Source organism: Juglans regia, chromosome 1 (genome assembly GCF_001411555.2).
Source record: "Juglans regia cultivar Chandler chromosome 1, Walnut 2.0, whole genome shotgun sequence".
Classification (NCBI taxonomy): Eukaryota; Viridiplantae; Streptophyta; class Magnoliopsida; order Fagales; family Juglandaceae; genus Juglans; species Juglans regia.
In genome coordinates this window covers 13,691,308-13,763,396 of record NC_049901.1, presented here as the reverse complement: position 1 = coordinate 13,763,396, position 72,089 = coordinate 13,691,308, and the positions used below count along the sequence as shown (strand labels likewise).

At 34.3% G+C, this 72,089-nt stretch overlaps 5 protein-coding genes, 1 long non-coding RNA gene, 1 other non-coding gene and 1 pseudogene across 9 annotated transcripts in view; 3 read left to right on the top strand and 5 right to left on the bottom strand.

The window, feature by feature from the left end:
* LOC108983547 (small GTPase LIP1-like) overlaps window positions 1–5,958 on the bottom strand; it is a 6,364-nt gene extending 406 nt beyond the window's left edge. The window contains exons 1-7 of the mRNA XM_018955216.2: window positions 4,743–5,958; window positions 3,382–3,473; window positions 3,154–3,295; window positions 2,106–2,410; window positions 705–758; window positions 466–596; window positions 1–164 (exon numbers count right to left, since the gene is read on the bottom strand). The exon at window positions 1–164 is cut by the window's left edge and continues 406 nt beyond it. Coding sequence (XP_018810761.1) covers window positions 1–164; window positions 466–596; window positions 705–758; window positions 2,106–2,410; window positions 3,154–3,295; window positions 3,382–3,473; window positions 4,743–4,833 — 979 coding nt within the window. The 5' untranslated portion in view covers window positions 4,834–5,958. The remainder of the gene's footprint in view (window positions 165–465; window positions 597–704; window positions 759–2,105; window positions 2,411–3,153; window positions 3,296–3,381; window positions 3,474–4,742) is intronic.
* A 9-nt stretch (window positions 5,959–5,967) lies between these two features.
* On the bottom strand, window positions 5,968–9,971 carry LOC108983548 (probable WRKY transcription factor 51). The gene is made up of 3 exons (XM_018955218.2): window positions 9,739–9,971; window positions 9,464–9,613; window positions 5,968–6,175 (listed from the first exon to the last, which is right to left on the bottom strand). The coding sequence occupies exons 1-3, from the start codon at window positions 9,969–9,971 to the stop codon at window positions 5,968–5,970; spliced, it is 591 nt and encodes a 196-aa protein (XP_018810763.1).
* A 16,859-nt stretch (window positions 9,972–26,830) lies between these two features.
* On the bottom strand, window positions 26,831–27,319 carry LOC118348335. Its single transcript, XM_035689891.1, has one exon. The coding sequence runs from the start codon at window positions 27,317–27,319 to the stop codon at window positions 26,831–26,833; it is 489 nt and encodes a 162-aa protein (XP_035545784.1).
* Window positions 27,320–28,313: 994 nt separating this feature from the next.
* On the top strand, window positions 28,314–31,566 carry LOC108983544 (ras-related protein Rab7-like). The gene is made up of 7 exons (XM_035695235.1): window positions 28,314–28,429; window positions 28,608–28,634; window positions 29,138–29,237; window positions 29,352–29,498; window positions 30,771–30,851; window positions 30,928–31,079; window positions 31,201–31,566. The coding sequence occupies exons 1-7, from the start codon at window positions 28,371–28,373 to the stop codon at window positions 31,262–31,264; spliced, it is 630 nt and encodes a 209-aa protein (XP_035551128.1). The 5' UTR covers window positions 28,314–28,370; the 3' UTR covers window positions 31,265–31,566.
* Window positions 31,567–31,861: 295 nt separating this feature from the next.
* Window positions 31,862–52,325, top strand: LOC108988760 (annotated as a pseudogene).
* On the top strand, window positions 50,389–50,483 carry LOC118344400. Its single transcript, XR_004798176.1, has one exon. It is a non-coding gene; the product is annotated as a small nucleolar RNA snoR2/U65 (small nucleolar RNA).
* A 707-nt stretch (window positions 52,326–53,032) lies between the features above and the next one.
* Window positions 53,033–57,348, bottom strand: LOC108988759. Of its 3 annotated transcripts, XM_035682616.1 has the most exons (6): window positions 56,898–57,344; window positions 55,601–55,855; window positions 55,002–55,184; window positions 54,210–54,362; window positions 53,995–54,060; window positions 53,033–53,340 (listed from the first exon to the last, which is right to left on the bottom strand). In XM_035682616.1, exons 1-6 carry the CDS (start codon window positions 57,214–57,216, stop codon window positions 53,285–53,287), a joined length of 1,032 nt encoding a protein of 343 aa, XP_035538509.1. In that variant the 5' UTR covers window positions 57,217–57,344; the 3' UTR covers window positions 53,033–53,284. The 3 variants fall into 3 exon arrangements, with proteins under 3 accessions (XP_035538509.1, XP_035538512.1, XP_035538510.1); XM_035682619.1 differs by lacking the exon at window positions 55,002–55,184 and having other exon boundaries at window positions 53,995–54,081; window positions 56,898–57,348; XM_035682617.1 differs by lacking the exon at window positions 53,995–54,060.
* Window positions 57,349–65,469: 8,121 nt separating this feature from the next.
* Window positions 65,470–67,894, bottom strand: LOC108988755. Its single transcript, XR_001995725.2, has 3 exons — window positions 67,758–67,894; window positions 66,474–66,509; window positions 65,470–65,616 (listed from the first exon to the last, which is right to left on the bottom strand). It is a non-coding gene; the product is annotated as an uncharacterized LOC108988755 (long non-coding RNA).
* Window positions 67,895–72,089: the final 4,195 nt, after the last annotated feature.

Below are 72,089 nucleotides of genomic sequence, written 5' to 3'. Positions count from 1 at the left end.
CATTACTGCTGATCTCTTGAGAGCCAGTCAGGGAGAATCTTGGGAGGCTGTAACCTTCAGAAACCAAAACTGGCTGCTGAGGATAAAGCGTGGGAGGTGGCGTCAGATTGCGTTGCGCTGGAAGGGGAGGGAGCACGTTGTATTTATAAGGATCTCCAATGGAACTGCAAATGATAAAGATATTGGTCAGTGTAGCTGCAAATGGGGTAACAGAAAACAAAATAAAAGTTGAAAGACCTCAAATTGTGCACCAAAAATAATATACCATTCAACACCACTCATATGAGTTAATTAAACAGATATGCAACCCAATAAGCTGTGAAACAAATAATATGTGGAACCAAAATAAGTATCTAATCTTGAATTTTTAAGCATATCTCACGACCAGACGATGATGATTGTTGTTGTTTAAAGAAATCTGGTCACAAGCAAAGCAGAAATTCTCGAGTGTTCAACAGAAATTACCTCTTGTTCTTATAAGACTGATCCCCATTACTTAAACCTTCATCTAAACGATGTGAGGCTCTCTGGACTGAAGATATAGACAACGGAGTTGGTGCAGGTAAGTCGTCTGAGAAGTATCTTCTTCTGATCAGCTGAAACAAGGGTTGCCAAAAGAGTTGGATGATGTCAGAAAGGGAAAGGAAAAAGGGAACTTGGGGGAAGGAGGAAAGGAAACCTACACAAAGAACAAGAATACAGACCATTCGAAAAAATTTCACCACAGCTTCCTTGTCATATCTTGCTTCTTTAGCAGCCTGCATATGCCCAACACATGCACCATGACATACAAATATTATTACGCAGATCTACTACCAATATCTACAATCATCACTGCATCAACTATTACTCTTTCAGTTTTACTATATCCCATGCCTGCCCTTGATGTAAAGGTTCTAGAATTTTCTATTAGATTTAACCGCTTCCAATCCTGCAAAGTTTGTTCACAGAATATAATCCAACAAGTGGTGGTTTACATATAAGTGAATTGGAGATGCAGAAATGGCCAGGTAGAAATGTAATCATCTTATTTTTCAACAATTTGATTCACAAATCTTCCTAACTCGTAAGATGGAAATAGCAATTGAGTCATAATGGAAGTAATATATTGCATGAAATCATCTAGTAAAATCCTCAAATCACATTATCTATCAAGCAAAAGAATTTTACGAAAAGCAACCCCTGCAAAAAGGAAAAACAAAGAAAAAAAACAAAAAAGACAAACAATGGGCACATAACATAAACGTAAAGTGAGCCCCGATATTTTTCATGGGTTGTAATAAAAAAGGTCTCTCCATCTTTCTAATAGATATATAGCTAGGTGTAAGAATCTCACGAAATTTTGCGGGAAATTATTTTGAAGAGAAAATCGTGAGGACATCATTGTCTTGAAGTGCAGAAACACATGAAAGATATGAACCATAAATGGAAGAAGAGCTGAAAGAGAGAATAATGCTTCATGACAGCTAAAAGAGATCTGCAGAGACAACTCACTTATGTGACCTATGTTGAAACCACTAATATGGAGTTAGCCAACAAGAAAAGTAAGAAGCCTCCCAAATTGATTATGAAAGACAGGATGCTCAAGTACTACTGCTGAAACCTCCCATTCCATTGTAAGTACAATTTCTACAACTGAGGCCCCGCACGATCAAGTTTCTGAAACCAAGAAAATATATATTTCTGCTTTTGTATTTAAGTAATTCAATTTCGCAATTGATTTCAATTGTATGATGTACTAGAATGCTATGCAAAAGAGGGACTTGGTTTCCAGTCCACTGAAGTAAGAGGCGTGTGGATCCTAAATATAAGGAGATTCAAGGTGTCAGACTCAGGAAACCAGGAATAGACAGGTGGACAAACAATGAAAACTCAGAACTTAATCGTCTTTTCATGGCAATTGAACACACGAGTTGATTGAGTAGCAAGAACACAACAGATTCATTATTATCTATATTACAACGCAGTAATTTGTTTTCCATGGGGCACTTCAGTAGTGACAGAAGAACAGGATTTTTTTTTCTTGGGAAAAGGGGGTAGGGGAGGGTGTATTTCCTATGCCAAATAACAATGATGCAATCAAAAGGTTAAGTCCAAATTCTTACGGCAAGAAGGCTTCCATTGTTGGGAAAACTCTCAATCAGGGGAAGTTCCTCACTGGATGGAAGTAGACCCTGCTTCTCAACCCAATGACGAGCTACATCAACAAGATTGCCACTGCTTCCTCTTGTACCCTCCTTCGCAGTGATATCAACTTTATTACCGATAACAATATATGGGACTGGAAGGCCAAAGGGGCCACCAGATCCTAGGGGAGCTGAAAATGTCCCATGTGCAGCAATTTCAGTGGCCCATTTCTGCAAGCTTGTTTTTGTCCTTCTCTGGGAGAGATCATGAACAAAAATAACACCTGCACTCAAATTTCAAGCCAGCTCATAAGTAGAATTCATAGAACAGCCCTGTGTGGAGTATGTATTGAGGCACCATTAGCTTTAGTGGGGAGTACAATTAGGAAACGGCTGTTCGATCGCTGTTGGATATGATTGTACCGCTACAATAGTAGATAACAAACAGTGATACTACTTAGGGGATGAGAAATGTGAAACAGTGAGAATTGGATGGATGGCCCCATAAAGTTTCATGTAAAAATACCAATTTTCCTTCATCTTTGAATTACACAGATTTACTTTCCCATACTAACCAATCTATGCAACTCATATTTAGTTTTACCCTAGATTCCCATACATTGGCATCTTATATGATGGTTCCAATTAACTCACCCGTGGTTCTCAAAGTAGTTCTCATAGTCTGGAGTCCAATGTGGGATAACTGTATGAGACCATCACTATATAGAACTTGCATTGATTAGGAGATGCAATAATGTTTGCTTATGCACTGACAAGCCTAAGAAAGGCTGCGCATTTCTTAGTTGAATATCTATATTGACACCACTTACAATTGGAAACCACTGTTCTTTTGGAGCCTTCTCTTCTACTTTAAATTCTACATGCACATGCTCTCTTGGAACTTTTTTTTTCCCCTTTAATTTCCAAGTCATTGACCTACACAATATTTTTGTACAAGTGATTTGACATACACAATTAGCTATCAGGAGAATAGAACATTTATGGAATGAAGAAAATCGGTACTCACCATTGACTTCGGAATAGAAAAGCGACCGGCAGTCTTTGTAACAGTCATGTCCTGACACATCCCAAAGTTCCACAAAGAAATCTCTCTCAGAATCACCTTTTATGCTACTTGAAGAGCTACCAGAATTTCCATATGTAGTGTGCTGGGTCAAAGGAGTGGCATGAATTTCCATAATGTCAGCACCATATTTGAATATCCTTGCAGAATCAAAGAAATTTTAAGTCTTACCTTCACACCAACTGCACACCCGATCGTTTGAGGAGGGCGAGCGACAGAACCACCTTTGACAATTAGATGAACAAGAGAAGTTTTCCCAACACCTACCATGAGATCACAAACTGAATATAGGTAAAGAAAGGACTAAAGACTTTTACAGAGTAATAAAGAAAGCAGACATTTTGTGAAAGCAAGTCATTTCGTGAAGGCAAATAATCAGTCTTCCTCAATCTCAATTCCTGTGTGACATGTTAACTTTACATCGAATGTCTCATTTTAGATGCAAAATAATGATTGGATAGACTGGCAGAATATCATAACTATATGATCCATTGTCCATCCTAGATATCTAAAAATTATGCTATTGTAGATCGTAATGTACTCTGTCTTGATGGACACAACACCTCTAGACTAGATACTGATAATGCACACACCTCATGCATTACTTATTATGGTTTGAATGTGTGTTGCACATAAAAAATGAAATAATAAGTATGACAGTGGAATTCAAGAATTGAAATTCTCACTTAGCTTTTTGGTTTAATTAGAATAATTTACCCGAGGTGCACTTGTAGGAAACTCCTTGCCGAGGGCTTGTGCACCCCCGAGATTAGTCAAGATGTTGTTCCCGGACATCCGGTGCCAATAAAAAAAATTAGAATAATATTGCATTATGTTCTCAATGCATTCAGATTTCAGAGATTAGAGCCCTTTCAAATTCTTCCAGTTAGGACTACGATAGATTTGATAGATTCAAAAGCACCAACCATGCTGTAATTATCCCCCTTAACGTAAGTATTGTTACCACACCAATCAGCAATCTGTTTCTTTAAGCACCTAGTTATTGTGGAAACATTTGCATCCACCAACTGCTCATTAATATAAGAATTATCTGAAAGAAGTGAAATGTCATAGTATTGTCACCAATTTCTTGTGGGTAAGCTATAAGTATGCATGAAAGTAAGTTATATTGAATTCTGTGTGATACCTTATACCATTCACAGCCAATTTCTTGCGTCATGTAGGTTTTTGTGTTCTTTTTATTTTTCTTTCTAGACCTATAAGTAACTTGTGAGAATAAAATATATTCTTATACTCAATAAGGTTCATGGAAGTAAGAAGTGAGAAAATTATTTTCTTCAGTCTAATCTAAACAGCCACACTCATAAAAAATTTACACACACTGCCTCCTGTTTATCCTACCAGTTTCGAGCAGAATTTAAGACTTTTACGCATACGGGTTTAACGCATATAGAGATCATTAAACATCCAACATGACGGCACATTACCAGAATCACAGAAGCATATAGAAAACAAATAAATACAGAACCAATAAAGAAGATAGCAGATGTAGAATGAATAATAACAAGTACCTGAGTCTCCAACAACAAGTACCCGAACCTGTCCACAAGGCGATCCACCGTTTTGTTCTTTGTTCTCTCTCTCACGGTTCCTCCAAAACATTATTTCCCCAGAACTTTAAACCAAAATCACATCCGAACGAAGCACCAACCAATTTACATCCTCACGCGTTTACCAATCCAAGCAACATGAAGCAAACTTAACTTCCACGAAGAGCAACGCTCTCTCGACATGAGTACCCCATATTTCAATCTCAAACCCATGATTAGATGAAAAATAGGCAAAGATCTAAAGCTGAAATTACATAAAATATTACAAAACACTTTGTGTTGTAAGGGAAACAAATGACAAAACAATTACTCCCGCTGCTCAAACAAAAAAACAAGAACCACCGGCGTCAACGGATCCGGCAAGAAATCTTGAAGTGGGTCTCGTTCGAAAAATTCTTAGGCTCCAAAAACGGCAAAAAAAAAAAAGAGGAAATAGGTTCTCTACCAGAACAAGATTGAACACAACAAACCGCAAAAATAAGAAGCGGGTCTTGCTCCAAACCGACGGTGGAGCTCAGTATTGAATACCATTAAAATTAAACATCTCGTAATAAAGATATGTTTTTTTTTTCTTTTCCCAGCTATTATGAACAAAAAATCAAACGGTACGCAAAATGGTTTGTGTCGGTGAGGTGTAGGTGCTCGGAATGGAATGTGGCTCGTGATGTAGAGAACGAACTTGATAGAGAATTGTTCTCGCCATTGGTGGGTGTTGTGTACGCTATAAAAAAATCGCGTGAATACAACAGTAGCTAGTTCGAAGGTCACCGCTTGGAAACATGCAGAAACATGGCACGATGTCGATAATATAATATGCTTTGTAGCATGTCGGGTAAAATAACAAACTTCAAAAGAAACCCAAGCCTTAATAAACCTGCTAAGAGTAGCATTAATACATATTTAGTTTGTGTACAACTGGGAAAGCATGAAACTGGGGCCCATTCATAAAAGATTGAGGCCCATATGTGGATAAGCGAATGCCGACAAAACCGCAGTTCCATTCCTAGCCACTTAATAATTGTTTGCCAGTTGCCACATGATGATCATCAGGTACACAGAAAAAAGTGTCATTGTTCTCGATCATTTTGGTTATCCCTATGGAACATATATTATTATTATTATTATTATTTTGACTATATATAACACTAATATAAATTTTAAGGCCAGGAAAGGAAGGTTGGGGGATTCAGGAAGAAGAAGAAGAGCGGGAGGAATTAGCTTGTAAAGTCCAACCAGTAGGAACCATAAGAGGTGTCTGGTTATAATAGACAACACAAGGGCTTTCATGGTTATGCACTCCCTCGTACGTTGTTATCACGTAGCTTGCGTCTTCTCTGTCCCTCTCCACCCTCTTCTTCACCTCGCATCCTCCGCTTGAACATTTGTAGTAGTTCCTGTTTTATAATCACAAAAATGAATCTCATGATCAGTTATAATTAGAATTTATGTTTCGGTCCCAGCCGGGCACCAACAAAAACATCATCATGAATCTCAACCAGATCATCAAGTAGTACAAAAGCTTATAAATAATATGGCATGAAGATCATTAATGTTTAATCAAAGCTGTTTAATTATCTGTGGTATATATACTCCTCAAGATCGAGTACTGATCATCATGGATCGATCGAGTTGATGATCTGTATGTGCAACTTGAAAAGAAGGATTATTAATTTCATGAGATCAGTCTTCTGCACGCACGTAAGTACGTACAGCAATCTTTTCGACAGTCCAGTATTTGTGCACCAAATTGCAGCCATATATTTAGATAGTAGACCCCATGATTGTCCACAAATTAAGATATTTCTTTTGAAATTACATTAACACTACTCCAATATCCAGCTTTCTCTCTGATCAGAACGTCACCTGATCTTCATGATCACCACATGATTCTTGCACAAAGTTTCGAATAAATTAAATGTGCTAGCCACATATATATATATGGTAATTTGTTAATCTAACTAGATTATATAGAGAATCAAGTGCCTAGCTAGACCTCATGAATATATGATAAATATATATGATATAATGTGCTTCTCATGAAGTCTCTACCCACCATAACTTGGAAGGCTTTAAAGCCACATATAGTGGAAATTAATCCATGCAGTAGTGCAAGAGGCGGCTAATAAAAACCCTTTGAGCTCGCAAGCAGTATCCCCAAACCTACTATATGTATGGTGATCATGAATGAAGTAATTAAAAGTACTGTAGTCATATGAGTCATGTCCTAGCTAGTACTGCGGGTTTCTGATCAAGACTACATATATATAGAAATTAACTTAATTGGCATGGGGAGAAGATCACTGAAAATAATCTTTCACTGTTTTCACGTATGTGTGGTACTTTCCATACATCAAATAGTCAAATCAAAGCTATAAATAGGCATGAAAGACACTCGATCCTATCTTTGCTAAAAAGCAAGTTTATCTGAAGATGATGTATAAATAGTATAGATGATATGATATTATAACTTGATGTCGATCAATTATGGCCTTGGATTAATTGACTGGTCTCTGATCAGGGTTACGGTTCCTAATTGTAGAATTAGAAATGATTGCTATAGTATTGTCTTTTCCTCTCATTAATATCTCTCTCTCTCTCTCTCTCTCTCTCTCTCGCTCGCTTTAATTAGTGTAAAGATTTCCTATATGTACAAGTTCTTCTGGTATTCATGATGTAGTTTTCTTTTCCTTTTAATTAATACCCATCACTAGTTTCAAATTAAATTGTTGAGAATGATCTTGGCATGAATATTTGTTATTTTATCATATTTAATATTTTTTAAAATGGTAAATACTTATGTAATGAAATATCAATCATTTAGGAAATTAAGAAGAATGTTAGAGATTTAGAAAATTTCATGGAGTAAAATATCCTAAGAATTATGGAAATTAATCCTAATTAATTAATTATATATCCTAGCCTTTGAATTAATTATAATAGGATGATTATGTAGAGTAGTAAACCCATACGTACGCATGGAGATCAGCCCAATATTAGAATAATTTAGTGATTCTAAGCTGCTCGGTATATCAAAGCTCCATGCATCCATGAGAGACGTTAATTGCGCGTTTCTGCATAGGGTGTCTCAACAAATTAAACTAAAAGAGACCAATTAGTTAATTATTGCCGCTCGCTTTGAGTTGATGATCAAGTAGTGATATCAATACATATATAAAAGAAGAAATTAAAATTAGAGCTAGATTTATAAATTGGAAGTACTTAATTTTGAATTTCCAAATTAATTTTGTAAATTAAGATATATAGCGCCTTTGTTAAATGAAAGAAAGGAAGAAAAATTATACTAGATTTAAATTTAAATTTAAATTTAAAATTTAAATTTAAAGAAACTACTAGAAAAATAAACTTTCTTTTGAACTTCAGTGCGAATGTTAAAAAGCATAAAAAAGTGCTTGATGATTAATTTCTATGCATACAAACATCACTCAAAAGATACATGATATGTATATGCACTCCAATAATACAAAGATTACAAGTAAAGAGCAGCCATACATAAATACATACATATATATATATATATATATATATATGATACACGATGATCATCAAGAACGATCGATCGATAGCCATCATTGACGCATAATTGCACTTGGATCGATGGATCCTTCTCATGGACCACTCGATCGATACATGCCTCACATGAATACATTCCCACTCTTCCATTCTTTAACCCACTTGCACTTAGTATTAGATTCCTCGCTCACACAAGACTCCACACACACACCACACGCACACACACAAAACATATATATATATATATATATGTAAATATGTATCCAATAATCGTAATTTGGGATCCGGTTTTATGAAAGGATCGGAAGATTATCACGAAAGGACAACTTCATCTTGTCGCTCACTATATTGTGCAAGTTGGGTTTACTTCCCGACATTGAAGCTTCGCTTTAACTTGAGGAATAGCATATAAAACCCGCAAATTGTGCGAGTTTCTTTTTCTGATGTGATAGTGTAGTACTACTGTGAGTTAGTGTCTCTGCAGTCCCCTCAACTAAATTAAAGTACTGTTGCGGCTTTCTCGCTCTTGTAGTCTCACAAACACGCACACACATCGCAGAAAGACGAGCAAAAGTAAACTCCCTTTGTCTCAGTTCGTGAGGAGGAGGAGGAGGAGGATGATGATGATCGGAGGAGGAGGAGGAGGAAAATAAATAAGAAAAACAAAATAATGACAAGAAATCAGTACTGGTACGTACGGGATTCAGATGTTGTTATTTAGCTCCTGGTGTGTCTGGGAGAGAGCAGATAGAAAGAGAAGAGCTCAAGAGCTGGCCGAGATCATCAGGTTCTGTGGTAGTACTAAGCCTAACAAGCCAAAAATGTACACATCTAATGTTCCATGGGGTCCATCTGAACCATTTTAAAACCAGGGGATCCACTGGTTCTAATTCCATGCAATCGGTAAAATTAAACACTTCTCTCTCTCTCTCTCTGCATATATCACTGGTGGAACCTCGTTTTTATATTAAAGCTAGAAATCCCCACCATTTTGATTTGGTAAATGCACACAGCACATTAAACTATCTTCATCCAATCATTTCACCATCTTACTTTAAGCAACAGAATGAAAAACCCAGATAGAAAAGAACTAAAATCATTCCCAAGTTGGGAATTTAAATATTAATATTATATATATAGTATATATTTACCTTGGGTTTGGGCTGTTCTTGACAGATTTCTTTCCGTACTTCCTCCACTTAAACCCATCATCCATCACCTCCAGCTCCGATTGGGTTCTAAATGCAACCCTATGACCAGCATCCATCTTACTTTTCTTCACCCCAATATTTTTGCATCTTCTATATAGGAAAAAAAAAAAATAATAATAATTAGAGAAAAACTTCAACATATATAGCAATGATATGGAACTAGTACCCTAATTTCGATCTTTTCTTAAAATGAAAAAGAAAGGGGTTTCACTTGCATGTCATTATTTCTGGATATTGCACCAATGGATCCGGCAGATGAGGAGGAATCCATGATCTTTTCCGATGATGCTATTCTTTGCAGCTGGGATTTCGAATCTTGGTCGGCACCACCATCAAGCATATTCAGATACTCCGACAATTCGAAATCCCAAGAGAAAGGATCAAGAGCACACTCGGGTAGGTGTGTGTAATTAGGGTTAAGATTAGGGTTTTCAGGGTAATGATCCATTGCCACTGATCAGGACCGGAGCTAGCTGCTTGTGGGAAAAGAAAGTGTAAAGCTGAGAACAGGCGGAGATATGATAGCTAGTTATGAGGCATGCTTCCCATAAAATATACGGTATATTAATATAGAATGTATATATTATTTATGCAAGCTGCTTGACAATAATATTTATATATATCTTTATTTGAGCTAGCTTGCTCCTTCATACACACTTTCGTGGAGGAGTCAAAGAAGGTTCTCTTTCCAGGGGAGCCACGTGTCATTTCAGGATGATGTGTTTGATGATGCTGGCATGATGACGTAGGATAGAGCACTAGGTAATTATAGTTTTGTCTCCTTCTTTTGATAGGCTGAGGTATTTCGGTGGAAGTGCTGTGTAGAGTACTGTAGTACTAGCTTTATGATTATATATGGATAAGAAAAGCCATCATCACTTTCACTTTAGGTTTCGATTGGATTTTAAATTCATCTTAATTTATCATTATAATTTTTTTAAATTTTAATATAAAATATAATAAATAATTTAATTTTTTTAAATTTTAAAATAATAATAATATTAAAAAATAATATTCTAATAATATTTTATCATCTTAACTCAACTCACTTCAACATCCAAACACAATCTTAATGTCTGAAAATTAGTCTTGACGGACAATTTGACCACCTTATTTATGTAAAATTTTATTTATAGTATAATTTTATTTTTATCTCATTAAGTAATATATTTATTCTTATTAAATAATTATTTATTATATATTTTTTTATTATTTAATAATAATAAATATGTCATATACTATTTAATATAATCAAAAGGAAAATACTAGATATCCCGCTAGGGGCTCCCGTTGGGATCTCTCGCTGAACTCTAGTATTTTTTTATATGTATTTTTTTTTAATTTTTTTATATAAATATTTTAAATATTTTTAAATATTTTTAAAAAATCAAATAAAAACTATAATATTATTAAATACAACACAACTTAATATCTAAATACAACTTTCTCTTAATTAAAAATAAATAAAAAGGGCATACAATAAGGTATGATATATATATATACACACGTGTATGTGCACGCGCTCTTTTAACATTTGTTTTTCTTGTATGATTAAAGTTTTAAGATAAATAGGTTAATTAATAACTATTTTTGAGTTTGTAATTTTCCAAAAGTATTAATTGAAAATTGATTAGAATTATTGTTGATTTATTGGGGTTTTTTTTTAGGGAAACTGTCATTATTTACCCATCAGAGAAACTTATATCCATGATCAAATACATTCTGATATATCTCCATATCAAACATGACATCATAACAAAAATAATGCATTTAGAGCTCTACCAATACATTATTTCCTTTTATGATTAGTCTGGTCTTCACTATTTCTGATACTATTTACAGACAAACATTCAAGAGACAACACTCTCTGCCTAAACAGAGACTCAATCTCACCCTTCATAGAAAAAGAGAACTCAACCTCTAGAGACAAACATCCAAGAGTCGAACTTTTTTTTTTTAATTAATAATAAGGAAACCAAAAAGGAAAATAGTAAGATAAATGCGAAAAAGAATGGATTATAGTTTGGACCAACTCTAGTAGAATTCAAAATTTGTGATGACCCGTGAAGGCAACACACTTGTCTCTTTTCAACCACAAAGGTCATATCTAAAAAGTATGATGGTGGTGAGTCCAGTGATCTGGTGCGTGTATCGAGAAGAGCTTCTAGAAGGGGTGGCGCATGAGGACCATGCACGATGATTTTTGCAAAATCACCACTTTCCTCTAAACGATTTTCGATCTATGAATCTGCTTGTGCTATACGTGTCTCTCAGGAGTTGTCGAAAAACTGTAGATCTGTCTTTTTCAATATTGAAGAAAGTAAAATAAAGCTAAGCAAAATAAATCTTGATAGACAATGTGGGTGAATGGAGGAAGAATGAAAGAATAGAACGGAGGAAGAGAAGGAATCCGAGGCCTCCTCCCCCTCCGACGAAAATCAGATCTGAAACCTTTGATTTTTTATGAGAGAGAATGAGGTATTTGGATTTTTTTCTTTCTGAAATCCCGCCATGTGCTTGTATTTATTGGGTTAAAACTATATATGAAATCATGATGTTGATATATATATATATATATAACTTATCTTTGATAGTACCATCAAGATATTATTGAATATAATCAAGATTAATCTCATAAAAAACAAACTTAGTAGGTCGGTATTCATGTTTCAATAACCATTCATTAGGAAGATTAATTACATTTTTCCAATGAATCACTTTTGAAATTTGAATCTTATAAGCATAACTTTAGATTAGAAAAATCTTATCACCTGAATTTTTTAAAACAGTTTTAGAATCTAAATTAGTTTTTAATATTCTATAGTATATATGATAAACAAATAGCAAGGGTACATATATATATATGTGTGTGTGTGGAGATGATCATCATGTCCCGTACGTTCTGAATGATCAAATTAATTAAGTTTGATCTTCAACATATAAAGTAGTAGCTCATAATTAGAAGATTAATTTGGATGAGATTGCATGCCCTAGCATATATATATATATATATATATATATATATAGATCATCATCACCAGCTCTTATAAATTAAAAAAAAAAAATCATTTTAATTGTTGCACCTAACTATTTAAGAAAATCTAACCGGTTACTAATTAATTAGTGGCGATGCAGGGCCAGCACCCCTGATGATCATCTCATTAAGATTACTGCTAGAGCTACCGCTGGTGGCTTCCGTTGAGAGTTACCGCTAGTTTTTTATGTATTTTTTAGAGTTATTTTTTTATAAATTTTTTTTAATATTTTTAAATATTTAAAAAAATAAAATAAATTTAGAAAATTATTAAAAAATACTTCTTTAATAAAAAAGTAAAAAAATCATTAAAAAATACTTTCTTAATCACGAAGTAAAATAAAAAATTTATTTTTTTATTTACTTCATGATTAAAAAAGTATTTTTTTAATAATATTATGAATTTTTTTTTATTTTTTTAAAATATTTAAAATTATTAGCAAAATCTATATAAAAAAAGAACTAAAAAACACATATAAAAAAATACACATTAAGGCAAGCGGTAGCTCCCAGCAAGAGCTGGGAGCGGGACACATAGTATTTTTCTTTAATTAATTTAGAATTAATTATATCATGATCATGAGTGCATCATGTAATTATATTCTTAATTTGTTCTTGCCTGCAATCATATTTATTAATTATTTAAGCTAGGTTCGATTTTTCTATTTGACTTTGAATATTAATGACTCCCCTTAATTAACAACATTGGAGACTACACAGCTAATTAGGTACACAATCACTTTAATTATATATTGTCCCTCGGATCGGATCATCATCATCATGTACTGATCATGATTTGATATTAAACATTAATTTTGTATAAAGAATTATTCTTAATTAAATATCCCTTAACAGAACTCTAATATTTAATTCATTTCAATTTAATTGTTATATATCCCCGCCCAGCCCAATTAAACAAATTAATCGCTTGAGTTACGTACGTACTACGTCAATGAAACCAGCTCTAGCCAGCTTCAACAAGACCTAAAACGTCAGATTGATCGAGCACCCGGGTGAGTCAAATTTTAAAATAATAATAATATTAAAAAATAATAATTTAATAATATATTTTTTTAATTTTTAATTTTTAACTATTTTCTCAACTTAATTCAATTCAATTTAATATTTAAATACAGTTTTAATTAGCAACATAATTCTAATTATATATCAAAATAGGGCAAGGCTACTATGCCGCTAGCGTTACCACAAGCACACTGTCCAAGTATTTTTTTTTATATTTTTTAATATATTTAAAATATTTTTTAAAAATAAAAATTATACACAAATATATTTAAAATTATTTCTTTAATTACTAAATAAAATTTTTTTTTAACCAGTCAACAAAGGCAGTCAAACTAGGACGACAAAGAAGGTGTTCCCATCAATATATATATATATAAAGAGTAATGCTAGAGCCACTGCTGGCTCCCGCTGGAAGGTACCGCTGGCTCTAGTATGTATTTTTCTATGTATTTTTTTTACAATTATTTTTATATGGATGTTTTTAATAATTTTAATTATTTTAAAAAAATTATAATATTATTAAAAAATACTTCCTTAATCATGAAGTAAAAAAATTATTAAAAAATAATTCCTTAATCACGAAGTAAAATAAAAAATAATTTTTTTTTACTTCATAATTAAGAAAGTATTTTTGAATAATATTATAATTTTTTTATTTATTTTTTAATATTTAAAATTATTAAAAACATATATATAAAATTAATTATAAAAAAATACATAAAAAAACACATAATAAAACCAGCGGTGACTCCCAACAAGCGGTGGCTCTATCATTTTCCATATATATATAAAACATGACCTTAACCCGGATGCATGCACATGATATACATACATAAAATATATAAAAGAAATTCTATACCAAATCTTATACTATACACTTAAATATGTGTATTTAAAGAAAAAAATAAAAATAATAAATCATATATTAATTAAATATAAGTGTATAGTGTAAGGTGATATTTAGATAGTAAAATTATATGAAATAATTTTATATGAGTTAAATAAAATATTATTAGAATATTATTTTTTAATGTTATTATTATTTTAAAATTTAAAAAAATTAAATTATTTATTATATTTTATATAAAAATAAAATTATATAAAATATATACAGCTTGTATTATATACAGCTTTCTGCTTTAATTCTAGGAAAATACTATTCTTACAAAAGATTTTTAAATCTTTTACCGAAAATTTTTTTAATTTTTTTTAAAAATTTTTTTTTTACTTAATGATTAAGTAAATTTTTTTAAATGAATATATGATTTTTTTTTATTTTTAAAAAATATCTAAATACTTTAAAAAAGTGGTGAAAGAAAAAGTTAAAAAAATAAAAAAAGAGTTTGAACTGTTCGGTAGAAAATTTCGGTAGAAATTTTCTGTGGACGTAGCAACGTCCTTAATTCTAGCCAGTTGGCCAGTTGGGTAGACAGGCTACAGCTAACACAGAGGCTGTACGACGGTGTACGGCTTTATTCTCTCTTTACTTGGCCGCCCATAAATTAAAAGCTAGAGTATGAAATTAATAATATAATTAAAAATTAAATTATTATTAATTTTTCAATTAAATGGGACCGGAAAAGCATGCAGAATTAGCTTTACTTGATCAATTGCCACACTTAAAAGCGATACAGTACTTTAAAGCGATTTATGGCGTTTCTTATCTCTTTTAGAAACAAGCCAATCAACTTGATGATCAACTCCTTAGAGCATTGGCAATGTTCTAGACCATTGCCAAGTCTAAAATTTACTTAGAATCTTAAGTTTTAGTTATAATATCAATTTTTGACTAGGTGAGTCCACATTGGACTAGTCATTATAAAGTTAAAATAATAATATAATATTATTATTTTTTTTTTTTGCAAATACAATTTATATATTTTTTAAATCTTCATACTTTGTAGAAATAATGTATCTACTCTATCAATCAATAGAAATAATGTGCATGCCATGCATGTTTTACCATTCAAAGAGAGAGGAAAGTGATTAAATAATTAAATATTGATTTCCATTGTGAATAGTAACTAGCCATATTTGGAGAGGACTTAAGATTTACTATTCATCAAGTCTTAAGCTTTGGATCATTGGCTAGTCCAATGTGGAGGCTTTTTCTCATATTTAGCTAAAGTTTAGACTTGCATTTGCATTTGGTTAGTCCATTGCCAATACTCTTATCCAATCCGGCCCCTTTCTCTCTCTCTCTCTCTCACAGATAGATAGATAGGAGTGTGGGGGAGGATTTTTTTTTAAAAAAAATTCTATATATTATATTATTATTTTATTAAATATAATATAATATATTTATTATTATTAAATAATTATTTATTACTTATTTTTTTATCATTTAATAATAATAATAATGATAAATATATTATATATTATTTAATATGATTAAAATAGAATGAGAATGTAATATATAATATTACTCATATGCAAAATACAAAAAAGAAGTTCTCCTCCGGATATGCTACTAAAAACATGATTAATTGTTGCTAATTGTGCTACATACTGAATACGAGCAGAACATTACTATTCATAAACTTATACATCACACATTAAAATTTTTTTAAAGTTTTTTTTTGTTTTATTATTCTTAAAATAATTAAATTATTCTACTCATAATCTATATACCACACATTTAGTAAGAGAATAAAATTAAAAAAATTATAAAAAAGATGATGTGTGGTGTATGAGGCTTAGGAATAGAATTTTTTTTTTTTTTTTTTTATTTTTGTTTTTTCACTTTTTGGATGGTGGAAGACTCCTGTGGGCCTCAACTAGACCTGCACACATGCACCTGTCACCATTAATTTCCTTAATCCTCAGCTAGGAGGGTCGATTAAATTAATAATTAGTGCACAAGTCAATAAAAGCTACAAATTTAAAGTTTTGGGAAAGTAGGACAGTAGTTTAAAGTTGAACGATCACCTTAATCAGCTAGCTAGGGTTGAATTAATATATATATATATATGTTGACAATTAGTGAAGCAGCAACAAGGAAATTAAGCCTCTGAGACCGACCCATTGACAGTACGTCTGTCCACCATGCATCTTTTTTATTAATTAGGAGAAGATCATCGAAGTGCTATCTACATACATACGTGAAAGTGCAAGGAAATGTGTCGTATGATGGGATACTTGACCTTATTCAGAAGTACTACTTTCTTTTATATATATATATATAATGTCTAGATGCAGTCCCTTGTAAAATATCTATTTTTCAAAGTATTGAACTTGAACTAAAGCTGGAAAAAAGCACGGAAACTTCACCTCATGACAACAGTACTACTACTAGAATGCTGCCTAATTAATATATATAGCCATCAACCATGCATCCATCTAAGATTCTCTCCCTTGCTCTCGCTCTCGCATTCAAACTTGACACCCATAAGACGGCCTATAACTGTTACTGTTTATTACTTAAAAGTACCTATAACTGTTACTGTTTATTACTGTTTATCGTGAACAGTAAATCTAAATCAGTCGCTTTTTTTTTTTGACCGTGTGAATGCTAATGTGCGACGTAATACCTCAATCGTGCGTAGGGAATGAGAAAGATGAAGAAAAAAAAAGTAGAAAAATATTGATTTTTGAATTTTAAATGATCAATAAAGAAGCTGTTTTTTTTTCTTTGCATTTTTTTTCGCATATCCTATTACTGTTTATTATATTATATACTAAAAATCAATTTTAATTTATAAAATACTAATTTTTTATCATTAAAAGCGCCTATAACTGTTACTGTTCATTACTGTTCATTGTGAACAGTAAATCTAAATCAGCCGTTTTTTTTTTTTGATCGTGTGAATGCCAATGTGCGACGTAATACCGCAATCGTGCGTAGGGAATGAGAGAGAGGAAGAAAGAAAAAGTGGAAAAAATATTGATTTTTAAGTTTTAAATGATCAATAAAGAAGCTGTATTTTTTTTCTTCGCATGTTTTTTTCGCATATCCTATTACTGTTTATTATATCATACACTAAAAATCAACTTTAATTTATAAAATACTAATTTTTTATCATTAAATAAATAATGAAATTTTACTGTACATTTTTAAGAGAAAAAAACTATTTAATTAATTTGAATTTTTAATATAATTTAAATTTCATAATAAATGATGAACATAAATAAATAATAATTTTATTCTTATACATTAGACTATTTTAATATTTGAAATTACACTTTATTTTTTTCTTCAATTTGACAGATGTGGCAAACGTGATTTTTTTTATCAATTAGAAAATCTTATGCCATACAGGATTTTATACAAGTATCACTAATTTCAAAATAACCAAGCCATTTATAAAATACTAATATTTCATCATTAAATAAATAATGAAATTTTGTTAAATATTTTTTAAAAAGTATAACTATATAAATAATTAGAGTTTTAACATAATTTAAATATAATAATATTCTTAATTAACTAAAGAGAACTGGTACAATTAATAAAAAAGTAACTTGAAAATATGTCATGAATGTGTATTTCATTTTTTTATTTTTCTTTTCTTTTTTTCATGCATTTTTTTAATCATCATAAACATTTTTAAAAAAATAAAAAATTTACAACATCATTGGATCATGAGGGAATTGACAATCTATCTCTTCCCCAACAAAATTATTGAGTTCAAGGAAGAGATTAATAGATTCTTAGGTTTTCAGAAACTTTTATATATTTTTTAAAATATTTTTTAAATATAAAATATTTTTTAATTTGTTAATCTAATCATTACAATTTTCTTAAATATAAATTTTTTAAATTTTAAAACAAAAACTACATTAAAAAATTATATTCCTATAATATTTTAACTTTTATAATATTTTTATTTTAACTTTTTTTCTCTCATTTTCTAAAATCAAATAAAACATCTTAATCCAAATAATTTTATATATTAGTATTCACAAACTATGTCACTACTATTAATACATCGATCCAAATCATATCTAAGGATATGATGTCTACATGTGTTGTTTTTTGAAGGACGAGGCTGCTGCTGGTACATTAAAATTTTTAAGATTTAAATTCAACACTTCATTTTACCACTTCTCATTTTTTTTTTTTTGGTTGGATTGCTTCGATTTATGCAGTGAAGTACTATCACTATCACAAAAATTCTCCACATCTCTTTTCACTTGTTAGGTGCAGAAATTGAGTTCATAAAAAATTATCTATATATTACTTATTTTACTTATGATTACGTTTTTTTTTTTTTTTATCGCAAAATATATTTATATTTTACAAAATAAGTTATTTTTCAACCGGACAAATGTGCCTCACACATTGCCCAACCGCTAGTGTATATATATATATATATATATATATATATATATATATATATATGAGAAGATATATAACAGTATAAGTATCAAGTGCTCCAATTATATATGAGGATGTTTCGGATGTTACGAGACATGAAATCAGATAGGATATAGGCATCTGCGGCTGACTTGGACGAAACTTTCGGGGAAAGAGAAACAGTAGTAGATCAATTAAAGTGGAAACTGGAATTCATGATGAAAGTTTATTAATTTGTTTTCTATGGGTCTTGGTCGTCGATCGTGTGAAAATGAGATGGTGAAATGAACCAACTTTATATAAGTCCTACTAGTCTTCCATCTTCTTTCTAATTCTCCTCATGATCATCATGTTTGTTATCTCGTGGGGTCCCAAGATCATTTGAATTTTGATGCATGCATGGCCTTATTAATTAATCTACAAACACTCCAACTACATATATATATATATATATATATATATATATATAATTTTTGCCTTTTTTATAAAAAAAAGAAAAAAGAAAAAACAATTAAAAAAGAGAAAAGAAAAAGAATAGACATGATCAGGTTGTAATTGTATCTCTAATTGTATTATTGATTAATTTTTTTAAAGTATAGGTCTAAATGTGAATTTGAATCTTTATTTGGACGTTATTATATATAAATGGTATACTATCTCAATTAAAAATGTGAGATTTAATCTGTGCCACTTACGATAGACTGTCTCAACGAATATGTCAATGATTTATTTTAAAAAAATCTGAAATTAGTTGATAGATCATATCAAACCCATGCATCATGACTATAATCATCAATAGCAGAAACCATATGACTCAAATTTAAAAATAATTATATATATATGTATATAGAACAAGAAGTTGATTATTGCTTCTTTATTTTCAATAACTCGTATATACTAAGATTGAGATAAGAATATCGCAAATAGAGCCATTGTGATACCCATCAAAGGAGTAGTTTCCCAATCGGGAGCTACTTTACCATATTCTGAATTTAATGATTTCACTAAATCCCCTATAATAATTCGTCTTGGACCAGATCTAAAACTAGTTTTGTGTAGCCATAAATTCAATTTTGTATTCATTGAGAGTCGTTTGGTCCACAATAGACTCTTATGTGTCACAATATTATAATATTAATTTGGTCGTGTTCATCGGTCCACAATTCGAAAACTATATATCGACTTGCCCATAGAAAAATGAAACCGTGGCTGATGAAGTGGAAACCATGCAGGATCACTTTAATTGGTCCAAAGTATATAAGAAATAAAATCAAGATGATCATCACCACAAAATTAAGTCAAGCGGCCTATAATTAAATAAAATATTATTTATTCATTTATATGGTTTGAAATTCACAAACTATTTAATAATTGTAATTTAATTAAAGGCTATTTCGATTGAGTTATTTATAAAAAGCTTATAATTATATAAAAATAAGGAAATTTAGAATTTTCGATATGTTTATTGCCAATATATCTTCTCAAAGATATGTAATGTTCCTTATAATTAAATGTCTAATTACTTGAAATCATAACAGATAGTTTTATGGATCTGTACGTACGTAAGATCACGATCGAGGATTTATAATTAATTAGGATTGTCTTAAGTTCTCAATTATTATTTTAGACATAAAGGTGAGAGATGATTCTAAATAAATCTGTGTGAATCTCTAGATAATAATATGGAATATATTTATATATCATATTATAGATCATTTCACTTTCACCATATTAAGTAAGATATATATTATATTTATTATTATTAAATAATTATTTATTATATACTTTTTTATTATTTAATAATAATAATGAATGTACCATATATTATTTAATGTGATTAAAATATGATAAAAGTTTAATATATAATATTAACGGAAATGATATATATCCCTAGCCCTGCTCCTAATTTTTTATTTATTTTTACTTAATAATTAAAGATATATTTTTTAATAATATTATAATATTTTTTATTTTTTTTTAAATATTAAAAAATACATATATAAAAAAACATTAAAAAAAAAATCTTAAGCCTAGCTGTGGCTCCCAACGAGAGCTGGGAGCGGTTGTAGAGCCACCCACACATTAATACTCATATATTCTCTTAAAAATCTTTGAATATTTGACGTGGTCCGTGTCAGATTAGATCACAATTAATGTCCAACCACGTACGAACACATGTTGTCTTGACCTCATGTATTGAAAGCTAGCCCACGTGCCATTGCCTTAGCCGCATATAATTTGTCCACGATGAGGTCAACATGCAGATGAGTAAGGCTAGTATCTTTCTCATTTTAGCTGTTGATGTATTTAATTTTTTAATTTTTTTTTGTTATTGATTAAGAATATGATTATTAATATATTAATATTTTTTTATTTTTAAAAATGTTTAAACATGTTTTAAAATTTTTTGAAACAAAAGCAAAAAAAAAAAATTATAATAATAATAAAAAGAAAAAAAAAAGTGCAATTTGAACCAGAGGCACAACAATTTGAACCAGAGGCACACAAATAAGCTATACATAGAGATTAAAAAGACTAATAAAGACTTCAATACTAAAGTTGAATATAATATATTTATTTATATAAACACGTTGACATTCGCCAGATACAGTTATAAGTTGTGTAAGTATAGGGTATTATTTTTAAAAAGAAGAAAAGTTTATTATTAAAAAATTAATTTTTTTATGTGAATTCTATATTTACTTACTTTTTTTCAAAGTGCAGTGTACCTTATGACTGTAATCCAATAATAAAGAGTCATCAGATTTCTTTTAACTCCTCATAGGTTTCGCATTATAAAAAAATACTTATTAGTGAACAGTTAATTACTACAAAAATGATTATTTTATATATATAAAAAAATAATGTATTCATACGAGCCTCAAAAAGTTTGGTGCTTTCCATCCGGCCTCTATATGCATCACATTTGGCAAATTATAATCATTTTTCTACAAAAATTTCACTTTAATTAAATTAATAATTTAATTGGATATCTTATTTCTTATTTTTATAAATTGATAATTATTATGTATATTATATAATAAATGATGTAATTATATAAGACCAATTAATTTTATTTGATATTAACATATTGAGATAATTGATAAGTAAAATATTTAATTATATTATATTATTATATTATAATAACAAAATAATTATAGTGATAATAACATTATTATTTGTAAGGATGTTTCTAAGAGCATCCCATTGGATTCCCCATATGGGATATATCCCTATAATTTGGGGATAAATTTAGGATTTTGGTGAAAAATCTCTTCCAATTGGATTCCCAATTTTGCGGTTTAACTTAACGAGTTCTACAGTCGTCTCTCATATATGGGGAACGACTGTAGATCCCCATCGCATTCCAGCTTCCTTTCCATCCCGCATCTTCTTCTCTCTCGGCGTTGACCCCTTTCTCGAAACACCAACGATCGCAGCACTTCTCTATCGGCAGATTTTGTAAGTTTTGATTTTGGTTTCTTAAAAATTTTGTGACTTTGATTTCGCAACACCAAATCAAAGCAACCCCTCTCTCTGATTTTCGAAAAAAAAATCTCACTTCATACCTCTCTCATTCTCTGTTTCTCTCTTCTCCTTTTTCTTCCTTCCGAGGCCATGAAATCAAGGTAAGTATGCGATGAAGATAAAGCAATTTGGTGCTCTGCATCAGTGATCTCTTCGCTGTTTGGCTGCCGAGAATATTTCTTTGCTTTCAGATTGGTTCAATTTTGCCGAATTTTTTGTCACTTTCCTTTAGTCATTCTCATTTTGGGCTTTGTATAGATGAAAATGAGTTCTCATTTTGTCCTTGCGTTGCCATTGATTTGTCTGTATTTTGGTTGGCTGTGTTGAGTGTTTGGCTGTCAAGAAAATTTTGATTTTCGTAGATTTTTTTTTTTAAATTACTCTATATAGATGTTTTTTCTTTCACTTTCTATGAGATGTGACTTTCAGACTTACGTGATTGGGAAATTTGTTTTGTGTGTTGCGGTCAAAGCTAATATTTCCAATTTTGGTCTCATTTTTCTCTCCGATGTTTGGTTGTTGCGAAAATCCAGTTTGATTTGTCTATCATTTTCCTTCATGGACTGTAGTGCTCGTGATCTTTTTCCGAGTATAGCTTTCTTATTACACTCTGTGCTTCAGAAGTCTTTAAGGGGGAAAAAGAAAAAAAAAACTATATTTACTTTGTTTTCTCGAGAAACTAACACTAGTTTAGCCTATAGCATGCACCACCACTAGTTGAAGTCTGCTTGTGATGCTCATCTAGCATCACTTGTGGGCAACATTGAGGATGCAATGACTCTTATTGAATATGGTTTGGAGGAGACGACAAATCTTGTTGTGGCATCTTGCCTCCAAGTGATGTTAAGAGAGCTCCCAAGCAATCTGTATAATTGAAAGGTGATGAAATTCTTTTGTAGCTCTCAGGCTAAGGAGAGGTTGGCTAGGACAGGTCATGCTTCAGTATAAGTTTGCTCATTTTTTTTTTCTCTTCAAACGAGAACTTCATATTTCCTTATCAAAATCATGATTGTGGAGAATGGAAAAGAATAAGAAATTGGTTGAATTGACAAAAGTAAATCGGACATTTAAAAGGAAAAGATACATATTTACACTTAGAAACTTTGTTGGATAACAAATTACAAAATCAAAGATTTTTTTTATAAAGATTCGGGCTAAACTTGAATGAGGAAAACTTACTTGAAGTGGTTCTCTTGTAATAATCCATTTGGTTTGAAGTCTTATATTAGATATAGAGTTTTCACTTTTATTTCAGTTTATGTTTTAAGGAACCTCCTACGGAAGTTGTTTATTCATTAGCATACTACCATCTTTTGCACCCTATTTGCGATTTTCTTTTCTTCCTTGAGGTATAATGTGCATACATTTTACTATAAATTAAAAAAAAAAGAAATGACGGGTAAATTTCATGGATTCCTTAAACCAATTATGTAAATTTCATGATATCCTAAAAAATGTAATTTTATGTTCCTTAAACCAATTATGTATCGTTGCTCTTTCCATGGGTAATTTGTGTTGTGCTGTGTTATTGGGTTTCTTTGCAATGTATTTGTATCTCTCGGGGGATGGAGCTGTTATTAGGCAGTGATAATGGTGTTATAGTGTGGATTAATTCACAAGTGTGAACCTTGAGCCCCATCGGATATGGCGGGGTAATCCTCACCCGGATTGCCATATGGCAGTTTCTAGTACTTTTCAAGAAAGGCAGTGGACGTTCGGGTGATGGCTTTGCAGCCATTCGATATGAACGGCTCATTGTTTACGCATGCTAATATGCTATCAATATTTCCACCATTATGAGCCTCATTTATTTCTTTATTCTCATAATTTTATGGGGAATCCAATGAGAATGCTCTTACTTAGCATTTTTGTAATTTGCATGTTGTTTGATTGTTGCGGCGTGTGAATATGTGAATTGGTCAGTTTTATGCAGTTGCTTTTTGCTGTGTCATTCTTTTGTGTTATTTTATGATATAAAAGTAATGTGTAAATTAAACCCCTCGGCTGTGTTGATGAAAATGCGTGGTGAGGATCCCGGACGGCCAATAAGTAGTGGCAACTGGTTGTTTAGCCATGAGAGGGTGGCCAAATTTCGTAGATGTCACAATTCGGTTCTTGAGCCAAAAAAACCCCAAATTTCATAGTTACGTGTCTAACATTTCAATGCAATTTTAAATATGGATTCGCAAGACCCTGGTTATATGTACTTCACCAACCTCCTAAGTCAAGATCCTTAACTAGACTTCACTTGCGGTGGGCAAAGTGGAAACTCTCTTATGACTATTGATGACTTTCCACCCTTACCCCATAACGATTTTATCGTAGTTAGGAAATTAGTCAGGGGTGTGAACTTACCCCCGAAGAAGATAAGTTACTTGTCTCCGCATGGCTTAATTGTAGCCTTGATGCCGTCCATGGAATAGACAAAAAATTCTCCTAACTTAAAATTTTTTTTTTTGAATACTTCGAGTAATTTAAAGAAACCACAAATGACTAGATAATAAAGTCTTTAATACATCGATGGTCAGTTATTTAAAATGCAACAAACAAATTTTGTGCCAAAATAACACAGGTTGAAAGGTTGAATTAAAGTGGCATGACTGAGAAAGACAAAGTAAATATCTATACTCTTGCTTGAGTTACAAATAATTAGTTTTTTTTCTTCACTTTGTATTAATATGTCATTATTTTGTTTACATGCTAGTATGACAAGGCGAAAGTTATGTACCAATCGCTAGAGAAATACTCATTCTAGTTCGAGCATTGTTGGTACTTGTTGAAGGACCAATCTAAATAGATTTGGCGTTCCACAAAGGAGGATCCAAAGTGAAGGAAGATGATGTCCCCATCCCCTACCCCGACTCGATGTTCAGGCGCTGAGACGGTAGATTCAGTTTTTGATCTCGGGCTGGATAATGTGAGGGATAATGACGTGATCGAATTGGACCGACCAATAGGAAGGAAAGCTGAGAAAGGAAAACGAAAGGCCAAAGGCATGGCAGGAGAGGAGATTGTTGTGCTCAACAGGCTGAAGTATACCATTTTGGAGGAGTCACGTGCTCAGGAGAAAGAGTTTTATCACCTCAAGGCCGAGAATATGGAATATGACAAGGAAAAAGAGGTAAATAAAATCCGTCAAGAGGATGAAAGACTGAGGTTGGAGGCCGAGAATATGAAAATTGACAAGGAAAAAGAGCTAAATAAAATCCGTCAAGAAGATGAAAGACTAAGATTGGAGGCGGATAAAGTAGAGCTCGCCAAGAAGGAAGCGGATTAGCACATTATGATGATGGACGTTAGTGCCATGCCAGCACTGCAGCGATTATATTTCGAGAATTTGCAACGGGAAATCATGGCGAGATGCAATGATCTTGCACATTTAGATTTCACAGTTTATTGCTTTATTTTCTGTTTCAAACAAAGATGTATGCCAATATTATTGATACTAAGACAGTTTAATTTTTATTTTGATTGTCTAAATTTAAATGTCAAACAAGAAAATTGACCATTACAATTTTAGGAACTATTACAGATATACGCTCAAATATACCCACTACTAACATGAAGGAAATACGAAATTATAGTAATTAACTCAAATATTATCTCTACTAAAATGGCAGAAAAACAAATCAAAGATTATGTGACATGTCTACTGTTGGGAAAATAATAACCATTGATGTTCAATTAGATCTGCTTGGAGCTGATGATGTGCCGAGCTGTCTCTAATATTATGATGACGACGTTGGATGAAGTCCGTAAGCTCAGTTGTATGATTGCGCGACAGTTCCGAAACTTTATCATCAAGTTGATCATACTCAATGTCATGACCATCACTATGATCACGCTCGTCTTCAATGATCATATTATGTAGAATAACACATGCTTTCATTATATTTTTTAATTCCTTGATTTTGAACATTCGGGAAGGTCCATGAATGATTGCAAATCGTTGTTGAAGTACCCCAAATGCACGTTTGACATATTTTCTTGCGGATTCTTGTGCTTTCACAAAATTTTTCTTCTTATTCCCTTGTGGTGATGAAATCGTCTTCACAAAAATTCTTCACTTTGGATAAATACCATCCGCAAGGTAATACCCTACAGTATACTCGTTGCCATTGATTGTATAATTGACTAGAGTAGCACGCCCTTGGGCAAGTTTCATGAAAATAGAAGATCTCTCTAGCACATTAATGTCGTTATGTGAATCGGGCATACCAAAACATGCATGTCATATCCAGAGATCATATGAAGCAATTACTTTTAAAATAATAGTTGGTTCACAAATGTGGCCGAAGTACAAACCTTTCCAGGCTACGGGACAATTTTTCTACTTCCAATACATGCAGTCAATGCTTCCCAACATTCCTGGGAATCCCCGTTGTTTACCAACCGTAAGCAATCGAGCAATATCATTGGCATTTGGTTACTGCAAGTATGATTCTGAAAAAACACTTACTATTGTCTCAGAGAATTTTTTGAGGCTCTCAATTGCAGTACTTTCACCAATACGTATGTATTCATCTATAAAATCTCCAGTAACCCCATATGCCAGCATTCTAAGTGATACGATTATCTTTTGCATAGAAGATAAACCAATTCTTCCGGCACTATCTCTTCTTTGGACGAAGTACTGCTCGTAAGACTCTACCTCATTTAGAATAAGAAGAAATAGGGGACAGCTCATCCGAAATCTCATTCGAAATAGATTCCAGGGATATATTGAATTTTCTGTGAAATAATCACGAAATATGCGCTTGTGCCCTTGAATATGATCACGCCGAATGAACTTACGGCATTGATGATTGCCACGATCTCTCGATGACTGTCTATCGACCTCGTCATTAAGAACAACATCCAACTCATTTTTAGAGGATAAGTATGTGAGCAATTTGCGAAAGAAGGTACGAGGCATTTGATGAAAGGAGTGAAATATCAGGGGAGACTGTTGAATTTCGGTTCTTTAGATCAAATAATACTTGAGTTTGTGAGAATATGAATGCAAGCATAATGCGTATTTATAGAGGAAAAAGTTACCGTTACGTATATGACAAAAAATGTTACCATTTGAGAAAAGACAAAAAATATTACCGTTGGAGGTAGGAATTCGAAATGTTACCATTGGAGGTAGGAGTTCAAAATATTACCATTAGAAAATGTACATATTAAAAAAAAAATTATTACTTTTTATAATACGGATTTCGGTTTGAAAAATAATACTATATTTAGTAGTCAAAATCGTATAAGAATGTGATATTTGAAAAGAAGATAATAAGAAAAAATAATTAATAGTTAAGATTGAAAATGAAAGTGAGAGAAAAAAATAATAAAAAAATAGAAAAATATTATTTAATAGAATAGAGATAGGGATGAGAAATATGATGTAGAAAATTTTTGAAAGATAAGTCAAATTTAAAAAAAAAATTATAGAAAATATACTTTTTTAATTAAATTATAAAAAAAATTATGAATCCAATGGGATGCTCTAATGCCGCCACCAAAGGTAATAAACGATGATAACAATAATATCATAACAACCTGTCGACTGTTGCCAACCACATCTATCACTAGAACAGATTACGAGGACAGCAACTTAGCAAAATAATAATAATAATAATAATAATAATGAAGGCGACGGCGACAGCACGTACTGCACCGGCTTTGCTAGCTAATATGGCGGGTTTGGTTTTGGTTGGCGGAAGTTCACATGGTTCTCACTTGGCGCCATTGAGAAGTAGAGGGAAAGAGAGAAAAAGCAATACGTAGTACCCACAAAAGACACTTGAGAATAGAGAAGGACCAAGAACAGCCTTGAAAATCAGTACCATTCCTTTTATCGATCGCCATCATATATAACTCATGTCATCTTTCTGAACCATATATTCGATTTAGAGAAATTTAGCAGCCGTTCTGATCATTTTCGATCTCCGTTGTTGGTTTTTTGGAAAGCATTTTGCGGTGGTCAGATGGAAGGGACTACAAGAAAAAGAAGCTTGCTAAAAGTCATTGTCCTTGGTGATAGTGGGTATGATTTAGAACGATTTCTTTGTTTTTATTCTTCTTCCTTTTTTCACATGATTCTCTTTCGATGGTTGGATTCAGAACTGTTCTTCATTATCAAGTACTTTACCTACAAGAATAATTTATTTCACGTACACTTTTCCTAAAGTAGTCATGAATTTTATTTGTTTGGTGGTATTCAGGGTGGGAAAGACATCTTTGATGAATCAGTATCCTTTTACATAATATTAATAAGTTGTTTTCGCTTTGAGTATGGTTTATTTTCTGGTCGAATTCTTGTTCCAAATATTAGTGATCTTCAGTCACTTCTTTTCTTATTTATGCAAACCAGCTATCACAAACATCCTTAACTTTCTGTTGGGTTGTCCAACATTGGTTGTGGAAAAGTACGGTGGTCAGTTTATAAGTGTGAAAGAAAGTCTCACCTCTTGAACTAGTTTTTGAGATTGAGAGAGGCCGCCCAAGACCACCCAACACTTTCTCACCCAAATCGTGATGGACTTGCTGATAATAATGACAGGAATGGAGTTGGTGTTGAGAATGGAGGTGGTGGTGGAGATGAGAAAAGGGTAGGGAGCCGCGGCTTTGATGATGATGTCCTTACATTGAACACACATACGCTGCACGCTTATAACCCTGGCCTGCACAACATTTGAGTTAGTGCCTTTAGAATCCTCTGCCAGATTCTGTAATTCATTAACTCCTTAATCAGATATGTTTATAACAAGTTCAGTCAACGATATAAAGCTACAATTGGTGCTGATTTTGTGACAAAAGAAGTACAGATTGATGATAAACAGGTCACTTTACAGGTAGACAACTAATGCTTTCACGAAGACAAGCATTATTCTTGATCTTTTTCCCCATTTAAACCGAGGATTATAGTAAGTTTTCTGGTAAAATTGGTTCAAGTAATTGTTTTGCAGATTTGGGATACAGCAGGGCAGGAAAGGTTTCAAAGTCTAGGGTCTGCATTTTATAGAGGGGCCGAGTGTTGTGTTCTTGTATATGATGTAAATGCACATAAATCATTTGAAACACTGAACACTTGGCGTGAAGAATTCCTTAAACAGGTATCATGATGCCTCTCTAGCTCCATTGTTTCTCCATGCGTTGTGTGATTTTTAAAAAGATCTTGTTATCTTGACTCCGTGTATAATTATTTTAGCTTTCTTCTCATCCTGCATACCCGAGAAGCAAATTATTTATACGTGCATACTTCAACATATTAATTTATATCAAATGAAGGTTGTGAAATGGTAGATGGCAAAGAACTTATTCCGGCCTATGTTCACTAATAAAAAAGGAATTATGATCTTTTATGTTAAGGTATGAGGTATTCCGTGTTCGTAGATTAAATACGGTTTGAAGTTTAAGGCCTAGTTTGGATACTGAGAATACCGCAACCTAAGAGTTGATTATTCTGCAACGAGAACATGATTTTAGTGAGGAGTCAGGTGACATTAGATCCTACCAAACACTTCCTAATATCAGATTTTTTTTCTTTAAAATCTAACATGCAACAAGTGACTATACATCATCTCCTCATCCATACCGCTTGTGCCCGCCCATTCTGTCTCTCCCTAAATGGAATGGCTCTCTTAGTTATACTGCACTCTGACCCGAGTCCCCATGTCCGCTCTTCTCCGCCCACAATCTAAGAGGTTGGCTTTGCCAACATAACATTAGGGCCATCCCCTTCCCTATGAGTGGGGATTGTCCTATAGTAGGACAGAGGACTTATCGCGCTGCCCGTGGACCAGTTTGCCATGTCACCGTCACTGACCTTCATTCAGCAGGCCTAGTATACTCTACTTGTTCACCTGTGTAGAACATGATTTTAGTATGTGAGGTGTCAGGTGACATTAGATCCTACCTAACATTAAAATCACATGGAATTCAAAAAATCAAAACTGGTAGTTTACACTTTACAGTGGAAATCTCTTCATAGATTACATGTTACTAGGCCAAGAATCTCAAGCTCAAATAAACTATTTGAAGGCAAATCTCGGCAACTTTGTGAAAAAAATCAGGAGTCCTAAAACTGTAAATATGGTAATAGGAAGCTATGAAATTCTGTGACATCAAAAGAGGGCACATGCATATACCGTGCAGAGCCAATGTTTTCTGGGGTAAAACTGCATGGATTATCATTATTGGTATCATCTTTAAGCAGAAAAAGATTACATCATTAAACTCCTGTGTAATTTTCTGCGACATGATGCGTTTGGAAAACAGATATTATCCAATATATGTTGTAGTTGCTCTGTCTCTGGAGATCCTTCTCTTACTCTTTCTTACCAGCATACTTGATTAGGATATGCACTGATCCTCATATGCACCAGGTAGATCCGGCTGCGCCCGGCAACTTTCCCTTTATATTACTTGGAAATAAGATTGACAAAGATGGTGGAAACAGCCGAGTGGTATGGACATGGATGCATCCCTAACACTTGTTGCATTTGTTCTTGGCATATAATTTTAAGGCAACCAGCGGTGCAGGTTTCTGAAAGGCAAGCTAAGGAGTGGTGTGCTTCCAGGGCAAATATACCTTACTTTGAGACCTCAGCGAAAGAGGGCTACAATGTTGATGAAGCATTTCTCTGTGTTGCTAGAGCTGCACTAGCTAATGAACAAGGATGGGATTTAGACAGGTAAAGTTATAAACCTCAAGACTAATATCTTCATTCTCTGTAAGTTCTGGTCACAAACTCAATTACAGCTTATAAGCTAGCTATCCTCTCACCAACAGCTTACAGTAGGTTCATTTTGCAGCTACTTCCAGGGTATCTCAGAATCTCTATCAGATATTGAACGGAGAGGATCTTGTGCATGCTAAAGTTAGTTCCCATGGATTGGATCCTTCTACCAAGCATCTACGGCTGTTATAATTCTTTTTATTGCTGTTGTTTTTATTACCAATTTATTTTTGGGTGATAGGAGGAGGTGTTTGATCTTTTTCAAGTATTCTAATATACATCCGTATAGTTATTAGGTGGTAATTATGCTGCTTAATCGACAAAGCGATCAAGTTCGTGTGACATAAAAACCTGCAAATTCTTGTACTCGATGGACATTCATTCAAGCATGCATGTTTGTCTGCAAAGTTGTAAGTTATCACTGTTTTCTGAGCAAGGTGTAGATGAATTGAATACAGTCTGGATATCATTTCACACCATTTCCTGGCTAATGGGTTTCCCTTTCTTTTTGTAAGTTCATTTGAAAATGGTGTGCATATTTATTAACATACTAATTTAGAAAAAAAAATAATTTGATATTGGCTTTACACCTTCTCTGCATAATCCAAACATAAAACCTAATTATATGAATAATTCTTCTTATCAATTACTATTCACTATTTTATATTCTAAAAAACATTCTCTATCTTATGAAAAAATGAAAAGAAAAGAACAAACAGACAGGTATAAAATGAATGATGGCTGATGTATAGTAAAATCCGGAATGCATTTTTCTGAAAGGAAATGATTTGACTACTGTTCTCACAGCCCGAAGAGAAAAGGGTATTGTTACTTGTTAGTAATTCGGACAGGCAATCAGAATTTAGTAATTTATTAGATTTACTTCAAATTTTAAAACGATAAATATTTATAAAAATTAAATAATTCCGAAAAAACAGCGAACGGTCCACAAACATTATTTGAGATTTCTTCAACGGTCATAATCTTCAAAAATATCACACATACGCACGGAGAAAGAACTCATTCGGTCCTCTCCGTTGGCGTTCTCTGCGATTACAACCCGTTGCTCCCTTTTTCTTCCTTTGATCCCCCCATCAAGCTCTTCACCTCAAAATTCAGTTTCTTTCCGACTTTCACCATTAAAAGTTAACGGTCGAAAACCTATTTCAATTCGAGCAGTTTCGGTCTCAGGTACTCTTTCTTCTTCCAAACATTTTTGTCATTTTGTGTATACTTTCAATGATCTATTTTTTCTTTCTTTCGTAACTTCGTTGGACTTTAAGTTGGTTAATCTGAAAGAATATGTGATTTTATTTTATCATTTTTTGACTCAATTGGTATGGCGTGAATTACTGGGAAATTATAAATTGTCATTTCTTTTCTTCTCTTGTCGTTTTTTTACTTTATTTATTCCAGATGTATACCTTGGAGCACCTTGAGTGATTAAACTTGTAATTGGGACCGGTATGCTTGAAACGTAGCAAATCATGTTAGAAAATACCCAACATTACAGGACTCCTTGCTCAATTACAAGAGAGTATTCTCCATGTGTACATGGGCTATGCCTATACTCATTCATATTAATGAAACTTACTTTTTAATGATAAAAAAAAAAAAATTACAATAGAGTACTTTTTTTTTATAAGTGAAAAAGCAGTGGTTCTACCAATCACTACACTTAGAGGGGGGTGTAACGCCCCGTCTCCGAGGGTCCGGAGAGTTAACTCATGTCACTTAAAAATCATTTTCCTTCCATATAATACATATTCTAATTTTTCTCTATCACATAAAATACGCATATATTTACATCAAATACTCCAAAATAACTATTATAAGACAATACAAAATTTAATATAAACATCAATCTCTCAATAAATCACATCATCAGAGCACAACAAGCTTACTGAATGAAAATCCTCAATACCCATATAAACCTTCTATGCTTAAACCATCATTCTTAACTCTTCTCACCCATGCTCCATATCCTTGATCCTCAACTGAAACATTTAAATCATCTGAAAAATATTATGGAGATAAGGGGTTAGTTATCAACAACTCAGTAAGCAGAGAACATATACTAGCATGTAAACATGAGCCTTTTCAGAAAGTTCAATATGCAGAAACAAAATATTTTATTTTTATATGCAGATCTCAGAAAACGTGTTATCAGAAAATTAGAGCGATTTTTCAAACATTTCATACTCAAGTCAACAATTCATATTTGAGGATCCATTTCATATTAAAAAACGCTTTGACATAACATAACTGAACATTTTCATCTTATCATATTATATCATATACCATGTTTAACCCCCGTGGTAGGGTTGTGCTATCCCCGGTGGCCAAACCAGGCAGTATCATGTGGTGAACTTCCCATTTTTCAATCTCGGAGTCCCGAGTGTGCACACAGGAAATAACACGTAAAAAGACCATTTTGTTTCCAAAGTGGGTGCACTCATATCATATCATGGTGGTACCAACCATATCACATGAACAGTATCATCATATCAGAACCATATTCAGAACATAAAAGTATGCCAAAGTTTTATCATATCCATATCATATCAAAACACGTGCGAAACATATTCATATAATTTCTATTTGATCAAAAACAGATCTAAATCATTTCACATCACATGCATAAAAATTTCAATGATATCATATTCGCTCTTTTGCATATTTCAGAAACATGTCAAATATTGCTCATGTCTACACATTTCATGTCAAAAACATTTCTTTTCTCTTTCATACGTATCTCATGAGGGAATGCAAAACATATACTGAGGTTGTTTTTCACTTTTTCTTTTTAAAACGACATGCACATTTTTACAAACCTACCTCAGTTTATTTCTTTTTATGCAAATCTAGCATAGGAACCCCGCTTACCTGGACGACTTAACTTTTCCAGAATTTTCCTCAAATATGTCGAGTTGACTATAAATCGTCACTTATAAAGATAATCACGTAATTTCCGTAAGTTTCCAATCAATCATGTATTTCGATATTTAAGCCTAAACTTCTTAAATAACCTATTTTAAATTTCTCAAAACTTAAAACTTTCATAATCCCAAAATATAACATCACTCCCTAAAATCACCAATATCCGTCACAACCCACGATATACACAAAACACCAATACTTAAATCCGAACAGCCAACAAATCTCATAGTCTAAACCAAACATACTAACAACTCTATCACTCAATCCAATCAATCCCGTTACTGCTCGGACTCAGTCCGGCAAAACCAATCAGCAATTAAATACAGTGTAATGTGCTAGTGTAAAAATACATTAAATTCACAAGAATTCTTTGAAAAATAATTACAATGCTATATAATAATTTCTAGAGGATCATGGAGGTGCAAGAAGTGGAAAAACAGCTGCGGAACAGTGCAAAATACACTGTGGCCGTGGGACACAGATACCCACTTTTCAACGGGTGCAAATGAAGACCCGAAATTGATAGGGTAGGGTCTAGGGATGTCGGTGAAGCTAGTGGTGGTGATGGTTGGTCGTGGGTGGCGGCGCAAAGGGTGGTTTAAGGCCAAAAATACCCAAAACGGAAATGGAGTTGGATGTGCTTCACCGGTGACGGATCGGAGGTGGGGTTGGGTCCAATGGGTTGCTTGGAGGTCGAGGATGAAGTGGTTAAGAAATGGTGGCCGGAGGTGGCGCGACGGCGGCGCTGGAGTGAAGAGAACGCCGCGGCTTGGTATGGTGCGTGGGGGCTATTGGCGGCGAGTTAGAGGCTGCGATTGGTGGGGTGGTGTCGCCGGCCGGTGGGGGAGGCAATGGACTGGGCGGTGACAGGCACGGCGGCGCGGTGGTGGTGGACTGGGCGGACGAAAAAGACGCACGGGAGAGAGGGAGGAGGCTGGGTTGCACGGGAGTGCAGGGGAAGAAAGAAAAAGAAAGAAAAGAAAGAAGAAAAAGAAAATGAAGAAAAAGAAAAGAGGAAAGAGAAAATGTAGAGAAAGAAATGAGGTCCAATCCTCACATCTTGGGTCACAAAAATGATCTAACGAAAACGATTTTAAAACAACAAGTGAAATAAAATAATTCAAATGCAGTGATTAAAATAAAAATAAACACTTATACTCGATAATAAGTTAATTTAATTCGAAAAGAAATTTAAACACATAACAATAATTAATTTAAAGAAAGCGCTTCAAAAATAATTTTTGTAAACTAAAAAAAAATCATAAAAATATTCCAATTAAAAATCCAATAATTTTAAAACAAGAGAATAAATTTTAAATCAATAAAGATAATTTCTTCATTAAAATACACTAAAATACGGGTTGTTACAGGGGGTGAATAGGTTTATTCCAATTTTGATAGTCTTTTCAAAAATAGAAACAAATAAATAGTTAATCAATGAACAAAAACAATTAACACAATGATTTTGGTCACGAAGTGGAAACTCATTTGAAGAACTTCTTCAAATTCTAAAACCACTCCGGGTGTAAGGCACCACCTAAAATTCACTATAGAAAAAGTTCATTAAAACCAATATAGAAACACTCACAAAACCTTTGTAGTTTCTAAACTTGGCTTGCAACATCACGAGTGACCCACTCGATCTCTACACGCTTGTAGTGTCGGAACTCCGACCTTCTATAGCCTTCCACGAGAACCTCTCGATCTCTGCATCAACAGCAGCTCCGGAAACCTTCCGGCCAACAAAACGTCCACTTCAATGGACTTTGAATGAGATTTGATCTTGAGTGTGGTGTGGTGGATTTGTGTTTATTCAAGAGAGATTCACAAGGTGAGGAATAGGTTTCTCTCTTTGGCTCTTGAAACACTTAGGGTTTTGCTCTATTTTTCCACCCCACAGAATAGAAATAATCTGTTCTATTTATAGTCCCAGCAAGTCACGGCGCTTAAAACATGAATTTTAGGTTGTCTTGAACATTGGCTCGAGCGAGGTGTCGAGCGAAGGTCGAGCGCACGTCTCTGGATGAGTTCTGCTCGAGCGCAACGTCGAGCGCACATCGAGCGAACTACTCTGGATGGGTTCTGCTCGAGCGCCACGTCGAGCGCACATCGAGCGAACCACTCTGGATGGGTTCTGCTCGAGCACCACGTCAAGCTCACCTTGAGCGAACCACTCTGTTTGGGTTCCGCTCGAGCGCTGCGTCGAGCGCATATCGAGCGAACTACTTTGGAAGGTTCCGCTCGAGCGCTACGTCGAGCGCCCATTGAGCGAACCTCTCTGGAAGGTTCCGCTCGAGCGCCAGTCGAGCGCCAGTCGAGCTATGTTGAGCACACTTCAATCTTTTTCATGTAACACTGCATCAACACTTGTTACAACTCAACTTTACATAAGTTTTCACAAGAATATGCCAATTAACTAATTTTTCTCTCAACAATCTCCCCCTTTGGCATTTCTGTGACAAAACCTCTAACCTATACATAGGACCTAATCCTAACACACCCAAATCAGGATTCCCATTATTCAGGCAAATAGTCTTGAGCACATTGAGATATTTCTGCAAACACTTATCAAACGGTTAAACATACCAATAACAATATGCAAGAAATAATCTCATAAGCATAAACAATGTCTGTAGCACAGTTTTCAAAAAAGACTTTTCATTAGGAATTAAATCATACATTGTTTTCAATTTATACAAACAATAGCAGCACGAGCAGCATGTGATACAAAAAAAATAGCTACTCCCCCACAAAACAAAAACAAAAGCTGCCCCTACAGCTTTCTTGCTACTCCCCCTAAATCTCTATACCACTCCCCCTTAATCTACTCCCCCTTAATCTATACCACTCCCCCTTTTTGTCACAATAAGCCAAGGGTCTCAACGATCACCATCAGTCTGACTGCCATCATCTTCATCGAGGTGCTCCTCAATGTCGTTGAAGCGTTTAGTCACAAGCTGCTGTAGGCTGTCAACTTTGGCATCAAGACGATCAAATCGGGCTTCAAATCAAGCTTCAAGACGGGCAAGGTACGCAAGGACCTGCTGAAGGCTGGGATCAGTCGATCCCGCTGTCGGTATGAATGGTGCCGAGCCCTGAGGTTGTGAACTGGATGGCTGAGAAGTGGATGGCTGAGACGTGGATGGCTGGGAGGAGGATGCAGGAGGATGCTCGACATTCAATGGGTGAGGGGTAATGTGAGCATGACTCAGCTGCATGGTCCTACGCCCAATAGGAGCCTTAAGAGGAACTCTATGCTCATTAGGAAGAAGCATAACAGCCTGAGAGAGGGCTATCCTAGTGATGAGGCAGGCGAAAGGCAAGCCAGTCCGTAATTTTAGGGAATTAAACGCCTCAAGCATAACCCGACACAGATGACTCCCCAGATCAATGGAGACATCATTTATCAGTGCATACAAAAGAGTGGCGCGGTCAGGACCGACATCACTCTGATGACCAGTAAGATATAGATTTGTAAGGACTATCCTACTGAGAATGAGAAACTCGGGTGAAAAACGTGAGGTGAGAATGGGTGACTTACCATCCCAACTTGAAAAAGGACCGATTAAACATTCAACAATGACAGTCGGACTAGGAGGAGAAGTCCGTGTATATGGATACGTGGGGTTTGCCACTCGCGGGGCATTTAGCAAGTTCGCTACCATGCCCGGAGTCACCCGGAAGACAATGTTCCGGAGACTGACTTCAAAAGAGCCATCATTAGAGATGGCATCAATGTTGGAGTAAAACTCCTTAACCAACTCCACAGAAGGAGTGGGATGACCAGTGGTCAAGGCCAGCCACTGGCGAGACTCAAAAATGCGAGGGATAACAGTCTCAGAAAGCTCACCAAGGAGAACTTCCCGCTCGACAATTAGAGAACGGGTAGAAAAATTTTGAGCGTAAAGTTCTCTTGCACGAGGATTGCGAAAATGTGCTTGAGCGGGGGTAGGAGGATTTTGGCGTGAACGAACTCTTCGAGACATGACTGAAACTGGAGAAAATCAGTGACCGTTAGACAAGGCTAAAGGTAATGTGAAATGCCTAATGCTTGATGAATGCACATGCCTAATGTGAACCAAGCCAAACTTGGGTTTTTAAAAATCTATTTCAAAACCAAGTCATGAATGTTGCCAAAAACTATTTCAAAATGCACAATGCACAATGCACATGCCCACTAACACAATATAACGACCCATTTGGCATTTTTGAGCACTTCAAACTCAACTAAGCCAAGATTGGGTTTTAAACCCATTGGAGGTCCCAAGCCTCAATGCCAAACACTATCCCAACACTAGGATAGACAAAAATGACCATGGGAACAATGCAATATCAATGCATGATGAAAATAAGAAATCAAACTTCATTGATGCATTTCACCGAGTACTTGGAGTGCATCCAAGTACAAACCAAATGAAAAAACCCTTTGGGGGTTCTATGAACCTCCTAAATACAAAGAGAATAGGAATAGATAACCAAGAGGTCCATCCAAACACCAAACAAACCAACAAAAATGCTCCATTTCGGAATCCCCAAATCTAAAGCCCTAATTTCCGAAATGCATATGTATGGAGATGCATGATGCAAAATGGAAAATAATGACCAAAAATGATTGAGAAGAGGGAGAAATGAGAGACTTACCGTGATTGAAGCAAGTTTCTTGAGAGAAAATGAATGAAACCACACGGAGAGAAAGAGAGAAGTTATCGCACGAGGTGGGGAGAGGAAACGGTGCAGAGGGGAAATAACGGGCCGGGGAAAAAGAAAGGCACGCGGGGCATTTTAAAACACGTTCGCTCGAGCGGCTTTTAAGTTCGCTCGAGTGGATGCCCACAGATTTTACTTTTCTGCCTAAAAAAAAATTCAGTGTGATCCAACTATTAATGAAGTTAATTTTTAAATCATTCACACACATCAAATGTAGAAAGGCATCATGTCCTCATAAAACACGCAGGTAATAAAAACAAAGTACCACAAGTAATAAAGACAGCCGTGTTAACAAAGTCCTTGCTCAATCAATAAATTTCAACCAAAAGGTGTGAGCGGGGTTGGGTTGTACAAGAAACCATAAGTGTTTGAGAAACTCTTCCAAGATGCAGAAAGTCAAACCCAATACTGCTAGAACCTAGATGCTTCTGTTTGATTATCTGTATCAATGTCAAGATACTTGTTTACCCCTTTTGTTTTTTGTGTTTTATTTGCAACAACATCCATTTTTCTTTTCAATGATATACAACATCATTTCCTTTTCTTTTTCTTTGTACAAGGGAACAATAATGAGGTTGTCTAGCCCGTGGTCAATTCTGTGTGTAGGTAGAGTTTCCTAACACTTTTGATTGCCTCCCCAAAAACTCACGGTGGTGAAACGTCAATTGACTAAGCATGGAGTGAAGTGTGGGAAGCTAGTCACAGATTACAACTAATACTCATGTTTCAAACCTTTGTAAGCCATAGATATATGATACAATTCTCAAAAGACACATGCACCTAGATTTTTAGAATTAACAACACCAATAACTAATATCACAACCATGGAGTGCATGTAAAGGCAGTAATACCAAAAATGGAATAAGAGGATGAATAATCACAAAATAACAAAAACAAAAACAAAAAAAAAAATGCATGTAAAGCATGCAATGCATGTTATGCATGTTTCAACCCTCAGGTCAATGCACAAATACCAATAGCCTTTCTAAGTAATTCAAACCGAAGCTCATCCAAAGGTTTAGTGAAAAGGTCGGCTAGTTGGTGTTCGGTGGGAATGTACTCAAGAGTCACAACACGTGTTTCTACCAGCTCTCGAATAAGATGATGTCTAATGTCAATGTGCTTGATCCTAGAGTGTTGGACATGATTTTTTGAAATGTTTATGGCACTAGTATTGTCACAATAAATGCTCATCATACCTTGAGTAATGCCATAGTCACACAACATTTGCTTCATCCACAACAATTGCGTGCAACAGCTGCCTGCAACAATATATTCAGCCTCAGCCGTGGACAGCGATATGGAGTTTTGTTTCTTGCTCATCCAGGCAACAAGGTTTGTGCCGACATAGAAACACCCACCAGAAGTACTTTTCCTATTATCTGCATTACCTGCCGAATCAGCATCTGAATAGCCTGCAAGCTCAGTATTAGAGTCTCTAGAATACCAGATCCCATAATTGACTGTCTCATTTACATAGCGAAGTATGCGTTTGACAGCTACTAAATGTGATTCTTTAGGATTGGCTTGAAATCTAGCACAGACCCCAACACTAAAAGCAATGTCTGGTCTACTTGCAGTGAGATACAGTAGACTCCCAATTATGCTCCTATACAAGGATTGCTCAACATTCTTGCCTGACCCATCAGTACTAAGCTTAACACTCGTGCTCATGGGGGTTCTGGCATGGCTTTTCCCATCTAATCCAAAATTTTTGATTAATTCCTTTGCATATTTGAATTGAGATATGAACAACCCATTATCTAACTGTTTCACCTGGAGTCCTAAGAAAAAGGCTATTTCACCTACCATGCTCATTTCAAATTCATTTTTCATTTCTTCCGCAAACTCAAGAGCCAGGGCGTCAATCGATGATCCAAATACAATGTCATCCACATAAATTTGAGCAACTGTTATGTCTTCTCCAACTTTTCTGATAAACAGTGTTCTGTCAACACTTCCTCTCAGAAAATTGTGATCTTCAAGATATGAAGTAAGCCTCTCATACCAAGCTCTAGGAGCTTGTTTCAAACCATATAAGGCTTTCTTCAACCTATAGACATGATTAGAATATTTTGGATCATTAAAGCCTTTTGGTTGTTCGACGTACACTTCTTCTTGGAGGATCCCATTCAGAAATGCACTCTTGACATCCATTTGATATAGCTTAAAACACATGTGGCATGCAATGCTTAATAATATCTGGATAGATTCAAGTCTGGCAACTGGAGCAAAGGTCTCGTCAAAGTCTATTCCTTCCATCTGTGCATACCCTTGAGCAACCAATCTTGCTTTATTTCTCACTATTGTACCATTCTCATCCGACTTATTCTTAAATATCCACTTAGTACCCATGACATTGTGATTCTCTGGTCTTGGCACCAAGTACCACACATTATTCCTCACAAATTGGTTTATTTCTTCATGCATAGCATTCAACCAATTCTCATCATTTAAGGCTTCTTCGATTCTTTTTGGTTCAATTTGTGAGATGTAGCTTGAGTAAGCCAATTGATTTATCAATTTCCTCCTTAGCCTCATTCCTTCATCTATGTATCCTATGATGTTATCCTGAGGATGATTTAACTTTACTCTTGAAGAGGGCTCCTTTTGGTAACTCACTTTTTCATTTGAAGAGGTCTCTAAGTTCTAATTCAGTGTACCAAAATCTTCTTGTCTAATTTCACTCGGTGTGTGAGTTTGCTCTTCCTTGTTCAACTCCTCTCCAGGAGCATCATTCACCACCACATTTATGGATTCCATGACGGTTTGGGTGTGTAGATTGTAACTCCTATAAGCACGACTGTTTCTGGAATATCCAAGAAAAATTCCCTCATCACTCTTAGGCTATGTTTGGCTATCAAAGTATTCTCAACACTTTCCAAGTATTTTCGTACTTTTGAAAATACTTCACATGCCAAATAACTTAAAATACTCTCAATGGGACCTACAAACCCACTTCAATCTCTACTCATAACTATTCACAAATATTCTATAATACTTATAACTATTATATATAAATAAAAACTAAAATCAATATAATATTTATCACTATTAAAATATAAATAAAAAATAAAATCGCTATAAAATATAAATAAAAAATAAAATCGCTATAATATATAAATAAAAAATAAAATCACCATAATTTATAAATAAAAAATAAAAATCGTTATTATATATAAATAAAAAATAAAATCGCTATAATATATAAATAAAAAATAAAATCGCTATAATATTTATCACTATTAAATATAAATAAAAAATAAAATCACTATAATATATAAATAAAAAATAAAATCACTATAATATATAAATAAAAAATAAAATCACTATAATATATAAATAAAAAATAAAATCACTATAATATTTATCACTTTTAAATATAAATAAAAAATAAAATCATTATAATATATAAATAAAAAATAAAATCACTATAATATATAAATAAAAAATATTTATCACTATTATATATAAATAAAAAATAAAATCGTTATAATATATAAATAAAAAATAAAATCACTATAATATATAAATAAAAAATAAAATCACTACAATATTTATTAATATTAAAAAATCACTATAATAAAATCACCATAATATTTACTACTAAAAATAAAATCACTATAATATTTATGAGACCCACACCTTTTTCAACTACCTATCTAAAAGTCAACAACTCAATATATTTCACACATCCAAACAACTCAAAATACTCTCAATGGAACCTACAAACTCACTCTAATCTCTACTCATAACTATTCACAAACATTCTCAACACTTCTCAAGTATTCTCACTACCCAAACGTACCCTTTGGGTCAAACTTAGCTAAGTTTTCCCTATCTCTCAAAATGTAGCATTTACTTCCAAACACCCGGAAGTATTCACATTAGGTTTCTTTCCTTTCCACATCTCATATGGTGTTTTGGAAGTGTTCGGTCGTGGATAGACTCTATTCACAATATGACATGCTGTGTTCACAGCTTCTCCCCAAAAGTGAGTAGGTACATTTTTACTGTGAATCATGACCCGTGCCATTTCTTGAATAACTCTGTTTTTCCTTTCGACCACTCCATTTTGTTGTGGAGTGATAGGGGCAGAAAATTCTTGACTAATACCTTCTTCATGACAAGATTTGAGTTTTCAAACTCTCTTCCATGATCACTCCTAATTCTGACTATTGCTTTCCCTTGCTCATTCTGAAGTTTCTTGCACAAAGTTCTAATCACATTAGGAGTTTTACCTTTTTCTCTCAGAAATTCTACTCAGGAGTATCTGGTGAAATCATCTACCATTACCAGTATGTATTTCTTTCCCTCCAGGCTCTCAGTTCTAGAGGGTCCCATATGATCAATGTGCAACAACTCTAATGGTCGTTCGGTCAGGATAGCCGTTGTGTTCTTGTGAGCTGTTCTAACTTGTTTTTCCAACTGACATGACCCACAAACAGGAGTCTCTACTTTACCCAGCTCAGGCAATCCTATCACCATCTCTTTCTTGGCAATCTTAGACAGAATTTTGTGATTCACATGTCCAAGTCTTTGATGCCAGAGGTCAGTAGTCTCACTCTTAGCACTATTGCAACTATACTGAGGTTTAGAGGCAATGCCATAACAATTATTAGATGTCATTGTTTCCTGCATCATGCAATTTCCATTATTAACTGAAACAATACACATATCTTTTGAAAAACGGACTTCTGCACCATTGTCATACATTTGGCTTATACTTAGGAGATTTGCTTTTAATCCATCAACAAATAGGACTTCTCTCAAGACGGGTAGTCCAGGTATTTCAATTTCACCCCTTCCTATTATATCAGCTTTTCCCCCATCTCCAAATGTTACTGTTCCACACTTGTACTCTTCAACTGTTTTAAATAGACTTTTATCACCTGACATGTGGCGAGAACACCCGCTATCAAGGTACCACATGTAGGTGTCTCTGGTCTTTAGAGCAATGTGTGCCACATGGCACGTGTGCATTTTTCCAGTTCTGACCCACATTTTTCTAACTTTTGGAAAGATGTCATTTTTGCTAGTTGACAGTTGGTCTATCTTGACATTGAGCATCTCATTTTGTCTAGTTAGGGCCCTGACTTGACTCCAAAGATTCAAATGTCCTCTTCTCGATTCACTATTTCCATCTCTCATAGGATTCCTCCTAAGCTCATAGCAGTTTGGTCGAGTGTGACCAGCCTTACCACAATTATGGCACACGTAGTTCTCTTTGCGATCTCTTTGTCCCTTGAAAGATGAGACATATTTAGGAGCAGTTCTGGGATTTCTACCCATTTTTGGTGAGTACACACCTCTGAGAGCGTGTATGATCATACATGGTGCATCTCTTCAATTTAAAACAGTCTCCTACAACATGACCAGTCTTACCACAGTGGTGACACACAGGGCTTGTATTTCGAACTCTTGATTTATCATGAGACTGAACACCCATTTTTACATGAGAGGGTTTCTTACCCTTGTCAGATGGGTTAGCATTCCCTTTTGCAATAGACTCACGAACAAACACAGTTTTCCTCTCATTCTTATAGGAGATTTTTGAGGTAGTAGCTGCATCAGATTTCTCTGTATCATATCCTAGTCCACTCCTGTCACCAGGAGGCTTTCCTGACCTCAGGATTTCATCCAGCTTTTCTTTCCCAGTGGACACGGATTTCAATTTATCCTTCAACATAATCATCTCACTTTTTTTTTTTTTTTAATTCCTCTTCTAGAGATACATTCCTCATTTTCAGCTGATCAGTTAGACCAATGGCTTAATTTAATTTGCCCTGAAGCCCTTCATTTTCTCGTTTGTTGAAGTCTATCTCCTCAATGTGCGCTTTGTTGTGTTTTCTCAATTTAACACATTCCTTATACAGCTTTTTGTAGACTTCTTGCAACTGATCTTCATACCCAGATTCATTTCCAGATATGCTCCCATCATCAGACACTGATTCACTACATTGACTTTTGCTGCTAACAGAGACAGTGAATGCCATGTAGTTAAGATTTCTTTTTGGTGAAGAGTTATCTGATGATTCACTCGACTCTGACTCACTCTCACTTAGAGATGCAATCTTAGCTCTTTCTTTTGCCTTTTTGTAATTTGCACATTCCAGACGAATGTGTCCAAATCCATGACATTCATGACACTGCACCCTTGATTGTACCTTGTCTTTATTAGCTCTAGTGTACTTCTCAGTGCTTCTCTCCTTGTTCCCTGAACTTGAGCCTTTATTATATCTCTCAAACTTTTTCTTCTCTGGCCTCTGGTTCTTATTGTTTCTAGCCACAAACATTTTCCTGAATTTCTTAGCATAAAAAGCTATTTCTCTGTCACTCATAGCCGACTCATCGGATGACTCATTTGACTCATCTCTAATGGTATTGAGGGCTATGGACTTGTGTTTCTTATCCACAGGAAGAGTGTGTTCATATGTTTGTAGAGAGCCTACCAATCCTTCAACTCTCATACTGTCCAGATCTTTGCTTTCTTCAATAGCAGTAACTTTAGGACGAAACCTCTCAGGGAGTGATCTGAGAACTTTTCTCACAATTCTGTTCTTAGGAATTCTGTCCCCTAAATTAAAACGAGAATTGACGACATCATTTAGTTTGGCATAAAAAGCATCAAATGTTTCATCATCCTTCATTCTATGTTCTTCAAAACTTGTGGTCAGCATTTGAAGTTTAGAATTCTTTACAGCCTTGGTACCCTCATGGGTGACCTCAAGAATGTCCCAAGCTTCTTTGCAATTCTCACACATGGAGATTCGCTTGAACTCCTCCTGGGACACGGCCATGAAAATCGCATTCAGGCCTTTGCTATTCCAACCACACTCATTAATTTCATCCCTAGAGTAATTATCCACACTTTTGGGGGTTTGAGCTCCTTCAATAATAGTGATTGGTTCTCTCCATCCCTTTGTTATAGTAACCCACACTCGTTCATCCACAGATTTTAGGAAAGCTCTCATTCGAACTTTCCAATAAGCATAGCTGTTTCCATCAAAATAAGGTGGCGATGTGAGAGATTGAGACTTATCCATTTTAACCACTACAGCAGGATCACACTCAGGAATTTAATCCCAGCGGAGTGAACCCGCTCTGATACCAATTGAAAAGGCAGTGGTTCTACCAATCACTACACCTAGAGGGGGGGTGAATAGGTGTATTCCAATTTTGATAGTCTTTTCAAAAATAGAAACAAATAAACAGTTAATCAATGAACAAAAACAATTAACACAATGATTTTGGTCACGAAGTGGAAACTCATTTGAAGAACTTCTTCAAATTCTAAAACCACTCCGGGTGTAAGGCACCACTTAAAATCCACTATAGAAAAAGTTCATTACAACCAATATAAAAACACTCACAAAACCTTTGTAGTTTCTAAACTTGGCTTGCAACATCACAAGTGACCCACTCGATCTCTACACGCTTGTAGTGTCGGAACTCCGACCTTCTATAGCCTTCCTTGAGAACCTCTCGATCTCTGTATCAACAGCAGCTCCGGAAATCTTCCGGCCAACAAAACGTCCACTTCAATGGACTTTGAATGAGATTTGATCTTGAGTGTGGTGTGGTGGATTTGTGTTTGTTCAAGAGAGATTCACAAGGTGAGGAATAAGTTTCTCTCTTTGGCTCTTGAAACACTTAGGGTTTTGCTCTATTTTTCCACCCCACAGAATAGAAATAATCTGTTCTATTTTTAGTCCCAGCAGGCAGCAAGTCATGGCCTCAAAACATGAATTTTAGGTTGTCTTGAACATTGGCTCGAGCGAAGGTCGAGCGCACGTTGTCTTCTGAAACCGCTCGAGCGAGGTGTCGAGCGAAGGTCGAGCGCACGTCTCTGGATGAGTTCTGCTCGAGCGCAACGTCGAGCGCACATCGAGCGAACCACTCTGGATGGGTTCTGCTTGAGCGCTGCGTCAAGCGCACATCGAGCGAACCACTCTGGATGGGTTCTGCTCGAGGGCCACGTCAAGCTCTCCTCGAGTGAACCACTCTGTTTGGGTTCCGCTCGAGCGCTACGTTGAGCACACATCGAGCTAACCACTCTGGATGCGTTCTGCTCGAGCGCCACGTCAAGCTCACCTCGAGCGAACCACTCTGTTTGGGTTCCGCTCGAGCGCTGCGTCGAGCGCACATCGAGCGAACTACTCTGGAAGGTTTCGCTCGAGCGCTGCGTCGAGCGCACATCGAGCGAACCACTCTGGAAGGTTTCGCTCGAGCGCCAGTCGAGCGTCAGTCGAGCCATGTTGAGCACACTTCAATCTTTTTCATGTAACACTGCATCAACACTTGTTACAACTCAACTTTACATAGGTTTTCACAAGAATATGCCAATTAACTAATTTTTCCCTCAACAATAAGTATCAATTACAAGAGAATATTAATCCTTTATGGGTTGGTTAAATCCTGTAATGGGTTTTGGACTTATCTTTATTAAACCTCCTTTTGGGCTTATGACAAAAACTTTTAATAGTAACAAGATCTGACATGTAATATAATTTTTTTCTCAAAATGAAATACTTTTCTGTCAGTTTTTTTTTTCTTGGTTGTATGGATGATGGGAAGGTGCCAATTTTAGGATCGTGTTATTCTCAAGGCTAATAGGCTAACATATTGTGTATCAATCAGTTCATATGACGAAGTGTGCCCTTCGTTAGCACACAAAGGATTGTATATATTTATATGATTATCAGAAGTAGTTTCAGTTGGGTATGTTCTGAATGTGGAGAGCATGGCTAACATTTTGGAATGTAAGATATCACAGCTTAAAAAAAAAAAAAAATCTGCCAATGAAATATTTGGGTCTTCCTTTGGGTGCCGCGTTCAAATCGAAATCTATTTGGGATGATGTAGTAGAAAAAATGCAGCAGGAACTGGCTAGTTAGAAGAAGTTGTATTAATTCAGAAGTGGTAAGGTCACTTTAATTAAAAGTACCTTATTCAACTTGCCAACCTACTTTCTATCACTATTTTTGCTTCCCACCAAGGTGGCTCGTCACATGGAAAAACTCCAATGGGATTTCTTGTTTTTTTTTTTTTTTGGGGAGGGCTAAACAATGAGTTTAAATTCCATTTGGTAAAATGGGTGTGCTCCCTTATCCTTGAAGGAGGCTTGGGAATTCGAAACTTGCAGTCTTTTAACAAAGCTTTGCTTGACAAATGGCTATGGAGATACCACAATGAATGGGGAGTACTATGGAGAGCCATTGTAGAATCGAAGTATGGTGAATCATGGGGAGGATGGTGTTCAAATGAGGTAAGTGGGCCATATGGGGTGGGAATAAGAAGATGATGGGACACATATTCAAGAAATATCCGTTTTGAGGTGGGTGATGGCCAGGTCCAAAATCAAGTTTTGGCATGATGTATGGTGTGGTGATAGGACACTCAAGGAAGCTTATCCAGAGTTCTATGGCATAACAAGAATGATAGAAGCCTCAATTGCGGACCTCTTACTCCTATCTAATGGTACTCCTCAATGGGGCGTTATATTCTGTCACGTTGCCCCCACATATGCCTTCATCCGAGCTGTCCACTACTTGATCTAGCGGTTATTAATTGTCATCACGTGTTTATTTCAGAAAGTACAAGTGTTCCAGAATGTTCATGTCATTTCTAGTGTTTTATTGAGTAGTTAATTCTGACCGAGTTTTTAGTTTAGTGTGCCATGTTGGGCCAGTTATTATTTGGGTTATGTAATGGGTCTAATCGTGCTTAGACATGGTCATCATTTAGTTATTTTGGGTTATATTTATAGTCCAGTTATCCATCAATGAAGTATCGAATTATTTTGGCTTTCATTGCACTTTGGAGGAATCGGTCCCTTGAAGTATCAAATATTATTTACTTATTTTGTAGGTTCATAACACATTCTTTAGATATGCACAAGATTGGAAAGTTGATGCTTTCTCGGAGTTCTATGATCCAATGTACTCTACCCGTATAAGGAGGGGAGATGAAGACGATCTTTTGATGCCCTTTTAAGAAAGGGAACTTTACAGTCCGAACCTACTATCATGCTATGATCACATAATACAAATCTATTTCTATGGAAGAGAGTATTTGGAAGACAAAAGCACTCCTGAAGGCCAACTTTTTTGTATGGATGGCTTCATTAGGGAAAATACTCACAATAGACACCTACGAAAATGCCACATCATAGTCATAGACTGGTGCTGTATGTGCAAAAAGAGTGGAGAATCCGTAGATCATGCATTACTTCATTGTGAGATTGCTACGATCCCGTGAAATGACTTCTTTGCTAGGATGGGATTAGCTTGGGTGATGCCGAAAATGGTAATCGACCTCCTAGCTTCTTAGTGAGGTATCTAGGGCAACCCTTAGATTGCAACAGTGTGGATGATGGTCCCAATTTGTCTTTGGTGGTGTATTTGGAGGGAGAGGAATGCAAGAAGTTTTGAAGATCGAGAGCGGTCAATGGAAAAGCTTAGAAGTTTATTTTTCAATATTTTACTCTACTGGTCGATTGTAATTGATTTTAATGGCGTGCCTTTTCATGACTTCCTTGTATCGTTAAGCTAGCATGCATAGGTGATGCTCTTGTGTATGTCCTGTGTACTTGGGCCTTTGTCTACTTTATGCCCAATAAAATTTTGTTTATTGATAAAAAAAAATGATTATTAGCAAAACAACTTGTTTGAGATGCTTTAAACCTTAGAATGATTCATTTTGCTTACTTATAAAAAAAAAAAAAAAGAATGATTCATTTTGCTAGTACATGGTATGTAATCCTATGCAGCTGTGTTAATTTCTTCCTTGTAAAGCAGTTGATGAATTAAGAGTTGCTGCATCAATCTTTCATTTCCTGAGGTTTTCACCTGATACTTGGGAAAGCAGTTGACAATGTAATTATTTTTGAAGTTCAGACTTTTTGAGTATATGACCATAGCCATATAAATTTCCTCTATTTTTGAGCTGCACCAGCATTTGAGGGCATCACACCGGCAATTTTTCTTACAGATAATGCATTGAAGCACTTGAATAAGATGAGGCTTGAGCGTAATGAAGATTTGTGCTTGAGAATTGGTGTCAAACAGGGTGGATGCTCTGGCATGTCATATACAATGGAGTTTGAAAACAGATCAAATACATGATCAGACGATTCCATCATTGAATATAATGGCTTCTGATTGGTAAGTCTTCATAATTGTACATGTTTGCTTATGTTAGGATCTACACTTTAGACAATTTTTAATATAATTTATAGCTAAGTGGTGTCACCCTTTGTGGATACCTTGTTGGTAGACAGATAGGCAATAGAATATAATTCGTAATACAATATAATTATCATAGTATTATCTTGTTTGTGTGATAAAAGTCAAACCCAATTGCTAATTGTGGAAGATTCTTATCAATAGAAAAATAATTCCGCTACATACAGTCATTTTTCACTTTTGCATACTTCTTGCGCACTTTGTTTGCGCACTTTGGTGATGTGATTGACTGCATTATTTTAATTATAATCACATAGAATTTTTGATAGAAAAATGATGTCTGCACACTAAAAAGAGTCGCATACTTGTATGTTGAGGTGAATGATGCCAAACATATATGATTGAGAATAACGGACTCGACTGAACCTAAGGGCTAGCACCAAGAGTGATTCCATGTTTCGTATGCTGATAGGAATCTATGGATCTGATATGTTGGTCCATGGAGCCGATTTCTGGGATTACATTTTTCTCAATATATTTATATAAAAAATATATTTATATTTACTTATATAAAAAAATCTATTGTCTTCAGTTTCCAGTAAGGTCTCGTTTGGTTATACAGATGAGCTGAAAAATTTGTGAATAGTAGCGAGATAGTTTGTGATTAATAGTGAAATAATTTGAGTTAAGATTTTATAGGATTTTAGGAAATGAGAGAGAAAAAATTGAATAAAAAAATTATAAAGTTAAAAGAGGGTTAGAATTTAATTTTTTAATATTAATTTTGTTTTGGAATTTGAAAAATTTGAATTATTTTTTGTATTTTGTTTGGAAGTTTGAGAAAATTGTAATGATTAGGTAATGATTAGATAAAAACGTTGAAAAATTGAAATTGAAAAATATTTGTGTATAAATAGTGTTTGGATGTTAAGATGAGATGAGATGAGATGAGATAGTTTGTAAGATTTGTGAACCCAAACCATGCCTAAATCTCAACAAAGAACCTGTTTGCAAATCATATTTTAAAAAAATGTCAGAAAAAGATGATTTGCAATTTGCAGATAGGTGTTTTTTTGTATTTTGCTGTAAATTAAGGGCATGTTTGGCAAACATGAAAATTTTCAAATTTCCTCATAACTTCATTCTCAAACATCACTCAAACACAAATCACTTTTCAATTTCAAATTTTTAAATTTTTCATCTAATCATTACCTAATCATTACTCAATCATAAAAATCAATACAACTTTTACAAACTTCAAACAAAAATAATATTTAAACAATTTTTTAACTTTATTTATTCATTTTCACAAACTCCAATACAATATTTATTTTAAAATATATTTTTATTCAATTTTTTTTCTTTTATTTTCCAAAACCCAATAAAACATCTTTACTCAAACAATTTCACTATTATTCACAAAAATTTGAGATACTTTAAGCATCCAAACATGCCCTGAAGATGAATTGCAAGCACTCACCATCATTGCTTGTTATTTGTCATTGCAACCATTTCAATCCTTAAGACACCTGGGCCAACACTAGTCTTAATGTCCTTATCCGTATCCTGTAAATGTTGCCAAACTGGATTACCATGGGAGGTTTTTGCAGGATATAATCGATGATTAGTAATGATGAGTATTTAGGTTCTATTGCAATATCCATGCACCAACTCGAGTTTTAATTATTTTTTCATTGTTAGCAATGCCAGTTGCTATAACAATATGGCCTTATTGCTAAGTGTGTAACATCTGGAAAGTTGGCGTCTTTCATGCAGAACACCTGAGTCATGAATAGAGTTAACCCTGTCATGTGACATGGTTTGGGTGATTGCCTCTACACATACCAAACTGTCTGCACTTGCCAAATACCAAAAGGAAAATGCTATTTAGTCTCCTCAATGTTGTCGCTCAAAGTTACCGCTCAAATATTTTTATTTTATTTTTTTATTTTACTTAATGATTTAGAAATTGATTATCAGTGAAGTTGTATATTTAGTGAAGTTACTGCTGGGCGTACCGCTAGCACCACCCCTCTTATCATCTTCTTCCTCTTTTGTTTGGAAGTGCTCCCCTCGAAGCGAGCGATTTCAGTGTATTTTTCTTTAAGTAATTTGAGGTGTGTTACACCACCCAATACCCAAATGCCTCTACAAGCACTAAGATTATGTGACAGTTCTTAATCTTTCGAATGTATTTATTTTAAGTATATTTCTTTTTGTGGCAGTTTGTGATCCAAAGAGCCTTCTTTTCTTATTCGGGATGCAGTTGGACTATAGTGATGCTCTAATTGGTGGAGGCTTCTCCTTCAAGAACCCAAATGCTACACAAACATGTGGTTGTGGTAAATCCTTTGCAGCTGAGATGTGAAAGTGTGTGTAAAACAACTGAAATGAGAGTAAATAGATTACACCATGACTGTAAAATCGGGTGAACTAGCCAGTAATGTATAACTATAGCTTTTGCTTTTGTTCTCTCTTCCTAAGGCTTCCCATAAGTTGATTTTAATCTTTCAGTGCGTTTCATATTTCCATATGCCGCTTCACATTTTTAAACTGATTGCATCTAGCCAAACCGCAATTTAGGTGTGCTTTATAGGAAATGATAGTTCAACAAAGCTTTAAAATTCCATGTTTACCATAGGTATCATTTGTTTACTTTTTAATTCCACTCTTGATGTAATTGTTAATGCTAAATTATGCAGAACTACTCTCATTCCCATTAGTTTAGGTGCTATATATATATATATATATATATATATATATATATATATGGCAGCAGTATCTCTATTTCTTAATCAGTCTTCTTGGTCCTTGAGCTTAAGGTTTTAGTCACCATTTCTTTACGTTGAATTTAGACCAGTGAGATCCTGTGTAGCCACGATGATCCAAAATAGAACTGTGGATCATTTTCATTAATTTTCACTCGTGTGTTTAGAAGATATTTAGACTGAATCTGATTTTCTTTTTCCTTCTAAATGGAGAAAGGAAGTTATAAAAAGCTCTTAATCATCTTGATGAGGGCTGAAATTGCTCAAGCCTTCTGTTGCTCGACCTCTGCCAAAATAATAATAAAAAGGCAGGAAAGATGGAAATTTTATAAATCATAAGAGAAAGCAGAAACAAACACCCCAACTAAGAAATGGTATCGATATTCAATGTTTAACATTATAATACCCATTTTAAGGGAGATAGTGATGATGCTATTATATATTGACATTCTTCGTTGAATAATATCCACAACCGTTCCTTCTGCAGCAGCTGTCAATGACTCAAACCCACTTCTGAAATCGCTGCGTCTGATCCACCACTGGCTCTGAAGATGTTGATTTATAATATGGAACACCGGCAGCAAATGCTGACCTTAACTTCTACTTCAATCTTTCCTGGGCATTGATTAGGGTTAAAAGTTTAAATCAATTTAAAACCAACATCATTTTCACATATTTCTGTTTTCTTTTTCTTAGAAGAAATAGAAAGATTCACAAAACACTGACTTTATATTATCATTAATTATAAAACTTTGGGATATTACCAGGCTACAGCAACTGTACTATGTACACCTAAAGGGTCTCATTCTCTAATTCCTTCATTAATTAGAACCATTGCAATATATAACCACCTCCTTCCTTCACTCTCAAAACGAAAGATAAGACATGATTGGCAAGAGTGAGAACCAAAGATCAAGATAGTAAGAGGACGAGGCATAGTAGCAAATTAATTACAACCTCAAAAAACAAAGAAAGATGGTTGCATAGCCCCCCGAATCAAGGCACCAACCAAAGTGAAACCTCGTGTGCGTTTAGCCCACAAGGGCAGAGTTTCCAGAGGAAGAATAACTATGAGGACGACAGACAATCGGAAAACAGAGGAAGCTCCGACTAAAAAAAACAACAAAAAGAAGAAGGAAAGTAATAAAAATCTTTCTAATACCCTGTTATGAAATGAAAATAGTTCTATCACCAAATATATATATATATATATATATATATAATTAAAAGATATAACTGTTAGTTAATTAGAACTCACTCCAGACGTACTTTTCTTGTTTTCGTCTGACGGTTGTGTTTGAATGACGACGGCCAGATTCACGGGCTGCGGCACCTCTGCATATTGAAACTTATTTTCTAGCTTGAGACATTTGAACACAACCGCTCTTTAAATATATATATGTATATATATATATATATATATATATATATATGAATAAATAGAACTCTAGAATGTTTATCTACGCAGCATTAAGAGAACATACCTCCAATTTTATCAATAGGGACCCCTACGGGTATATTATTCATTCCTTCTGAAGAGTTGAGAGAGTTTGAGGTTGCGTACATGTTGCCATTCTTTTCAGTAGAATTTTCTCGTCCAAGAAAGTTATTCCGGTGCTGCTCTTTCAAAGAATGATCTGCATGGCCGATAATTTGCAAATGTGAAAATACATACCAATTATAAAGTATATATTACTAATGTTTAAGATGTTACGATATGATCATGCCTAAAAGTTAACGAGTAGTACTGTTCTGTTGGGACAAATTACATTCCTATATATATAATTAATCCGAAGCTGCTAGCTGACACAAATTTCTACCATAAGTACAAGTACTAGCTGACACAGATGTATATAGTAATTTCAGAAAATTAAATATTTTAAAAGAATCATAAATGTTAATGTCCATGAAGAATGCAAAGATCAGCCCAATTAATTCATACCATCAATATTTAGAAGAAAGAAGTGCATATAATGCTATATCTGGTTACGAAAACTTAGGACATGAGAAGGGAATGATCAGGACTTGGCCAGCTGCATGCAATTTCATGATAACGATCCATGCAACAAAATTCTAAAAAAAAAAAAAATCATATATAAAAACAGAGCAAACAAAGACTAATTCGCGAAACACTATAAAATATATGCATGTATAGAAACTCTGAAATTATTGCATTCTATGAACTATGAGTTTTTAATAGTATAAAAAAATAACAACAAAAAAATATTAAGTTTATTTAATAAAAAAAAGGAACCCTTGCAATAATCTAGCGCTACCTTCTTTGTCATGCATGACGGGATGTTCGATGGTTTTGCGGGGTCTGATCTCGCTGTTGCTAAGATGATCAGCTTCATCTTTTGGTGGCTCATGTTGTTTTATCGTTTTGATATTTTCGATTCGAGGTTTTTCTTTTAACCCATCAGAACTCTTTGGTTGCTCTTTTGACGACACATGACCTACTGCATGCATGCCAAGCGAAGCATTATATCTAGCTTTATTAATATATATTAATATTATTTTGCTGGGAAAGAAAATGTGCATACTTCAATAATGCACGACAGAGCGAATTATTATGTTTTTATTTTTGCATATTTATGATGATCAAGGTTTGATTCGACGTTGGTTGTGAATAACCAACGATTATAATATAAAATGATGTTTAAAAAATGAATGTATTTCAACACTTACAATGCCCATCCTTCTTGAAATTATCATGATAAGAAGCCTACGTAAATGATATATGTACGCATGTCATTGGCATGTGGAGAAATATGAAAATAGCAAACTTCGGAATTAATATGACAAACGAAAAAATATAATCATATATGAAGCAAATTAGATAGGAAATTCATGAATTTCTCTAATATATGTATACCTTCACGGTTGATGTTCCCTACGCTGAGAGCACCGTCAATCTCTTTTGACGAGCTGGGAACCAGATCATACCCAGTACGGAGTACTCCATCAACAGCCTGAGCCTGGTTGGGCTTTGTACTTTTCGGCTGCTCTTTTGACATCGAGGGACTTTCGTTCACAGTCCTGTACATGGTCGACTTCTCTCCAAGCTGGTTAGGAGCAAGGTCTCCACTATCTTTAGCAAAGACTTTCGACTGCACAACATCATGATGAGCTGCATATATATATATATATATGCATGTCCAGTGAGGCACATTTCATCCAGTCAATATGGAGGCTCAACAAAAGTTTATCTTCAAAGTGTGCTTTGTTTTCCGTAAGTGATGGATGCCTTCTCAAATTGAAGACATACTCTGGCAGTGTTCATAAAGTGATGAACTTTTCAGAAAAAATTAGACAGCAATCTTCTCATGTTCTTTTTGTTCCTTTAGTCATTGGAGTGATGCTGGTCATGTCATCAGTTTCTGTATCTGTAAGCAAGAGTCCATCCTGTAAGTTTGATCTCTTGTTACATATTTTTTTACTGGGAGGGGTTCGGTGTTCGTTTGGGTGAGTGAGGATTGATGAGGTCTTCGGTGGTGGTCTTCGTTTGGGAGGGACTGCGCAGAGCAGAGAAGGGAGAGTGAGGTGACGTGGCGATCAACCGGGTTGATGAGTAGCAGGTGTGTGGTTGTGGTGTGTGATAGGAGGTTGGATAGATTTTTTGTTTAAATATATATATATATATATACACGTGAGTACTAATAACATTACATGAATATTCTTTGTTTTAGATGGAAGGTAATTAAGTGTGATCAATCCATCATATCTTATGTTGATAATAACATAATTAATTAATTACAGCCTACCAATGAGAGAGAATATATAGTTGCCCAGCAAAAGAACATATATATTCTAAACAAGTACTATTGGCTAGGCGCTCTAATTGGCTCATCATGCATTTTATTTACTTTATTGTTACGTATTCACTTTACTAATTCCTAAATATTATATTATATATGCTCTGTTTCGTTCAATATATGAGAAGAGCATTAATTAATATATATTTTTTACAGTTAAAATACATGATGAGGATGATAAAAACTATATATGTACCCTTGAGACGTGTTTCTAATTACATGCATGCGGTAGAAGCTCAACCCTCCCGTTAAAATAAATAAAACAGGGTGCGGGTTCGTACCTAATTAAATGGCTAAATTAAGGAAAATAGAAATAAATCTTAAGTTCGATCAAGTATATGAATAAAATATCCATACCTTTTCTCTTGCGATCATCTTCCTCCTGCCTGAGATCAGCACCCTTTGGCTTCTGCTGTTGATCCGGGAACGTCGGTGAACTTGCTGCATGTATTGGAGTTGTGGGGACGGGATCTCTGTCTCTTGTTTCTCTTTCCATGTTGTCCCCTCCAAGAACAGTACTACCCTTAATGCGTTGCTGATCTTCCGGTGGATGAATAGGGTTATACGTAGTAACGCTACCGTCTTTGCCTTTAATTTCGCCATTAATGTTGTCCTCCCGTCCCCCGACACCCTTTTTGATCTGCTGCTCTGGATCGAGAAGTTGACTCCTATTCATTCTAATAATTTTTGTCAAGAATGAAGGAAGTTCTTTTTCCTCAATTTAATTAGGTAGTACAGGTTAGAATAGGTTTACGCATTCGGTATGTTTTTGCTAGGTTCTTCAAACTAGATCAAGGGATCATTTACAACTTTGTTTAAGATTCTCCACTAACTTTGCAAGAACGAAAAGAACCACATTCGAAGGAGTTGTTGGTCTAGTCAAGAGCCACTTTGAATATATTAATAACGCCGAATCACTTTGAAGAATAAAGGGAAGGGATGAAGCTGCCTAACCTTTGGTCTAGTCAATATATATATAAAAAGCCTCCCATTCATGTGATAGTGTTATATCTCTTTATATATATAAAGAGGTTATCTAAGGGAAATTCTTGTTTTAACAGTTTTTCTTATTTTTCTGTTAACTTTTTTCTGTATTCCGTTAACTCCCGTTAATTCTGTTTGTATGGTAAAATTATAAGCAGTGTGATGAGTTATTGGAACGCCTGTTGAATATACTACAGATATATTGACCCTTCGACTTCACTGATGATCTGCAACATGTTGAAAGACCAAACGTCTCCTCCACCAACGGTGCGAAGTGGCCAAGGAATGAAAGCAATATAATAAAAGCGATCTGAGGCGTTTCTTTGGTTTTTGATAAGGAATGAAAATAATTTTGTTTCCCAGGCAGTTTTGTTTTGACAGGGTTGGTAGAGGCAGCGACTATATCATATCTAGGACTTCGCAATTCTTAGATTCTCTGAGATTTCTTGCCTGTCTTTGAAGCCCAAGAGCATCGTGAGAGAGATGGAGAGTGAGATAAAGAGAACCGTTGGCAGCAGCGGTTGACTCTATTTCGGGCCTCCTAAAACAGAGGCTCACCAGCTCGTGCTTTGTTTGAGGCTAACGGGAAACAATTGTACGAGATACCAAAACTTTATTCTAACTATATACCTAAGATTGATTTAGTAGAAGGTAAATGGGAAGATGTGGGTGCTGTCGTGAAGTTTCATCTCGTACCTGGTAAGGGCCACAAAAGTATATTGTATTATTATATATGAACTCTCTAACATGGAATATAAAGGGAAAATGGAATATATTGCATGCGTTTTTTTGGTTGCTTGGGAGGTAATTCTGAAAATTGATAGTTTAGAGTATCATTGCAGCTTGTATGGTTTCTCATATATAAATATATATATGTTTCATCGATTATTATATATATACTTTTTTTTTTTGTCTAGCTTCGTGGAAAACTATAATTTCCAAGGATTTTTGATTGCTTGGGAGGTGACTCTGAAAGCGATTGAATGATCGCCTCTCAATGTTAAGATCCATTGTCCCTAAGACAAGCATGGTAAAGCAACGAGACTTATTTTTAATTACTTGGATTACAACATTCTTAGAATGAGTGGTTCATATTTATATGGAATTTGATGTGCTTTGTTTGGATTTTGAATTGAAAGATGGACAAGACATCTGTACTTGGAGATACTATAGAGTACATGAAAGAACTCCTAGAGAAAATCAACAGTTTGCAGCTAGAAATTGATCAAGGGAGTTCAAACATTACGGGCATTTTCAAGAAAGTAAAACCAAATGAAGTCTTGGTTAGAAATTCACCGAAGGTAAGAACTCTACTCGCTCTACCCAGCAAGATCCTCAAAATTGAAGTCAAACATGAATTACTTATCAAAATTCTGAATGTGGTAATTCCACGTGTTGCCTTGGCAGTTTGATGTGGAGAAGGAGAATGTGGATACAAGGATTGAGATTTGCTGTGCAGGGAAGCCAGGGCTGCTGTTATCAACAGTGAATACCTTAGAAGCATTAGGCCTGGAGATTCAACAATGTGTCATTAGCTGTTTCAATGGCTTTGCAATGCAAGCTTCTTGCTCAGAGGTACCAAATTTAATTATCTGGCAATTTCCCTATGGTGAAAGTTTTTGGTTTTTTTTTTTAATCAATTTGTTGAAAGGTGATCTTATATACTGTCTCCACTCCTGAAATTATAGGATATGGACTAGGGAACCCTACTTAGTTCTGAAGACATAAAACAAACATTGTTAAAAAATGTAGGATTTGGGAGAAGATGTCTTTAAGGATCAAAGACAGGAAGAGAAAAAGAAATTGGGGTTCAAATTTTTTAGAGATTGGTTTTCAAATCTCTGTATTTTCAATGAGGTTTGCCAAGTGAGATGCTCAAATTTTCATTTTTTTTAAAAATTTTCCGATCAATGTTTAAATAAGAGATTTCTATTCCTTGAGAGCTATCATGATCTATGTAATTTTACCTAAAAAGTGAAGATGTCTATTAATTAACGAAACTGCTTTTTCTATATTCAATCGCCATAATGAAGGTGAGAATGTTTTGAGATCATTTGAGACATGACTTCACAAATATTAATATATGTATTATCGGAGTCTATCAGATATGCCTATACTATTATTATAGGGCCACCAATTAACTTATTGACTACATTATTCATGTAATCCAACTAAGGTTGTTTATCTGGGCCGGACTTTTTTCCAGCCCGGTCTGAAACCCGGTTATCTGAGTTTCGGTTACGGGTTCTGGCCAGGATTTAATCCGAGCCGGTACCCGCACAATAATACCCGAGTACATCCGGGCCGGGTACTGGGTTTAAATCCCAGTACCTGGGTTTTTTTCTTTGTGCGTTCGATCCGTAAACAAAAAGCAATTATAGACCTTCCGCATTAGTTCAAAATTTTGAACAAACACAGAAACCACGTACATGTTTCTGTCTTCTTTCTCTCAACTTTCGTTTCCTCCATTAAAACGCCAATAAAAGCATTTCTTCTCCCCTCTCATTGGAACCTCAAGTTCATCAACAATGGCAGAGACCAACAGCCGAATCTCGTGCTCTTTGTCGCAGACCCATCAACCGAATCTCGTGCTTTGGTCTCTCTTCTAACGCCCTTTGCCCTTTGCAGAATAGATACAGACAAAGATGTTGAGAGCTATCCTTACTGGAATGAAAAGCACAACATGGACATGCAGAGTTTTGAATAGTCATTGAAAAGTATTTTAATCTGTACGAGTTTTGCAGAGTAAAAGATCTAAGACAGGAAGATAAGACAGGAAGATGAAGAACTCGGTCTCGGATCACAGCTTCTACATTGACAACGACGAAGAAGTGGATGCCGGGAAAGAATTTGACAAAAGACAACAACGATGAAAATGCAGACTTGAGACAAGTGCTTACGTCTCCCTTTTCAGTGTAGCAAAGAACGTGGCTTTGGGTTCTGCTTGTAGTCCCTTTTCAATGCAGTAGCAGATGATAGAGATGAGGCTTGTGTGTTTTAATTGCTTTATCCCAACTCCCAAGACTCTTTCGAGTTCCAAGGGCCAACTTTACATTTCTATGCTTTTGTACATTAGTTCGTCTCTTCTTCTTTTTTTCCTTTTTTTTTTTTTTTTTTTTTTTTTTTTTTTTTTTTTTTTTTTTTTTTTTTTATGCTTTCCTGCTATTACTTTTCAAAAAATTTATAAACAATGTTAAAAAAAAAAATCCGGGTTTAATTCAAAACCCGGAATCCGGATTTTTAAAAACTCAAATTCATTCGGATTTCGGCCCGAATTTGAAATATGGTTCCAGTCCGGATATACCCGAATTCTTGGATCGGAACCCGGATAAACAATGCTAAATCCAACCAGTCAATGAGATTTGCAAGACTTAAATCATTGTTTTAAGGTGGTGATAACGCCAAGTTAACAATAATTATATTGGTAGCTTAAGCAATAAGATTGAGATTTTACCCTTCATAATCAATACATAATCTCATAATCAAGATACTGATTGATAAACGGTCTCCCGGGCAATAAGATTGAGATTTTCTCCCCTATGCGTTAAATTATTAAGTGAAATCAATTATTTTTATAAAATATATATTATTTTTTAGAAATAATCATTTCATAAAACTATGTAAACGTGTTTTGCACGTTGCTCCCACCTAATGTATTTCTCTACGTATCAGTTATTGATATGTTAAAAATTATGAAATTTAAAATTTAAAATTTAAAATTTAAAATAAAATTGATAAAATAAATCTTATAAATAAAAATATAAATAAAAATTATAAATATACGTAATACTATTCAAATATTTAACTAATTGGGAAGGGAGGGAAGCCCGTCCCCCAATAGTGGGCCCGTGAAGGGGGGTTGGAAGGCGACCTCTGGCAACATCGCCACTAAAATATGGCTACATCGGAGGTGCCCCACCCTAATTTTGAGGTGGAAATGCAATGGAAATTAATAGAGTACTAAACCCCCATAAGCCACCGTCCGGGGGTGTAGGAAGATCTCTTCAACTCGATCCAACTTGACTTGGGGGAGGGGCTCCCCTCTCCATTTTTTTTTTTTAATTTTAGTTTTAGAGGTTTTATTTATATCACGTGTTTCAGGTTTTATGGTTTAGTTTATCTGTTTTTAAGATTTTTCCCCCCTTTTTTAATTAAGTCTTTACATTATTTTTAAAAAGAACTTTTTCTTACGCATGGCATGCCATGTAGTATCTTTTATTGTATGCTTAGAGCATTAGTATTGGTCTATGTATATGCATATGCAAAGTCATATTTGCATAATATGATCCTAAAATCTTTCACATTGGTTTATGCATATCCAAATATTTAGTTACCTATGAATAATGCTTATCTAAATTTGGATAACTATTATTCACCCTACAAATCATATTTAAATAATTATTTCTCTCTCCTCCCACTCTCTCTCACACAATCCTTTCATTTTCTCCTTCTTTCAACAACAAAACAAACCTTCACTTGCACATTCATTTTATTATTATAATATATTATATATATTTTTTTCATTTTATTATATTTTTAATATATTATTATTAAAAAATTATATTTTTTATTATTACATTTGTATTATTAATGTCAAATGTATGTAGTGGATGTTAATTATAAAATATATATAAAAATTGATTTTAGCAAAAAAGTAATAATAATAAAATAATAATATTTTATTATTATTTTGTCTCAAATATGTATAAGCCAATGTGAAAATTTTGTTTGAATGACAAAGTAGATATGCAAAAGAGGTAATTTTGCATATGCATATGCATAAACCAATGCTAATGCTCTAACGAATGATAAATAGAAAGATTGCAATTAAATTTGCAACTACAGGCATTAATTAAGCCTCCGTTTGAATGTTGAGATAGTCTCAACTCATTTTATTTCATCTCAATATCTAGGTACTACTCAAATACAAACATTTTTAATTTCAAAATTTTAACTTTTTTATCTAATCATTATCTAATCATTATAAATTTTCCAAACTTCTAAACAAAATATAAAAAAAATTCAAAAATCTCAAATTTCAAAATAAAAATAATATTAAAATATTATATATATTATAACAATATTTTAACTTTATAACTTCTTTATTTAACCTTTTTTTTTTTTTTTATATTTTCTAAAACTCCATAAAACATCTTAACTCAAACTATTTCACTATTGTTAACATATTATTTCAATACTATTAATAGATTTCTCATTTCATTTGTTTTATGTAAGTATTATTATCTATTCTAATTAAACATATTTGAATATTTGTGGCGATATTAATTTTTTTTCTTGTCTGTAGAAAAAAATGCTTGCCCTATGTGCTGAATTTACGTTAGCTAGATCGAAATTTCTCAACAAGTGATGTTAAAATTTTTACACAAATTTTGGGTCTACGTTCAGGATATTTGAGGGATTTGGGTCATTGTGTAAAGCCTTCTAGCTCTTTCTCATTGTCAGGGTATGCCTCCAACACATCTAGAGCGTTAGAATAAACAAATTCTAAGATTGAGAAATTGAGATGACATCATGAGTTAGAGACTCAATTGGTGAAACAAATAGACATGAAGATGCGCATGAAACAACAAGAACAACAAGAGGAGTTCAAGAGAGAGATGTAACTCCAAATGCATATGCTTATGTAATAGTTTAGGCCCCTAAGTAATTGATTTACATTATACATAGAGATTTTGTGATCTATTTCTGTACAAAGAACACTAGTACTACTATTTTATTTATTTAGTTTGCACTTATGAGCTACTTTTATGGGTACTGAACAAATTGTAATGTATTTTTTTAAATATTATGTATGTCTATTTGGTTTTTCATTATTGAGTAAAATCAAATAGTTATTGTTCGAAAGACCTAAAACCGTTTGAACAAAATTAGTAAACTATTTGAATATTGATATAGAACATTCGAATGTAATCTTTATTAAACGTTCGAACAACACTGAGATCCATTCGGACGATAACATCGAACATGAAATCAATGTTCGAACGTCATCTCATAGCAAATCGTTTAATTGTATCATAGTCTGATCGAACGTTTTGCTCAATAAGTTCAAACATATTTTACTGTTCGACCATCAAATTTTGTATTTGAACGTTTTCCCATGCCAATACGATTGAACATATTAGTATCGATTAACCACTCACGAAGGACGCGTTTGAACATAATTGACGATTGTGTATCGTTCGAACTTGATTTTGGGACGAAATTCAATCGTCAAAAAAAAAAAAAATGTTCCGTTTGAACGGGATTGAATGGTTTTGCTCAATTTCATTCCTAAAAATATTTTTTGGGATGAAATCTAGTTTCTCGTCCCAAAAAAACTTTTGGGAGAGTAATATTGGGACGACTTTGAGACGAATTTTTTTCATCCCAAACTGTATTTTGGGACGAAACCCAGTGTTTTGGGATGAAATATTTTATCCCAAAAAATTTGTTCTGTTCTAGTGATAACATGTCATGTAGCATCTTTTATTGTAGAGTTGTAGGCTACACCCACTGGGTGTAGCCCGACAAAATGTCCCGAGAAGGCTATTTGGATTTTTTATTTTTAACCCGTAAGCTTATCATCATGTTCAGTTCAAATTAAAGGATCTTGGTCCACTCAAATACTTTTCCTAGGATTGGAAGTTGCACGATCTCAAAAAGGCATTACAGTTTGTCAAAGGAAATATGCAATTGAATTGCTTTCTTATGTTGGTCTTTTAGGAGCAAAACCTTTGTCTTTTCCTATGGATCAAGATATGAGATTATCTAAAACTGATGGCACTCCTCTTGCTGATCCTCTCTCCTACCGCAAATTGGTGGGTTGATTACTTTACTCGACTATCACAAGACTTGACTTGGCTTTTTCAGCACATGTTCTTAATTAGTTCATGGATTAACCCAGAGACACTCATCTGGCTGCTGCTCATCGTGTTTTGCATTATCTTAAGGGGACTCCTGGACAAGGACTCTTCTTTCCTACCAACAATTTGATGTTGATTGGGCTACTTGTCATGATACACACAAATCTATTATTGGCTTTTGCATCTTTCTTGGTTCCTCCTTAATTTCTTGGAAATCAAGGAAGCAAAGTACTGTATCCAGATCCTCTGCTGAATCTGAATATTATGCAATGGCTAGTACTACATGTGAAGTTATCTGGTTACTTACCTTGATGAAAGATCTCACTGTCATACATACAAAGCAAATAGCTCTATCTTGTGATAATTAAGCTGCTATCCATATTGCAACTAACCCCATATTCCATGAAAGAAGAAAGCATATTGATATCGACCGTCATGTTGCCCGGGAGAAACTTCAAGCTGGTTTAATCAAGACAATCATTGTTTCTTCTGATTTACAACTTGGTGATATTTTTACCAAACCTCTCAGTTTTGCTTCATTTTCTGATATTCTCTCCAAAATGGGTGTTATTAACATCTACACTCCATCTTGGGGGGCTATTAAGAATATACATACCTAAGTGGCTAGGTTCGCATTTATGTGGCAATGTAATTCACAGCTGTATATATTTAGTTATAAGTTAGTTATAACAGAGAACTAGAAGCTCTGCTTCATTACGATGTGTATATAAACACATTTTACATTCTTGATTCATTCATTCAATTGGATTCAAGAATTCTTTTTCTTCTCATATTCGTTCTCAAGCTCTCTTTTCATTCAAGTTTAAGTTTCTGTCAAAACAAGCAGCAGCAGAGTTTTACTCACTGAAACGGTCTGAACCATTCAGATCATTGAGTGGAAAGAACAGGCAGCAGAGTTTCATAGACTGAAACATTCAACTGTATAGATCAATAGCATGCAAAAACAATCACACTTAAAACTTTTCATAACTAAGAAAATCACTAATCAAGCTATGAAGTAAGAAGCGCAACTGAATCAGGGACGTTTCACGATCCTCTGGATCTGCACTATGCTCTTTACGTTGTGTTGATCAATGAACATCTATCACGCCTTATTAATACTGCCCCTACAACAGCGAAACTCATTTATCTCCTGCCATGTCTGCATCGTATCCACCAGTAGTTGCAAATAGTTCTTTATAATATGGAGCAGGAGCAGAAACTAGACTCTGTTCCAAGAATCATAATTTTGTTTAGTAGATGCAAAAATCTTACTAAAAAAATTATAATTGTTTAAATTAAATAAACTAAAAAAAAACTCATAATAATTGTTTCCAAAATCTGCATGAAATGATGAAATCGTTTAATCATTAATCTTATAAAAAACAATTAATACATCTTTTTCAATATATATTTAGTGGGTGAGATGGAAGAATAATTTACGATTTTATAAACTTTTATATATTTCTAGGAAATTCCTGTGAGTGTAATTGCACCACTGAAATAAGTGACGACCTCGACTTGACTTAAGAGATGCTTAAAAATGAGATGAGATGAGAAATCTATGAATAGTAGTGAAATGGTTTAAGTTGTGATGTTTTATGGGATTTTGAAAAATGAGAGAGAAAAATTGAATAAAAATCTTATAGAATTAAAATATTTTTATAATATTATTTTTGTTTTGATAGTTGAAAAAGTTGATTTTTTTTTTGTGTTGTTGTTTGGAAGTTTGGAAAATTTATAATATGATTAGGTAATTATGAGATAAAAAAGTTAAAGAATTGAAATTGAAAAGTGTTTGTATATATTTAAATTTTGAGTGTTATTTGGAAAGGAAATGAGATAAGATGAGATAAAACCATCTCATCTCCCAAACAACCCCCTTTTTGTATTAAATAAATAAGCCAAAAAACAAACTTAAATTAGATTTTCAAAATATTCTATTTGGAGGCTTCGAAACTGCATGTTTGTAAAATATTGTCGAGCGTCATGAATATTAGAATGAAGAAATCCATTAAATGAATAAAATATCACAAATGTTAAAAATAAAATAAATAAAACTATAAATTGGAACTTAGCAACATACCATCTATCTTCTTGTCCAAGTTGTTGGCCGGTTTCACTAGAATATAAATAACATTAATAAATAAGTAAAAAAGAAAAAGCCAAAGAAAGACATTAAAGAAATTAAATATATAAATTAACTAATAAATAAAACAATAATAAATTAGAAGTTTATAACTTTATGAGCCATGCTACACAACCGATCCCCACCCTCCACACTCCTTTAAATTTTTTTAATGTTTTTAATTTTTTTTTTGAGTTTATTCTTTTTAAACTAATTCAATCATTCTATTCATTATTCATATATTAAATATTTTATAAAAGAAAAAAATAATAAAAATTAAAAAAAGTGTGGTGTGTAGATCATGTTATATGAATAGTAGGAGATTGTGTAGATTTTTTGTAACTTATATACCATCTTTCTTTCTTCTTGTACTGTCACATTTTCATGAGTTTCTATGATATTGCTCTGCTTAATTACAAGAAAGAAAATATTGTAGCTGTCTGTAAGTTGTAACGAAGTTTGAACTTTGAAGGGGGACGGGGCCATAGGAAGACGTACGCATGCATGCAGGAGATTGCATGAAAACAACATGCACGTATATATTATTCAAGGCTTTGAGAAAATCTATGCAGGCCTTTGCTAAATAAAGCATGGCTGACTATCTGTTACTTAATAAATTAATTTGTTATATAGCATATTCCTAAAATGGCCTTAATTAGTCTATTCAACTGAATAAATTAAACTAAGGTTGTAATATTTATAGGAAAAATATATGCATCTGCCCTACACCGGCACACACTCAACCTATTGAGTGTAAAAAAAAAAAAAAAAAAGTGATGTGAAGTGTGTGCCGGTGTGGGCCAGATGCATAGCATTTCCCATATTTATATGCATATATTAATGCATATAAACATGATCTCGTCCAGTACTCACAAGATAATAAATGGATATCAAATAAATAAATAGATAAAAACAATATTGAGTTGGGATTCATGATCTGTTATAAATGTTGTGGAACTGATCATCACTTCATATTAATCCATCATATAATTAATCAATTAAGTTAAAATATAACGAATATAAAAAAATAAAGAAAGTAAATTAAGTTAAAATTCAGTAACCAAAAATATTATTTTTCATCCTTATAAATCACATTTATCACGTAACACATTTTAAATGGTTGCCATGCATGCATTTATCATGTCACAATATAGCGAATATATATGCAGATTGAGAACGTACGTACAATAAGATTTAAGATGAAAAAATAGCAATATTACTGATATTTAATTAATAACATACCGTTGTTTTCTTTTATAGCATCGTTCTTGTCAACAGATTTTGGTTGTTGATGATGATCTGTGAGATACAAATTAATATTAATAATCGGATTATTATTGACCGGAGGATCTCCGCCATTGTCCTTGGGGCGATGTTCTTGCCGCAACGCGGTCAGCTGCGCCTGATCCTTTGCAGGCATATCTGCATGATGCATGTCCAAGATTGCACATGCATGGTCATGATCTTTGTAATTAATTAGTCTAATATAATAGAATCATCCTGCATTGTGTATATACAACATTAATTAATGCTAGCTGCATGGGGAACGAAATTAAAATTACTACATTAACTGTGCTTGGAATATAACTACGGGATGCATATTGTAATATAAGTTATTTCACAATCTGATCAATACCTTTGGAACTGAGACAAACGTCGGTTAATATTAATTCCCAGCTAGAAAATTGAAATGGATTTTTTTAAAAAAAAAAATTAAAAAGAGTACTTAATTTGGGATCACCTTAGGGGTGGCAATATGTGACACGACCCGTTAATCCAATACGAACACGACATGATAAAAGCGGGTTAGAGTTTAGTCTTAATGGGTTCTGGTCAAAACGGGTTGACCCGTTAAGACACGATTGCTTAACGGGTCACTAACGGGTCAACCCGTTATGACTCGTTAAGAAAATTAAATTTACCTTTATACCCTTAGACCTAAAAGGCAAAGAGTTTCACTTCCTTCTTCAAGTTCTAAATTTGTTTAGATCTGTGTTTTTAATTTTTTTTATTATATTTGAGATTGTAACATTAATATATTTTACATTGTATGTTTTATTTATTATATTTGGGATGTAATTTTAATAATGAATATTATTACAAATTGTGTGGATCATATTTGTTTGGATTATAATTTTAGACTTGTAGTTAGTTTTTTATTTTTTATAGATATTATTTATATTTAAATATTTATATAAAATCAATTAAGTCAAACGGGTCATGTCGTGTCGTATCGTGTCTGTTCAACCCATTAACGTAAACGGGTTGAAACAGAACGGGTCGTGTCGTGTCAACTCGTTATCTTATCGTGTCGTGTTCGAGTTTGAAATTTTGATACGAAATCCTTAACGGGTCGTGTTCGTGTTGACCCATTAAGTATAATGCACATACCTTGACACGACACGAACACGACCCGTTAACACGATTTGACACCCCTAGATCACCCCAATATGGCCATGGGAAATTGGTTGTGCCAATCCCAGCTTCCATTTCGAGGGTGATCTGATCACCAGTAACCCTAGCCTTGTGTGCATGGAGGATGATCTAGCCGCTCACCATATCATTTTTTTTCTTTCGACTTTTTGACTTTAGAAAATAGAAATAGTTTTGCGACCAAAATTCTAATCTGCTAAGTACCTTTTGATCATGAATCATAAATATATTATAATTATAAAGAATATTTTATTCCATTTTGCAAATTAGGAATTGAGGGATTATACCAATGCAATAAAAAGATATTTAAAAATAAAAATTAATTAGCCTCCTGCCATCTTTGTTACGAGGGTATATCTATATTCCTTTGGAATTTGGAATAACCTTCTCATTTGACAATAAAAAGTTTAAAGAAATATTTTACCTACACAAATTGATGTGCTTTGATGTACTACGTTAGATTATAAAATTAATTTTATTATAAAGTAGATCGAACGTATCATATCAAATTACGTCAGTTTGTGAATGTACTTATTTAATTTTGTGAGATTCCTTTGTAGTTGTAGCACTTCTCAAAAAGTCATAGCTCGGCTAGTATCTTATGCGGCGCTCACCCAGTGCTTAAATTTTTTTTCTTTTTTTAATCAACTTAGCATTTGAGGCCGGCCATATTTACCCTATTAGAATAAATGGTTCTAAATCCAAACCCTAGTTAATTATCTACATATATAAGATAGATCAGTTAATATATCTTACTATATAAATCAAATTGGGAATAAATTCATCATGCATGGTTTACAGTACCCTTTTTTTTTTGAGCAAATGAACATTGATGATCACAACGTGCCGGCCTGAAGAGAACTAAGATGAAGCAGGGGGAAAACTAGTAGCTAGAGCTAGGGGTGCATGGGGGCGATCGCTAAAACTGATAGTTTGGAGTCATGACTGCAAGTGTCGCGGTCCTCCTTTTAAGGTACAAAATCTATTCTGTATATGATTTTAAGTTTTCATCGGAATGCGTTGTTTTGCTTTGTTTTTTATATATTGTTTGTAGATTATTGTAGATTCTTATAATAATATGACACTACCTTACATGAATAAGGCCGTATACTCTCTCCCTCGTAAGAAACTAAACTAAAAAAATAAACAAACACAAAAAACTAAAAAGAAAAAAGAATTAATTAACACTATCTAGCATCACTCATATAAAATATATGCATGCGTAAAAACTCTAAAATAATTGCATTATATGAAACTAATGTTGAGTATTTGGAGTCTGGTTCACGCCGCTCGAACGAAGCATCTAGCCGCTCGAGCGAATACAAGTCTGAGAGTTTCGCTCGAAGAGAGCTCGATAGACCGCTTGAGCAAAAACAAGTCATAGAGCTTCGCTCGATAACCGCTCGACACTCAGCTCGAGCAGAGGGAAGTCAGAGAGATTCGCTTGAGGAGCAGCTCGACACATGGCTCGAGCGATTGCGGGAAACAGGTTTGCTCGATGCAGGCTCGACACGCCGCTTGAGTGAACATCACTAATTCTGCTGAGTTTAGGGTTTCCGCTGCATAACATATATATTGTTTATGTTTTTTGACTTGTACTGTATCAGAGTGAACAGTAGCCGTCCTACACCATTGCATTCTAATTCCTCAAGAAATAAAAATCATCTGTAGCTCTCGTGGACGTAGGCAATTTGCCGAACCACGTAAATACTGTGTTATGTGTGATTGCTTGTTTTTCCCGCGTTTGTTTTACTTTTTCATCATCGTTATTGCACAATAATTGGTATCAGAGCTAGGCTTGGGTCTGAAAAACGATGACTGGAGAAGAAGTGAAGGTATCGGGGATCGAGAGGTTTGATGGCACGGATTTTGGGTATTGGAGGATGCAGATAGAGGATTACCCTTATGGGAAGAAACTTCATCTTCCATTGTTGGGGAAGAAGCCGGACAACATGTCACTTGATGATTGGAACCTGTTGGATCGACAGGTTCTGGGGGTTATTCGTCTAACCCTGTCGAGATCCGTTGCACACAACGTCATCAAGGAGAAGACGACTGCGGATCTCATAGCGGCTTTGTCAGGTATGTATGAAAAGCCGTCAGCAAATAACAAGGTACATCTGATGAAAAAGTTATTTAATTCGAAGATGGCAGATGGTACGTTTGTTGCACAACATCTGAATGATTTTAATACTATCACAAATCAATTGTCGTCTGTTGAAATTGAATTTGATGATGAGATATGTGCACTGATACTATTGGCATCACTGCTAAATAGTTGGGAAGCCATGAGAATGGCTATTAGTAATTCTGTCAGTAAATCAAAGTTGAAATATGATGATATCCGTGATTTGATTTTGGCTGAGGAGGTGCGCAGGAGAGATTCAAGCGAGACCTCAGGCTCCAGTTCAGCATTGAATGTTGACTCTCGGGGGAGAGTACAAGACAGGAACTCAAACAGAGGCAGATCAAAATCAAAGAACAGGGACAAGAGCAAGTCAAGGCCTGGCCAGCAGGCAACTTGCTGGAATTGTGGCAAAGCTGGCCACATAAAGAAGAATTGCAGAAATCCCAAGAAGACCGAGAATGATAGTGCTAATGTGGTAACTGAAGAAGTACATGATGCACTATTACTTGCAGTTCATAGTCCAGTTGATGACTGGATACTTGATTCAGGGGCTTCCTTCCATACATCTTCTCATCGGGAGATAATGCAGAATTATGTTGCAGGTAATTTTGGAAATGTGTATTTGGCTGATGGAGAGGCTTTGAATGTTGTAGGGATGGGAGATATTGATATTGTTCTTCCTAACAAGAACAAATGGACCTTACAAAAGGTCAGACACATTCCTGAGTTGAAGAAGAACCTCATTTCTGTTGGGCAGCTTGATGATTGTGGCCATTCAGTGGTGTTTTCAAATAGCACCTGGAAGGTCACCAAAGGAGCATTGGTACTAGCTCGGGGTAAGAAAACTGGTACACTTTATATGACTACTGGTTTAGATAACACTATTGCTACTACTGTTGTAGAGAGCACAACAGATTTGTGGCATTGCAGGCTTGGCCATATGAGTCAGAAGGGCATGAAAGAACTTCAAGGAGTATTGTGCAACTCAAGGTATCAGAATGGAGAAGACCATT

Excerpts from the sequence above, each read along its gene's own strand:
- LOC108983544 (XM_035695235.1), top strand. The coding sequence starts at position 28,371 with ATGGAAGGGACTACAAGAAAAAGAAGCTTGCTAAAAGTCATTGTCCTT. Across the intron at positions 28,635-29,137 it reads AAGACATCTTTGATGAATCA|ATATGTTTATAACAAGTTCA; the intron begins GTATCCTTTTAC and ends CTCCTTAATCAG. Across the intron at positions 31,080-31,200 it reads CAAGGATGGGATTTAGACAG|CTACTTCCAGGGTATCTCAG; the intron begins GTAAAGTTATAA and ends TTCATTTTGCAG.
- LOC108988759 (XM_035682616.1), bottom strand. The coding sequence starts at position 57,216 with ATGAATAGGAGTCAACTTCTCGATCCAGAGCAGCAGATCAAAAAGGGT. Across the intron at positions 55,185-55,600 it reads AGGGAACATCAACCGTGAAG|TAGGTCATGTGTCGTCAAAA; the intron begins GTATACATATAT and ends GCATGCATGCAG. Across the intron at positions 53,341-53,994 it reads GTCAGACGAAAACAAGAAAA|GAAAGATTGAAGTAGAAGTT; the intron begins GTACGTCTGGAG and ends ATCAATGCCCAG.
- LOC118348335 (XM_035689891.1), bottom strand. The coding sequence starts at position 27,319 with ATGCCTCGTACCTTCTTTCGCAAATTGCTCACATACTTATCCTCTAAA.
- LOC108983548 (XM_018955218.2), bottom strand. The coding sequence starts at position 9,971 with ATGGATCATTACCCTGAAAACCCTAATCTTAACCCTAATTACACACAC. Across the intron at positions 9,614-9,738 it reads ATATCCAGAAATAATGACAT|AAGATGCAAAAATATTGGGG; the intron begins GCAAGTGAAACC and ends TTTCCTATATAG. Across the intron at positions 6,176-9,463 it reads AAGAACAGCCCAAACCCAAG|GAACTACTACAAATGTTCAA; the intron begins GTAAATATATAC and ends ATTATAAAACAG.